Below are 72089 nucleotides of genomic sequence, written 5' to 3'. Positions count from 1 at the left end.
TTACCAAAAATATATTTAGCAGGAGTTGAGGCTGGCCAGGAAGCTGGGAATCCTCCTATGGCAGGTGGCAGAGTTTTGTTTCCACACTGTCCTGCTGGCTAATCCAGCGGTGTACAGGAGGCAGCACAAGTGCAAAGGGGAAGATGGGGGAGAAGACGCAGGCAGCTGGAGGCTACCCATTCTTAGATTAAACTGATGTTGAAGGGAACTGTTTTCTCAACCTAAGGCATGCATGCAGTTTAGGGCTATTTTATTCCAAATAACCCTTGAGACCGAGCCTGCTGCAAAGTCAAGGTGCCATTTTAACCAGTGACCTTTGGGTTGGCAGGCAGACACTCCATCCATTGAGCCATACCAGGCAGGGCCCAAGGTGCCATTTGAAAAGCAGCTGCTGAGCATGCAAGAAGGCAATATCTTAGATGCTGCTGTCAAAGCCAAGCAAACTCAGGTGGGCAGGGAGAACCACGTGCAAAATCAATCAGCTGCATGTGAGTTGAAACCTAACAAGGCAGAAGGATTAGAGGAATTTACAAGGGAAAATTTGGAGCAATTTCTTTTTTCTCCTTGAGAGCAGGCAGTTTTAGTGGCTGTTCATGGGAGGCCATAGACACTGAAGAATGTAACCAAGTCTAGAGGCTACTCCTCTACTTAACCCCCCCCCCTCCCCAGGCAGAGAGCAATTGGCACTTCCAATAGGTTTCCTCACTGGGCAACTTCCAAGTGCACAACTGGGAGAGTTGGGCCAAGGTCCATTTCTCAGCTCATAGCTTAGCTTCAGTCATGTGAGGGGGTGGGGAGCCTGGTTCACACATAAGCCCAGCACCTCCTCTGCCATGTACATGTGCTGGGTGTGCTGGGAAGTCTCTCATGTAGGTGGGACAGAGGGTAGTGGGAGGTGGGCTGGATGTGCTGGAGATGGCACATACCAGCTCAGACCCTGTAACCCTGAAGGGTGGGTCCCAGGGGTCCTCACCTCTATCAGTCAGTATCCATGTGGCCAATCTGCAAGTCTAGAAAAGTGAGGTACAGAATGAGCTGTTCCTAGGAGTCTCTAATGCCTTGGGCATAACTTGGCTGAATTCAGAGAACTTGGGCTTTTAGACAGCAGCAAGCTTCAACTCTGTTTAACCTGGAGTCCACTGAATCCACCATGACATGGAAGACCCTCTCTGTGCTGGGAGCTGAGATGCAGTATTTATAGGGATCAACAGGCTGCCCAGATTGATGGGGTGTACCTCCATAAACCAGGAACCTCTTACCTTCTGCCCAGACCAGGTCTTCTTGCTCTCCCACCTTTATGATGCAGAGTGCAACAGCCTGTACTGGTGTGGGCTCCCCATTCTTTGTGGGGGCAGGGAGAAGGGACATGCCACCAGAAACTGTGTGTATGAAGACACCACAGATGTTATTTTAGCTGTGATTTCTATGACCCAGCTGAAAGATTAAGGTGATGAACCATCTGTACCTGCAGGACTAGAGTGTTATTCAAACTTTTGGGCACAGACACTGCTCCTGCCAGAGACTGTCATGGTGCTGGTGACCACTTCTTGATTTGTAGAATCAGAAGTCTCAACATGTTGCTCACCACTGTCACAACCGGATAGTCTTTAGGCAGTGGAATACCCAGATGGAGGAGAGGAAGTGGCCATTTTCCAATGAAAAAGCACAAATACAAAGCTCTCTGCTTTTCCTGTGAACACAGTTAATACTTTCAGAAAACTGGACAAAGGCAGAGCAAGGACCAGGATGCAGTTTCATATTCATGGCTATGACAAGTAAACTCTAATGCAAGGGTCACTGGGGACTGCCCAGCTGGAAAGAGAGCAGGGCAGAGCCTTCTGAGAACAGGCTGTGGGCTCTGCTTCTCCTGTCTGTGGCACAACAGGAAATGGCAAATCAGAGAAGTCGAGGTGACTTCAAACACAAACAGGTGGTTGGGACTGTCCCACCTGAGGCCAAGGTGCCCCTGCCTGCTGTGTGTAGGGTAACTGCGGTACAAATAGTTGGAGGGTAATATTTACACAGACTAAGCCCCTACTTTAGGTATAACCCCACGGTCAGAGTCAAGTTGAAGTCCAGAGAAACTGGAATTTTGAGATTCCAGAGAAACTCCAGAGAAACTCAGGAATCTTGATTAATCTCTGCCTCCCAGGCAGCAGTTCCAAGTTCTAAAAGCTGGATCTGGGGCAATACCCAGACTCATGGACTGTGTGTGAGGTTGGATCACTATATTCCCCAAGTATAAATGGACAATAAGTGACATGATGTTACCAGTTAGAGGTTGCTAAATCAAAAGAGGGACATACCATTCAAATGAATTGTACTGGAAGGAGAAGAAAGGCAGAAAGCCAGTGGGCACACAAACCAGGGAGATCTGGCCAAAGGTGGCATGACACAGAAGATGGGGAGCAGCATTTCAGTCAGTCCCAGCTGACACATGAGAGGATGCATGCCCTTTACTCTGGATGTCAGCAGTGTGGGTGAGAACAAAGGGTTCCGCCAAAAGCAGACACCCTCTTACGTGAGAGATTCAGGTAAAGAAAGTCTTATAGACCATTTTCTTACTGTTTTGTTCCTTTGCTCCTTAATTTCTATAATTTTACAATTTCTATTTTTGATTTTCATACACTCAGTGTGTACACAGCTCATCAGAGCACCAAAGGCATGTGGACCTCACTGGGTTGATCTCCAGCCTCTTCCCACCTTTCTTGTCTCCATGTCAGGTCATATGGTTAGCTGTCCCTAATGGGGTGTGAATAGAAGTGATACATGTGAATTCTAGGCCAAGAGGGCTAAGAATTGTATAATTTCTCTTAATAATCAAAATGTAAATTTGATAAACAAATTTTTAAGTTGTTAATGAAGCTCCATATTGATTCTTATACTTGGCGATTCAGACTAATTACACAGTACTGCTTGCTATTCAGGTGAGGCAGTTCTGAACCATGAGGAATGTCTGACATTCTTAAATTCTCAAAACCCACAATACTATGAAGCTTGATCCTCAGTAATAAAATGACTATCTTGACATAAGCTTTCATGGTTATTCTCTGGAATGGATTCTCTTACCTTCAATTATTCATACACTCAGTCTCAAAGCTCTTTTCTTTAAACTGCAATCACTTTTCTCCAATGTGATGTTTCTGATGCTGAATGAGGTTTGCAGTCTGGCTGAAGGCTTTCCCACACTTACTGCATTTGTATGGTTTCTCCCCTGTGTGTGTCCTCTGATGTTGGGTGAGGTGTGTGCTTCGGATGAAGGCTTTCTCGCAGAGTTTACACTTGTAAGGTTTTTCTCTAGTGTGAATTCTCTTATGCTGAGTAAGGGCTGAATGGTCACTGAAGGCCTTCTCACATATATTACATGTATATGGTTTTTCCCCAGTATGAATCCTCTGATGCTGGGCTAGGGCAGACTGGTCCCTGAAGGCTTTCTCACACAAACCACATCTGTAAGGTTTTTCTCCAGTATGAATCTTCCGATGTCGAGCAAAGGATGAATTATCTCTGAAAGCTTTCCCACACTCATTACACTTATAAGGTTTCTCTCCAGTATGAATTCTCTGGTGCTCAGTCAGGGAGGAGTTCACTCTGAAGGCCTTTCCACATTCATTACATTCAAAGGGCTTCTCTCCAGTGTGAATTCTCTGATGCTGAAGAAAACTTGTACTTTGATTGAAGGCTTTTCCACATTCATTACATTTATAGGGTTTCTCTCCACTATGAATATTCTGGTGTTTGGTAAGATGCGCCCTGCACACAAAGGCTTTGTCACATATGTTACATTTGAAAGGTTTCTCTCCGGTATGTATTCTATGATGGTGGGCAAGGTGTATGTTTCGGATAAAAGCTTTTCCACATAAGTTGCATTCGAAAGGTTTCTCTCCAGTGTGAATTTTCTGATGGTAAGTGAGTGAGGAGCTCACTGAGAACGCCTTGCCACATTCCTTACATTCATATGGTTTCTCACCAGTGTGAATTCTTTGGTGATGGATAAGGTGTGTGCTCTGGTGAAAGGCCTTCCCACATTCTCTACATTCATACCGTTTCTCTTTAATAAGAGTTTTTGGATTAGAATTAAGTTTTTCAGTATGAATTTTCCGATGTTTATTAAGGGTTGAACTTGTAGTGAAGACTTTTCCACACTCACTACACTCAAAGGCTTTTTTGTTAGACTGAAATCCCTGACTTTGAACAGAAGATGAGCTCATAGTGTGGCACCTCCCAGATCCATCCCATTCCTGGTGACTACTCACAGGTGAGGTTTGCTGGGGAGTGAGGACCCCTTTACGCAGCTTCACCTCGTGGCTTTTGTGCTGCCATTCCCATGGACCATCGCACGTCCAGTGACTCCTGCTAGTGAATCTCCCTTCTATCATCCACTGATCCAATTCTTCTTCAGGAATATCTGCCTTGAGAATAGATTTCTTACTCACAGGGAGAGGCATCCAGTCTGAAAGACATCAAAAATAAATATGTCTGTTTTATCCTAGCAAAACATCTAGTTGTGATTAAGTTGATGAGCCTGTTTAAAATGTTAATAAAAACATGGCATTTTTGAAGATTTCTTGAAGAAAGGAAAAGGGAAAAGAGGTGAACAGAGGGCAAAATAGGAAGGGACTGATCAAATGTACAATGTGATAAGCAAGAGATCTTGGGACCTTAAGTCCAGAAGTCATAGGCCTGGGTTGCGATCCTGAGTGTAACAATTATTTTATTTGTGATTGCAGAGAAGCTATCTGACTTTCTAAGCCATAGAAAAACCTATACAGACCATACTATGCCAACAGATAAGAAAAAAAATGTACCTTATTTGTACCTATAATGTACCTATAATGATATAGTCATCATAACAATCCAGATATGACCTTAAGAAATCATTGAAACTAGCAAGAATGAATGTGGCAGAAAAAATTCAGCTCAAGTAACTACCAAAACCAGTATTTTAATGTTTTATATAGTCATTTGAGCATTCAGATGGATGACAAAAAGTTAGGCTACTCTTAAGGCTGTGTGAAGGACCTCCTGCTACTGGTGAGGAAGCAACATCTTCAAACTTATATGAATAATGTGACATCTATATGAGGTGAATGCACAGAGAACCAGGATGTACCCACCACGTCTTAGAGGGCAAGGCCCTGAATCTAGGGAATGGGGAATACTAGGCAACTAGAAGGGAACTCTGCTCTTGGGAGAGGAGTCACAGCCCCATGAATTATATGACAAAATAATTCCTTTCTCCAAATACAAATTTCACACTTAACAATGGTCTTACTTGTTTTCCTTCATGGTACCTTGATATTAACAAGTAGAGCTCTGAATTGCATATTAGTTTTGCATATGCATTTGTGAATATGTACCTTTTATGGTGTCTATTTAAGACTCTACACTAAGAAATGGAATAATAAGCATTAGCTGCTAAACACACAAAATGCAGATTATGGGAAAGTGCTACCAAGAACAAGCCTCCCTCATTACTTTTTTTCTCCACTCAAATCAAGAAAATCTGCAAAGAGCTATTTAAAAAAAAACTCTTTAAAAGTTATCTGAGAAAGTTAAATAGGTATACTTTAAGGCTAAAAATCCTGGTGAACTCAGAATATATATCTTTGCTCAAAACAAAGAATGGTCAACATTAAACACTAATACTGCCAAATCTCAAAAACTTAAGAACTGACTTTCACTTCTGGACCAGATAGAGTAGCCTGTGGCAGACCAATATACCTATGGAAAACAACTGGGAAATCTGAAATGAAAAGAAATCTGTCTAAAGGCATCCCATGTACGCCACTTGAGGCCAACTTGATAGTCTAATTTTGGGGAGAAAAGGGAAATATAGAGAGGGGATTCCAAAATTTAGAGTTTTTTTATCTCACATAATTTGCTGAATTCTTATGCTTCTCAGGGCAGGAGACTAAAACTAAGCAGAGATTCAGAATCTTCTATAGTCTTATAGTACTGTAGAGTCAAAAACGAGTTCAGAACCTTTCAAGGAGGGGACGGGGCAGGCATAGTTAATGTGTGAGGCTCTCATTTGGGACTCAAACATTTGCATCATAGGGATTCCAGAACAAGGAAAAATGAATGGAAACTTTATTTAAAGCAATAATAGCTGAAAACTTTCCCAACCTGAGGAAGAAAACAGATATCCAGGAAGTACAAAATACCAAACAAGATGAACCCAAAGAGGTCTGCACCAAGACATATTATAATTAAAACGACAAAAGTCAAAGATATAGAGAACAAGAGTAAAGCAACAAGTTACACACAAAGGAACCCTCATAAGGCGATGGCAGCTGATTTATCAGCAGCAACTTGACAGGCCAGAAGGAAGTGGCAGGACATCTTTAAAGTGCTAAAAGAAAGAAAGCTACAACCTAGAATACTATATCTGGCAGGGTTATCATTCAGAATTGAAGGAAACATGAGGAGTTTCCCAAACGAGCAAAAACTAAAGGATTGTCATCACCATTAAATCAGCTTTAAAAGAAATGCTAAAGGGTCTTTTTTAAGCAGAAAAGGAAAGGTCATAATCAGAAATAAGAAAATATGATAAAGGAACAAATTTCACAGGTAAGGCCAAACATTTAATAAATATAGTGAATCAGATATTTAAGAAAGCTACTGTGAAGGTCAAACGAAAAAAAGACAAACTCAAAAGACAATAAGTAGTTAGGAGATATACCACACAAAAAGAGATCTTATATGTAACATAACATCAATAACATAAAGGAGGAGAGAGCTAAAAATGTAGTCCTAGCCCTGGCTTGCATAGCTCAATGGATTGAGCGTAGGCTGCGAACGAAAGTGTCGCAGGTTCAATTCCCAGCCAGGTTACATGCCTGGGTTGCAGGCCATAACCCCCAGCAACCCGCACATTGATGTCTCTCTCTCTCTCTCTCTCTCCCCCCCCTTCTCTAAAAATAAATAAATAAAACCTTTAAAAAAATGTAGTCCTTCTAGGATATATTTGAACTTAAATGCCTATCAGCTTAAAATACACTACTATAGTTACAGAATGATATACATAAACCTCATGGTATCCACAAACCAAAAAACTATAAAATATATACAAAGAATAAAGAGAAAAGAACCATATAAAACACTAAAGAAAACCAGCAAACCACAAAGGAAAAGAGCAAGAAAAAGGGCAGAAACAGAGAACTAGAAAGATGACCAAAAACAATTAACAAAATGGCAATAAGTATACACTTATCAATAATTTCTTTAAATGTAAATGATTAACTGTTCCAATAAAAGACATAAGGTAGCAGAATGAATAAAAAAACAGACCAGTCTATATGCTGTGTACAACAGATTCACCTAAGATTAAAAGATACACATAGGCTGAAAGTGAAGGAATGGAAAAAGATATTCCATGCAAATAGAAACAAAATGAAAGCTGGAGTAGTGATACTCTTATTAGACAAAACACAAAATGTTTAAAAGAGCAAACAAGATTACATAATTATAAAGGGGTCAATACAAAAAGAGGATATAACAATCATAAATATCTATGCACCCAACAAAGGAGCACCAGAATATACAAAGTAATAATTAATGAACATAAAAGGAAAAATCCACAGTAATACAATACTAGTAAGGGATTTTTAACATACCACTCACATCAATGGATCAATAGATCATCAAGACAGGAAAATTATTAAAGAAATAATGGCCTTCAATGTCATGCTAGATCAGATTCACCTAATAGATATTTTAGAACTTTTCATCCAAAAAGTGCAGAATTTTTTTTTCAAGTACACATAGAGTATTCTCCAGGTTAGATCATACATCAGGACATATAACAAGCCTCAATAAATTCAAGAACATTGAAATCATATCAAATATCTTTTCTCACTACAATAGCATGAAAATTAAAAAGCAGCTACAGGAAAAAAAACTGGAAAAAAAGCCACGAATATGTGGAGATAAAACAATATCCTACTAAGCAACCAATCAATCAAAGAGGAAATTAAACAGGAAATTAAAACCTATCTTGAAACAAATGAAAATACAACTTTTTTAAATGTATGGGATGTAGCAAAAGCAGTTGAAGAAGGAAGGTCATAGCTGTACAGGCCTACCTCAAGAAGCAGGAAAAATCCCAAATACACAATCTACCTCTATGCCTAAAGGGACTAGAAAAAGAACAAACAAAACCCAAAGAAAACAAAAGGAAGAAAATAGTTAATATCAGAGTGGAAATAAAAATAGAACTGAAAAATAGGAAAGATCAATAAAACTAAGAACTTGTTCTTTGAAAAGATAAAATCGAAAAACCTTCAGCCAGACTCATCAAGGAAAAAAAGAGTCCAAATAAAATCATAAATGAAAAATAAGTTACAACCAACACAGCAGAAATAAAAAGAATTATTAAAGGATACTACAATTACATGCCAACAAACTCAACAACCTAGAAGAAATGTTATAATAAATTTTTATAAGTATGTAACCTTCCAAGACCAAATTAGATAGAAATACAAAATCTAAACAAACCAATTACTAGCAAAGAAACTGAAGTGGTAATCAAAAAACTCACAACAAATAAAAGTCCAGGGCCAGATAGCTTCACATGTAATTCTACATAACATTCAAAGAAGAAATCATGCCTATCCTTTGTAAACCATTTCAAAAAATTGAAAAGAAAGGAATGCTTCTAAATGCATTCTATGAAGCCAGCATTACCCAGATAGCAAAACCAGACAAAGACATTTAAAACAAAATTACAGACTAATATCCTTGAGAAACATAGGTGCAAAAATTCTCAACAGAAAATTAGCAAACTGGATTCAACAACATATTAAAAGGATCATATATCATAACCAAATGGGTTTCATCCCAGGAATGCAAGAATAGATCAACATACACAAATCAATCAATGTGATACATCACATTAACAAACTAAAGGATAAAAACCATATGAATATCTCAATAGATGCAGAAAAAGCATTTGACAAAATCCAACATTCATATGATAAAAATTCTCAAAAAAGTGGATATAAAAGAAAGTTAAATCAAAATGATAAAGGCTATATGCAACCAAACCCAGAGCTAACATCACACTCAATTTTTAAAAGCCAAAAGTTTTTCCTCTAAGATCAAGAACAAGACAAAAATGCCCACTCTCATCACTATTATTCAACATAGTATTGGAAGTTCTAGCCAGAGCAATCAGACCAGAAAAAGAAATAAAAGGCATCCAAGAAGCAGCAAGAGATAAGGAGACAGTTACCTACAAAGGAGTTCCCATCAGACTGTCAGCTGATTTCTCAATAGAAACCTTACAGGCAAGAAGGGGCTGGAAAGAAGTATTCCAAGTCATGAAAGGCAAGGACCTTCATCCAAGATTACTCTATCCAACAAAGCTTTCATTTAGAATGGAAGGGCAGATAAAGTGCTTCTCAGAGAAGGTCAAATTAAAGGAGTTCATCATCACCAAGCCCTTATTATATGAAATGTTAAAGGGGCTTATCTAAGAAAAAGAAGGTAAAAAACATGTACAGTAGAATGACAGCAAACTCACAATTATTAACAACCACACCTAAAACAAAACCAAAAACAAACTAAGCAAACAACTAGAACAGGAACATACTCACAGAAATGGAGATCACATGGAGGGTTAGCAACAGGGGAGTGGGAGGAGGAGAGAGGGGGAAAAGGTACAGAGAATAAGTAGCATAAATGAGGTAGAAAATAGACAGGGGGAGGGTAAGAATAGTATGCAAAATGTAGAAGCCAGAGAACTTATGACACATGGACATGAACTAAAGGGGAGGAATGTGGGTGGGAGGGGGTGTGCAGGATGGAGGGGAGTGAAGGGGGGAAAATGGGACAACTGTAATAGCATAAACAATAAAATATATTTTTTAAAAAGAAAAATAAGTAAAAGGCATCCAAATTGAAAATGAAGAAGTAAAACTCATTATTTGTAGATGACATGACACTGTATATAGAAAACCCTAACAACTCCAGAAAAAGACTATTAGAACTAATAAATGATTTCAGTAAAATTGCAGAATACAGAATCAATATACAGAAGTCTGTCACATTTCTATATGCCAATAACAAATGATCAGCAGGAGAAATTAAGAAAACAATCCACAGCTACTGGTCTGCAGCTGTTCTGATGGTGGCACTTGTGGCATTCCTCTGTGGGAAAGAAATTGTTACAGAGTTAAACACCTCTTTCTTAGCAAAACAGAAAGTGTGCATATGTGTGACAGACATGGGAAAAAAAAACAATTTCATTTACAATTGCATCAAAATGTATAAAATACCTAGGAATACATTTAACCAAAGAGGTAAAAGACATGTACTCTGCAAACCATAAGAAATAAACTGAAGAAGATACAAATAAATGGAAGAATATATCTTGCTCATAAGTTAGGATTAATATCGTTAAAATGTTCTTATTACCTAAAGCAATATATAGAGTCAATGCAATCTCTACGAAAACACCAATGGCATTCTTCTTGGAATTAGAACAACTAATTCTCAAATTTATATTGAACCACAAACAATAACAACAACAACAACAACAACAACAAAATACTGAATAGCCAAAGAAATCTTAAGTAAGCACTAAGTGGGAGATATCGTACTACCTGGTATCAAATATACTACAAAGCTACAACAATCAAAACAGTATGGCACTGGCATAAAATCAGACATATAGATTAATGGAATACAGAGCCCAGAAATAGATCCTGCCTTATATGGTCAATTAATCCATGACAAAGGAGTCAAAGATATACAGTAGGGTAAAGACAGTCTCTTCAATAAGAGATGTTGGGAAAACTGAACAAAAACAAGCAAAAAAATTAAGTTAGACCATTTTCTTAGACTATGTATAAAAATAAACTCAAAATGTATTAAAAACTTAAATGTAAGACCTGAAACCTCTTCAGTAAAAGAGTAAAACTCTTTTCAGTTCAAGAGTAAAAACTCTTGAAGAAAACATAGGCAGTAAACTCTTGGAATTGCTCTTAGCAATGTCTTTTTGAATATATTCCTCAGGCAAGGGCAACAAAAAAATAAATAAACAAATAGGACTATGTCAAACTAAAAAGGGTTTTCACAGCAAAGGAAATCAATAAAATGAAAAGACAATCTGCTGAATGGGAGAACATATTCACCAATAATACATCTGATAAAAGATTAATATCCAGAATATATAAGAAACTCAAAAAATTTAACACCAAAACAAACAAATCACAATCTGATAAAAAAATGGGCAATGGCCTGAACAGACATTTCTCCAAAGCATACATACAGATGTCTAACAGACATATGAAAAGGTGCAGCACCACTACTCATCAGGGAAATGAAAATGAAAGCCACAATGAGGTATCAGTTCACAACTACTAAAATGGCTGTCATCAATAAATCAACAACTTAAGTGTTGGTGAGAATGTAGAGAAAAGAGAACCCTCATATACTGTTGGTGGGGATGTAAATTAGTGCAGCCACTATAGAAAACACATGGAGGTTCCTTTAAAAATTAAGAACAGAACTATCAGACCCTTGTCCGAGGTATCATCTGCAAATATGTCTTCCCATACACTTGGTTCTCTTTTCATTTTAATGCTGTTTTCTTTAGCCATGCAGAAGCTTTCTATTTTGATGAGATCCCATCTGTTTATTCCTTCCTTTATGTCCCTTGTTCTGAGGGACGTATCAGTGAAAATACTGCTACTTGGAATATCTGAGATTTTCCTGCCTATGTTCTCCTCTAGGACTTTTATGGTGTCACGACTTATATTTAAGTCTTTTATTCACCTTCTGATCTCCAAAATATATAAAGAACTCACACAACTCCACTTCAGGAAGACAAACAACCCAATTAAAAAATGGGGAAAGGACTTGAACGGACACTTCTCTAAGGAGGCCATACAGGGATGCTCAGCACCACCAGCCATCAGAGAGATGCAAATTTATACCACTTCACACCAGTCAGAATGGCCATCATAAACAAATCAACAAACAACAAGTGTTGGAGAGGTTGTGGAGAAAAGGGTATCCTAGGGCACTATTGGTGGGACTGCAGACTGGTACAGCCACTGTGGAAAACAGTATGGAATTTCCTCAGAAAACTAAAAATTGAACTGCCTTTTCACCCAGCAATACCACTGTTGGGATTCTATCCTAAGAACCTATGCACCCCAATGTTTATAGCAGCACAATTCACTGTAGCCAAGTGCTGGAAGCAACCTAAGTGCCCATCAGTAAATGAATGGATCAAACAACTATGGTACATTTACACAATGGAATACTATGCAGCAGAAAGAAGAAAGAGCTCCTACCCTTCATGGCAGCATGGATGGAGCTGGAGAGCATTAGGCTAAGTGAAACAAATCAAGCAGTAAAAGAGAAATACCATATGATCTCATCTTTAACTGGAACCTAATCAACAAAACAAGCAAGCAAAATACAACCAGAGACACTGAAATAAAGAACAATCTGACAGTAACTAGAGAGGAGGACAGAGAGGGATAATAGGGGATCAACCCTACTGGGGGTCAGAGATGGGTGGGAGTTGTGGTGGGGTGAAAATAGAGACAAATGTACTTGAAAAACAACAAATAAAAAGAAAAAAAGAATAGAACTATCATATGATCCAGCGATTCCTCTTCTGGGTATTTACCAAAAAAATATGAAAACAGTTATTTGTAAAGATATATGCACCCCAATTCTCACTGCAGCATTATTCATGGTGGCCAAGGCATGGACACAACATAAGTGCTCACTGACGATGAATGGATGAAGGTGTAGTCCAATGGACTGAGCCATAAAAATGATGAAATATTGCCCTGGCGACAACATAGATGAATCTTCAGAGTATTGCGCTAAATGAGATTAATTAAAAAGACGAAAAACATGATTTTACTCAAATGCGGAATATAAAACCAAAAGTAACAAACTGAAAAAACAAAACAAACTCATAATAGATACAGACAATAGAATGATGGTGAACATGGGGGAAGGAGAGATTGGGAAGGGCAAGAGCATAAACAGGGTCAAATATATGGTGACAGAAGGAACCAGACTTCGGGTAGTAAGCATGGAATAGAGGACACACGGGTAGAATTATATTTCTGTATACCTGAAAATTATGTAGTGTTATTAACCGATGTTACTTCAATAAATTTAATTTAAAAACTTTTTTAAAATGGGCCAAAAATAGGTTTTTAAAAAATAGGCTTTTTTAAAGAAGCCAAAGCTATGGTTAGGGAAGAAGTTATCTTTAGGACAAAAGAAACAGAAGAGATGGGGTGGGTGGGTTCTGGTGTGCTAGTAACATTCCATTTCTTAATAGAGGTGCTGATTATACAGATGTATTTATACTGTAAACATTGGTTGAGTGTATACTTTTGTCTTGTGTATTCTTCTATGTTACTGTTACTTCAGGAAAAATTTACCTTAAAAATTCAGGGGAGTGGATTCAAAAATAATGTGGTTCAACGAGACTAACTGCCTACTAGCTTTTATTTCCAGCAGGTTTGGAGAGCCGTGTCTATGAAAGTCTTGTCTTTTCTTTTTTTACAATTTTATTTATTCATTCATTCATTTATTCACTCATTCATTCATTCATTTTTTCAGAGAGAGAGGAAAGGAGGGAGAAAGAGAGGGAGTGTTGGCCCTAACCGGTGTGGCTCTGTTGGTTGGGCATCATCCAGCAAAGCGAAAGGTCACCAGTTGGATTTCCAGTCAGGGCATATACCTGGGTTGTGGTTCGGCCTGGCCAGGGTGCATGCAAGAGGCAACCAATAGATGTTTCTCTCCCTTTCTTTCTCCCTCCCTTCCCCTCTCTCTAAAAATAAACAAAACCTTTAAAAAAAGATTATTTGTCTTTTTAATGTCTTAGGTTACAGGATGACCTTCATTTAATTGTTTGTGTCCAGGGAGTCAAATGCACCCTGGTTTTACCACACTGAAGGAGAACTGAGGTGAGGAAGACTGGATCCCTCAGACTATGAGCACTCAGAGTCAGCCATCACTGGGCCCAGGTCACTTCAGTCTAGACTGAATTAAGGAACCATAGCCCCAGCTTCACAGGCCCACATCAAAAAAAAAAAAGTATGCTTTTAAACCATATAACTAAGGTTTCAAGTAAGGCATGCAAGTCCTATGGCCCAAGTCCCCTATACAATGTAGTCCAGAGGCCACCCCCAGGGAGGGACCAGAAATTAAGCCAATTTAATTTCAAATCATCAGGAGTTTCAAGAATTGGTACATCAGATACATCCAGAAGTGAGAAGTAGGAGTGGCTAAAGGAAGGAGGTTTATGGTCAATAGACAAAGGCTCAGAGGAACCAGGGACATCCCTCTCCCAACTCCATAGAAGACGCAAAAGATAGGAGGTCCTTTCTCCCCAGTGGAAGTTAGCGAAGCTACTCTGCATGAAAACACCCAGGCGGCCCATGAGGGAGGGTCAAGAGAGCCATGCTGATTTAGGCCAGGCCCCAGCACTCGCCCAGCAAAGCTTCCCCAAAGGACCTCAGGCCTTCCGCTGTTCAACTGGGATCCAGATGCAGAAAGAAAAACTTCTACCAGGAAAGAGGTACCACAGAAATTCAGGAAGAAGAAAACATCTTTTGAAAATCATTATCTTTAGAGGTAGAATGTTTTAACTGCAAAACCAGAATAAGGGCTTACAGATAAAGGAATATTCAAAGAAATAAGAGTTCTTGAAAGTAAAAATTATGACAAAATTTGAAAACTCAACAAAGAAGTCCCACAGTAAACAGAAAACCAGAAAAAGAAAAAAGAAAAAGAAACCCTGTTTTCAGGCAATCAACAAATGACAAATGACAAATGAAAAGATGTGGTCTCTGGACGGTTTCTAGGTTACAGCATGGGACCAAAACAGTCAGGAGTCTCTGTGAGCTGAAGTGACAGGGCCCAGGGTTTGGGGAGGCCAAGACAGCTAAAATCTGTGGCCCACTAAAGACAAGAACGCTGAGGAAACTCAATTTGCAGTTTAAAACCTTCCCACAAGAAAAAAAAAGAGAGAGAAAAAGCCCAGAACACTTTGCTGATTCCACCAAACATTTAATAAAGACACCAATCTACACACATTTTCCTAGAAAACAGAAGAAAAGGGGAAAGTTCCACATTCACTGTATAAGGCTAATATTATTCTGACCAAAGGAAACAAAATTACAGACTAATATTGCCCTGACTGGTGTGGCTCAGGGAGTTGGGGGTCATCCCACAAAGCAAAATGTCACCAGTTTGATCTTTTGCATCTTTTGCTTAGTTCTGTTCCCAGATGTTGTGTGTAACAAGGGGAAACTGACATTTTTCTTGCACATCAATGTTTCTCTCCCTTTCTTTCTCTCTCCCTTCTCCTCTCTCTTAAAAATAAAATCTTTTAAAAAAATAAACTAATATTACTCATGAATAGTGATGTAAAAATTCTTAAAATGTTAGCAAATTAATTGTAGCAATATTTTAAAAGGATAATATATGAAGACTAAGTTGGGTTTATTCCAAGAATGCAAATTTGGCTTGGCATTTTAAAACCAATCAATATAATTCACTATATTAACCACAGCATCATCTTAAGGATTCAGAAAAGCATTGGACAGAAATTCAGTATCTGTTTAGTTTAAAGTCCCATCAAACCAGGGTACTTGTAAACTTCTTCAACCTGATAAAGAGCACCTATTAAAACTTCAGTGGTGGAAGACAGAGTGCTTCCCCCAAGACAGCAAACAAGCGGGTGGCCGCCTGCCAGTTGCCACTCAGCTCTGTGCCAGGCCGTAACCTATGCAGGAAGAAACATGGGGACTCAGACATTGCTGTGGGGATGCAAAATGGAACAGTCCCTTTGAAAACATTTTCACAATTTATGATAAAGTTACATATGCATTTAGTATACAAACCAGCAACCCCACCTCTAGTGAACATTTACCTCAGTGAAAACATACTTTGAGAAAAAGTATAGGAACTAAAAACACATCCACACAAAAATTTGTACCTGGATGTTTATAGGAGCTTCAGGCAAAGACTGAAAACAACCCAAAGGTTCATCACTGAATGGATGAACAAATAGGGGTCCAGTCAAACAACAGGATGCTGGTCAGCAAAGCAAGGGACGAGGACATGTGAAAGAGCCAGGACGGGTCTCAAAGACATTATGTTAAATAAAAGATGTCAGACACAAATGAGCACATGCTACCTAATCCCATTCACAGGGGACACTGGAACGGTGACCTGGGGACAGAGACAAGACAGAGGCATCCTGGAGAGTAACTGCAAGAGGTAACAAGAACTTCCAGAGGTGACTAGAATGTTACTTTTTCTTGATTTGTGACAGTTACACAACTGTATGAATTTGTCAAAACTGATCCAATATTACACTTTAAACCTCACTTGTTCTATCACATATGTTAAATTATACTGTAATGAAGCTGATTAAAAATATTTTACAAACCTAGGCTGCTGGTCAAGATGATCCACCTCTTTGTACAACCACACCAATATTACAACTAAAATACAGAACAAATATCACTCAGGAACATCAGAAATCGAGTTGAATGGAAGTCTGACAACTATAGAATTGAAGAAACCACATCCATCCAGACTGGTAGGAGGGGTGTAGTCACAGAATGGGCTAACACTGTGTAACCCACCTTGGAGATCCACAGAGGCTCTACCCCACCCAACTTATGGGCCCACACAAGCTGCTTTTTCATAAGAATGGCTGGTCTTGGATCCTAAATCCTATCAAACAAGCAACACCTGGCTTCAGTAAGCCCAAGCAGCAGCCAGATTCACAGCTAGAGTTACAGCTTGCCTTCACCTGGGAATCTCCAAGTCAAGTACCAGCCAGCTCAGATTGCTTTATAGCTCAGGCAGGTTGCCCCAGGCAAAACACAGGTGGGGGCTGCTGTCGGCCCTACACCACCCAGGAAACCCCAGGGCCAATGCAGCCCATGGACAGCTACAGACCATGCTGGAGTACCATCACCCTACCCCTGCACCCCTCCACAGAGGTTGGTGGTGAGTGGTCACAGCCAATCCTTGCAGCTGACTGGTCTGGGTAAATCCCTCTCATTGATCTGCCAACAGAAACCAAGGCTCAACTACAAGAGGAGGGTATACTCAGCCCACACAAAGGGCACACTTTGAATACGCTGCTTGGGTACTAGGGGAGGCTGTGCCACTGGGCTCTATAGGACACCTACTACATTAGGCCACGCTACCAAGACATGGAGTCAAAGCAGCTCTGCCTAATACATAGAAACAAACACAGGCAGGCTACCAAAATGAGGGGACAAAAAAACATGGCCCAAATGAAAGAACAGATCAAAACTCGAGAAAAAAAGCTAAACAAAATGGAGATATGCAATTTATCAGATACAGAGTTCAAAATGCTGCTTATAAGGATGCTCAAGAAACTTAGTGAGGACAGCAGCATAAAAAAGGCCCAGTCAGAAACCAAAGATACACTAATTGAAATAAAGAACAATTTACAGGGAAACAACAGTAGAATGGATGAAGCCGAGAATCAAATCAATGATTTGGAACATAAGGAAACAGATAACATCCGATCAGAACAATAAGAAGAAAAAAGAATCCAAAAAAATTAAAATAGTATAAATAGCCTCTGGAACAACTTTAAGAGGTCCAACATTCACCTCATAGGGGAGCCAGAAAGAGAAGAGAAAGAGTAAGAAATTGGAAATCTATCTGAAAAAAATAGTGAAAGACAACTTCCCTAATTTGGTGAAGGAAATAGACACACAAGTCCAGGAAGCACAGAGAGTCCCAAACAAGATGGATACAAGAGGCCCACTCCAAGACACATCATAATTAAAAGGCCAAAGATTAAAGATAAAGAGAGACTCTTAAAAGCAAGAGAAAAGCAGTTAGTTACCGAAAGGTTGCCAGATGGGAGAAGGGGAATGAATGAAGAGGTGAGAAGATTAAGAAGTACAAATAGGCAGTCACGGAATAGTCATGGAGATATAAAGTACAGTACAGGAAATGGAGTAGGCAAAGAACTTATGCAAATGACCCAAGGACATGAACAATGGTGGGGAGATTGCCTGAAAGAGTGGGGGGTCCTAGGTGGAGAGGAGCTAAGGGGTAAAGTTGGGACAACTATAATAATCAATAAAATATAATTTAAAAAAAACACCTCAGTAGAAGTGGAGGATAAAACTATAAAATCTGTCAAGAAGTAGAACAAAAAAGCATATAGATGAAAATTTTAATGAAAGGAAAATTAGAAGACCAGTCCAGGAGGTATCAAGCATTCCATGAAGAGGAAGAGAAAGAGAAAACCGAAGGTGAAAATCAAACAGTAACAGAAGAAAATGTCTCTACCATAACTGAAGAACCAAAGGCAGGGATTTTTTTTATTTTTTCAAAAGGACAATATTGTTTATTGATTTAAACTGGGAACAATTCAACAAATGCTGAGCACATGTTAGGTACAATGCTAGCCATTATAAAAAAGAAAAATTGGGTTAGCTTACAAAAGAATAAAGTGTCCAACACAGTGGATTAAAATGTTCCTTTGAGAATAAAAGTATTTGCACTGCCTTTTAATTCTAAGTTCTCCAATAACATCAAGTCCAAAGCCAAACTATTTTCCAACCAAATGCCTAGAAATCTGACAGTGGTGAAGAATGAATAGTAACTTTAATCACACTATTACACACACAAACAGACAATTTACAGAAGATCTGAAAGCTAAAATACAAATTTGCTGTCCTTTAATAAAAATGTATAAACTGTAAACATGAACCTGGAAGAACTGAGGTCTAAGTTAATACATAAAAACTTCACTTAAATTGTATTGAATGCTTAGAGGCTTTTAAAAAAATGTACTGTTGCCCTGACAAGTGTGGCTCAGTTCATTGGGCATCATTCCTTAAAGGGAAAGGTGGCCAGTTCGATTCCCAGTCAGGGCACATTGCCTGGGTTGTGGGTTTGGTCCCTGGTTAGGGCATGTGCAAGAGGCAACCAATTGATGTTTCTCTCTCACATTGATGTTTCTCTTCCTTTCTTTTTCCCTCCCATCCCCTCTCTCTAAAAATAAAATCTTTTAAAGAATAATTTTTTTTAAATGTACTATTAAAACCAATAGGGATGAATTAGTTCAACTCCCTGTCATGGTGGACGAGCAGTCACACAAAATGCAAAGGGCAAGCTTTTTTTTTTTTATTTTTAAAGATTTTATTTATTTATTTTTAGAGAGAAGGGAAGGGAGGGAGAAAGAGAGGGAGAGAAACATCAATGTGTGGTTGCCTCTCATGTGACCCTCACTGGGGACCTGGCCTGCAACCTAAGCATGTTCCCTGACTGGAATTGAACTAGCAAGCCTTTGGTTTGTAGCCCACACTCAATCTACTGAGCTACACAAACCAGGGCCAAAGGACAAGAATTTTAGATGGGAAGGCCTCAGCAAATGCTGCACTAGAGGCTCACAAAAGCCCAGTGGGTACAAACAGAACCATGTCAGGTGCATCCCTTGGAAACTTTAGAACATTGGAGTAAAAGGAGGAGTTCCTGCCAGCTTTTGGAGAGGTGAACAGGTCACAGCTGATGAAGACTAAGAATAATTTTGTATTTTGCAACAATAGACTGAGGTCCGAAACCAATGGAGCATTGTCTTTAAAATTCTGAAGGAAAAGATATCCAGTGCTGAATTCTGTCTAATCAAACTACCCAGAAAGTGTCAGGGCAGAAAAAGGCATTTATAGACATGATAGGCTACAAAAAATGAACTCGCACGCATTCTTCCTCAGGAAGCTACTGAAAGATGTGTGCCACCAAAAAAAGGGAGTAGACCAAGCAGGGAAGCCATAGGAGACATGCAGCCAGAGATGGGGGGCTTCACAGCAGTGTGAGAGCTGGGTGCCTGGCACTCTAGGATGGAGCAGGTCACACAGTCCAGAAAACGGTTTCCTTTTTCAGAAAAATGAAACCTTGACATTGCCTGATGAATCTGAAAGTCTTCCAGAGAGATATAGACCACTGGAAGAGGGCTGAGATTAACTGAAATTAAATGAAGCTCTGAACCAATGAATACCAGGAATAGATTGCCTAGGAAAGCAATAGCTGTCATAATTGACTACATGGACCAATGGTGAATACTGCTTAAGGATGTAAACACTGATTATTCCTGTGACCTAAATGACTCTGCAACTCTGCTGGGAATTCAGGGAATAAGAAGGCAGTGAGATGGTTAGTTGGCGTGGCGAGTTTCACCCTCACTCTTTATAGGAGGAACTCAAAAAATAAGATCTAAAACAGAAAACTCAAGAGAAAGAAATACAAACATGTGACTTGGAGACATGGAAGCAAAAAGACCAAATAATCAAATACAAGAAGAGAAAGCACTTACTTTTGAAGAGGGGTGAAAGAGGAAGGGGGTGACCATGGCCCCTGTTTTCCATAGTAGTTTCATTAAACTGAATGCATGTATTGCTTTGATAAAATTTAATTCTAAAAATAGAAAAGAACAAAATAAACTCTAAAAAAGTCAAAGGAAAGAAATAATAAAAAGCAAAAATTAATGAAATGGGTCATGATAAGATAGAAGGGATCAGCTAAGTCAAACCTTTATTCATTAAAAAAGCCTACTAAGAAAGCAAAACTCTCATAAGACTTGTACAGAAAAAAAGACAAAAGTGAATATTATTAGAAATCATACTTTCACTTAACAAATACACACTTAGGAGCTGGGGTTCTGAGGACACAAAAGCAAACGTGAACAAGACCAGGTCCTTCCCTCGTTGATCTGAGGGCAGAAAGGAACATTTAAACAGGACACAGAAAGCACTTAAAGAAAAATCATAAAGATAAAGATTGATCTAGTCTAGTTCATTAATTAAGAATTTCTGTCAGTAAATACAAAAATAAGTTATAGTCTATAGTTATAGACTGAAATACATATTAACTGATAAAGTATTAGATTCCTGAGTATATAAAACTCCTAGAAATGAAAAAGAAAAAGATAACTATAATTTAAAAATTTGTCAAAGAACATAAATATGTAAGTTATAGGACACAAATAATCAACATACAAAAAGGTGTTCAACTTCACTAGTAAATAAGAAAATGTGGGCCCTGGCTGGTGTGGCTCAGTGGATTGAGTGCCAGACTGCAAAGCAAAGGGAGGCCAGTTCGATTCTCAGTCAGGGCACATGCCTGGGTTGTGGGCCAGGTCAGGCCCCCAGTATAGGGTGCACGAGAGGCAACTACACATTGATGTTACTCTCCCTCTCTTCTCCTTCTCTTCCCCTATCTCTAAAAAATAAATAAATAAAATGTTAAAAAAAAATGAAAATGCAACTTAATACCACAATGAGATAGCATTTCTCAAGATTAGGACTAGGAGAATTTTTAAGTCTGAAAGTTCCAAATTTTGGCAAGAATATAAGATAACAGGAACTTACATCAACTAATAGTATAATTTGGAACAAATGTAATCAGCAATCTGGGAAAATCTAGGAAAGTTGAAGAAGCATAGACCCTTAAACCCATTATTGTTATCTCTATGAATAGACTAAAGAAAGCCCCAAACAAGGCCCATGTGTACAAAAGGAGGAATGTACAATATTCAGGTCAGCACTATTCAAAAGAGCAAAAAGTTTGGAAACAACCTCCAGGTCTATTACATTAAGGGATAATCATGAAAGGAATATCAAAGTGCAGTTAAAAAAGGACATAGAGCTACACATCTCAACAAGGATTTAAAACCAGAAGTTATGGGAAGGTATCTATAGTACAGCACACACACATTAGGCTTGACAGCAACAAGCTGCTCAGAGCTATGAATAAACATGGCAAAGCCGTGAAGAGCAGCACAGAGTTGCTGGGCAGAAGTCAAGCTGTGGCTCTCTGAAATGACAGGAGGAAGGTGGGAAGTGGGGGTGCACACCGGGCTGAATATGTGCCTCCATGTCCTGTTTCTTAAGCTACACAGTGGGGTATGGGTGTTACTTCTTTATTCTTCAAACTGTTCAAAACTATTATCTATCCTCTTTTGTATCTAGGATATACAGTATTCAAAATATATTTTAAGGTAAGAAAAGCAAATGACAATGATAAGTGTACAAATAAAATTACTTTTCAGAGAAATTAAGAGCTGGCTCTGGCTGGTGTAACTCAGTTGGTACGTTGTCATCCTGTAAATGAAAAGGCCACTGGTTCAATTCCCAGTCAGGGCATAGGCCTGAGTTGTGGGCTCAGTATCCAGTAGGAACGCCTATGAGGCAAATGATCGATGTTTCTCTCTTATATCGATACTTCTCTTCCTCTCTCTTCCCTCTACTCCACTCTCTCTGATATCAATAAACATGTCCTCAGGTGAGGATGAAAAAAAAAAAGACCTGGTTCTCTAAAAAAATTCCCAAAAATTTTAAGAGAAAAAAAATTGCAGGTAAAATTGGAAATGAGAAAGAGAACATAATATAAAAATGTTGAAATTATAGATGCATACCATGCATAATTGTAAATGAATACATTCTATAGCACAAAAAGATTATAGCTGAGACTTCCAGCCAAGATGGAAACATAGGTAGATACATTTTGCCTCCTCGTACAACCAAAAAAGGGACAACAAATTTAAAAACAAAAAAAACAAAACTGCCAGAAAATCAAACTGTATAGAAGTCCAACAACCAAGGAGTTAAAGAAGAAACGTTCATACAGACCGGTACGAGGGACAGACATGGACAGCCGGGGCAGAGAGGACAAGAGGCAAGGCAGCAGCTAGAAGACCGGGGTAGGTGAGGCGGCAGCTGGAGGACTGGTGAGGGCAAGGTGGCAGCTGGCAGAGTGGGCAGTCCCATATTTGCATGTGGATAAACCCGGACAACCAGACAGACCACGCAACCCAGGATTCCAGTGCAGGGAAATAAACCCTTAAAACCTCTGACTGAAAAAACCTCTGGAGGTTGTGGCAGCAGGAAAAACTCTCAGACACACTGGAGAGTGCGGTGGAGAGACCCACAGGGTCCTAGAACGTGCATAAACCCATCTACCTGGGAATCAGCACCAGAAGGGCCCAACTTGCTTGTGGAAAGCAGAGGAAACAACTGAAAGCAGGGTGAGAGCTGAGCCAGCAGCATTTTTGCCTCCCAGACCCCTCTCACAGTACAGCAAGACAATAAAGCAAAGTGGGTTGCCCCGCGCTGGCAAATACCTAAGGCTCTGCCCCTTACTACTTAATGGGCTGGCCGAGATAAAATAAATAAATAAATAAATAAATAAATAAATAAATATATATATCCCAAATGGAAGAACAGATCAAAACTCCAGAAAAACAACTAAGAGACAAGGCGACAACCAACCTATCAGATGCAGAGTTCAAAACACTGGTAAGCAGGATGCTCACAGAAATGGCTGAGTATGGTCCCAAAATAGAGGAAGAAGTAAAGGCTATGAAAAGTGAAATAAAGAAAAATATACAGGGAACCAGAAGTGAAGGGAAGGAAACCAGGACTGAAATCAAGGATTTGGAACAGAAGGAAGAAAGAAACATTCAACCAGAACAGAATGAAGAAATGAGAATTCAAAAAAATGAGGAGAGGTGTCAGAACCTCCAGGACAATTTTAAACATTCCAACATGTGACTCATAGGGGGTGCCAGAAGGAGAAGAGGAAGAGCAAGAACTGGACAACTTATTGGAAAACATAATGAAGGAGAACTTTCCCAATCTGGCAAAGGAAATAGACTTCCAGGAAGTCCAGGAACTCCAGAGAGTCCCAAAAAAGTTGGAACCAAGGAAGCACACACCAAGGCACATCATAATTACATTACCCAAGAATACAGATAAGGAGGGAATCTTAAAAGCAGCAAGAGAAAAGGAGACAGTTACGTACAAAGGAGTTCCCATAAGACTCTCAGGTGATTTCTCAAAAGAAACCTTGCAGGCAAGAAGGGGCTGGAAATAAGTATTCAAAGTCATGAAAGGCAAGGACCTACGTCCAAGATTACTCTACCCAGCAAAGCTATCATTTAGAATGGGAGGGCAGAAAAAGTGCTTCCCAGATAAGGTTAAGTTAAAGGAGTTCATCATCACCAAGCCCTTATCATATGAAATGTTAAAGAGACTTATCTAAGAAAAAGATGATCAAAAATATGAATAGTAGGATGACAGCAAACTCACAACTATCAACAACCAAACCTAAAAAAGAAACTAAGCAAACAACTAGAAATAGAGATCACATGGAAGGGTGGAGAATGGGGAAAAAGATACAGGGAATAAGAGGCATAAATGGTAGGTACAAAATAGACAGGGAGAGGTTAAGAATAGTATGGGAAATGGAGAAGCCAAAGAACTTATATGTATGACCCATAGACATTAACTAATGGGTAGAATGATGGTGGGGAGGTATATGGTGAAGGGGAATAAAGGGGAGAAAAAAATGGGACAATTATAATAGCATAATCAACAAAATATATTTAAAAAACAAAAAAGATTACAGCTAAAGGGTAAGATGTACAGTTGATATAACAAGAAACCTAAACAAACTAGTAAGAAATGTAAAAAGTTACTAATAAATAAGAAATGTAAACAATAAGGGATGGAGTAGTTTTCTTTAGGTTTACTGAGTAAACAATTTCTCTGCCATTAAAGCTATCTTGGAGAAGGGGGAAAACGACAGTCTGAGGGTCAGGTGAACTGGTTTTGTGTTGGCTTGGCTCTAACCCTGACTTGCCATGTAATAGGAAGATCAAATGAATGAACCATGATGAGACTCAGCCTTCTGTAATTTGCCTCACTGGTTGTACTTACTAAATGTGGAGGCTGACATAAGTCCCCAGAAATCACCCAGCACAGAGACTCAGTCAGCTTTCCCCTCCTTCTACTAGCTCATGGCCCAGAGAACAGAAAAATTAAGAAGAAAAACTATCTATCAGGACTTTTTTTTTGTTCTGATTACAGGTAAGTGCCTATTCTAAACCAAGAGTAATCAGTACAACAGTGGAAAAGCTCTAAACTCCATCCCTTAAAAATCAGAGATAAAAGCTACTACCATCATTTTACATGACTTTTTACGTCCTAGCCGGACATTAAGAAATGAAACAGAAATAAGAAAAAAGAAAAACTAAAAATGTATCCAGTGAATATTTTAAGAATGAGTGACAGGAAGGGGATATTCTGAAATGACTACCATTTCTTTATAGTAGCAATTTCCAGTTTAAAAGAGAAAAAGAAGGAATGGTACTATACAAAAATAAAACTATAGCCTTATTGGGAAAGGGGGGAAACAGTTATAATTCTTTATTGGGAAGCATAAAATAAGACTTTCCATGTCTGACTGGTTAGCCACTAATCATGCTTCATGAGCTGGCTCCAAGTTTGGGCTATACAGGCAATGCAGAAATAAGGGGAGCCAGCACCAAGGGCTGTGAAAGGCACCTGGGAAGGAATGGACCACTGCCACCTGGTATGTCAAGTCACGACTCACACCTGACCCGGGAGTCCCTTGTAGGCATCAAAATCCTTCATCTTCATGACCCCTCCTCACACAAGTGCAATAAGGAACTGGCATTAATGAGGAAGACATGGGAGAACTGAAGTCCTGGGCCCAGACTGGTAGGACTGTGAAGGAGTTTCTTATTGCATTCTCCTCCTTTTTTGTTCTAACACTGCTTGTGTAATGCAGAAAGAAATATCAAAATGCCTTAGTTTGGCTGTAAAATAAAACATACAAATTTAGAACGCTATTGGAGTTAAGACATTTAAATTCCATAACAGATTGAGTCTTAGACATTCCATGTATATACTTACTTACTGTAGGATATAAATTCCTTCCTCTACTGTGAAACGTCAGTAACAGAAGGTTTTTAAAAGTATATATAAATACTGGATAGCCTGCAAATGCAGCAGTGAAAGTGAAATGTTGTAATGTCCTTAGTGCCTTCCCACTAAGCTCCAGAGAACATTGCAGGGCAAAAGAGGCACACCCGGCCCTGCTCCCAAGTTCCTAGATCCAATGGGCCCCTCGAGGCAAGTGACAGACACTAAATGGTCAGGAGCTCTATGCTGCTGGCAACAAGTCCATCCCACCCACCAGGTGCCACGCACCATGCTGGCCATGACCCAGCAGTGTTCTCACGGTGCTCTCAGCCGAATTCGGAGCCACAGAAGGTGGAGAATAATTACATGCTGGCTGACTGTGCGCATGTGCAAATGAGCAAAGAAGGAGATGGCTGAAGGAACACACAGGGTTCAGCTAGAACAGGATCAGCCTCAGAGGCACATGATGACTGGCCCTTAGCCTTGAAGAAGCCGGCCTGCCATGCTCACCCCAGCGTTGCCCCTCCTCCCCAGAGAAGGAGGGGCTGAGACCACACTGTGAAGGAGGGGCTGAGACCACACTGTCACACAAGCAGGGGCTGGGAGACCACAGGACCTGGTAGGGCAGCTGCCCAGATTACATGTGAGGTCTTTCCCAAATGAGATGATTCATCCATGCCAGATAGGGAGAGAAAAAAAATCCTGAATGGGAAGGTCCAGGGAGGCACAAATCGTCAACAGGAGGGAGTGGCATATGCCTGTGGGGACAAACGTGGCAGCAAGGTATGAGGCAAACAGAAAGGAGCAGATGCTCCTTTCTCTGGCCACAGGCCTGGCACGTTTCCTGAGTCCCCTTGGCGCCCCCCACACGCAGAGCCTTACCCAAGCAGAAGCCTCCGGAGGCAACCTCTGATGTCCATTCTTCCCCTTTTCCCAGCTGGGCAAACGGATCTGGTTTGGGTCCTAAGAGCCCTGTTTTTGAAGGGGGAAAAAAGGACCACATCTGTTCATGCTACATAAAAAATCAATGCTAAGATGAGATCTAGTTCTTGGAACCTCCTAGAAAAGGGGATGGGTAGGAAGGCCAGGGGTAGAGAGGAGTTAAGGATGAAAAGATGGCTCATGTCTGAGGCACAGTCTGTTCCCATGTCCTCTCTGCCAAAGGGGAGCATTCGACCCGACTCACCATAAACTTCAAGAGTCCTGTGCCCAGGATACCAAGGAGTGGCAGGTCACAGACTTAAAAGTAACATCTTCAGTTGGCCTGCGCCCAGCTCCATCTGCTGGGTGCTACCAGTCCAAGTACCAGAGAGCTGTCCAGGAGAAAGATGAGCCTGTGGGGACGCCCCCTACACTTACCAAGCGAGGCCAGGTGGCTGCAGTTCTCCAGCATAACGTCCTGGTACAGGCGCCTCTGAGCAGGGCTCAGCTGGGCCCACTCCTCCTGGGTGAACAGCACCGCCACGTCCCTGAGGGTCACCGGTTCCTGCAAGGCAAGCTACCCCTGTTGGCTGGGGCCACCCCTTCACAGGACACATTTTAGTGCCCAGTTTAGGTCTCTTGAAGGGCAACCAAACAACAAAGAGTTTGAGGAGAAGGTCAGGGAAGAGCAATGTTAGGTAGACCAAAATATCCATCTTGCCTTTTATGTAAAAAAACAGACATATTTTTCATTTTCACCAATAACTTCATTGATTTGGATATTTTGAGTATGTTGCCTATGTCCCATGTGTTAGAACGTTGATTGTTCTCAATTAATGTCTTGATTTGATCGTCATCGACTTCCACCTGACTGTGGAACATTGTCCAGCAAGAAATCTCCAGCACCATGGCAGACTGGGACACCACACATTCACGTGGTCATAAGCCAGTAGGAACAAATGGGGAGAAAGACCATGCAACCTAGGGTTCCAGCATGGGGAAACAGAGCCTCAAAACCTGGTGGTAAAAACCTGTGAGGTTTGTGGTGGCAGGAGAAACTCCCAGTCTCATAGAGTCAGTTGGAGGGGCCCACAGGATCCTAGAACAGCACACAATCCTACCCACCTGGGAATCAGCATCTGAAAGGGCACAACCCACTTGTGGGAAGAGGGGTAAGTGACTGAAACCAGGGTGAGAGCTGAGCCAGCAGCAATGTTGTCTCTCGGACCCCTCCCACAAATACATAACTCAGTGTCCCACAACTTTGGGTCCCACAACTGAGTGCCACAACTCAGCTAAGTGGGTTACCCTAGCCTGGCAAATACCTAAGGCACCACTTTTAGAATGTAATGGGTGCTGTCCTGACAAAGAAATATGGCCCAAATGAAAGAACAGATCAAAACTCCAGAAAAATAACTAAGAGACAAGGCGACAACCAACCTATCAGATGCAGAGTTCAAAACACTGGTAAGCAGGATGCTCACAGAAATGGCTGAGTATGGTCCCAAAATAGAGGAAGAAATAAAGGCTATGAAAAGTGAAATAAAGAAAAATATACAGGGAACCAGAAGTGAAGGGAAGGAAACCAGGACTGAAATCAAGGATTTGGAACAGAAGGAAGAAAGAAACATTCAACCAGAACAGAATGAAGAAATGAGAATTCAAAAAAATGAGGAGAGGTGTCAGAACCTCCAGGACAATTTTAAACATTCCAACATGTGACTCAAAGGGGTGCCAGAAGGAGAAGAGGAAGAGCAAGAACTGGACAACTTATTGGAAAACATAATGAAGGAGAACTTTCCCAATCTGGCAAAGGAAATAGACTTCCAGGAAGTCCAGGAACTCCAGAGAGTCCCAAAAAAGTTGGAACCAAGGAAGCACACACCAAGGCACATCATAATTACATTACCCAAGAATACAGATAAGGAGGGAATCTTAAAAGCAGCAAGAGAAAAGGAGACAGTTACGTACAAAGGAGTTCCCATAAGACTCTCAGGTGATTTCTCAAAAGAAACCTTGCAGGCAAGAAGGGGCTGGAAAGAAGTATTCAAAGTCATGAAAGGCAAGGACCTACATCCAAGATTACTCTACCCAGCAAAGCTATCATTTAAAATGGGAGGGCAGAAAAAGTGCTTCCCAGATAAGGTTAAGTTAAAGGAGTTCATCATCACCAAGCCCTTATCATATGAAATGTTAAAGACTTATCTAAGAAAAAGAAGATGATCAAAAATATAAATAAAATGACAGCAATCTCACAACTATCAACAACTGAATGTAAAAACAAAAAAAAAACAAAAACTAATTAAGCAAACAACTAGAACAGGAACATAATCACAGAAATGGAGATCACATGGAGGGTTATCAGTGGGGAGGAGGAGGGCAGAGAATGGGAGAAAAGTACAGGGAATAAGAAGCATAAAAGATAGGTACAAAATAGACAGGGAGAGGTTAAGAGTAGTATGGGAAATGGAGAAGCCAAAGAACTTATGTATATGACCCATGGACAGGAACTAAGTGGCGAGGGGCAGGGGAAGGGCGAGATATAGGTGGGAGGGAGGTACGGCATGGAGATGGAGAAAGGGGAGAAGTGAATGGGACAACTGTAATAGTATAATCAATAAAATATACTTTAAAAATAGAAATCTCCAGCATGAAATACATTCAATCAGTCACAGCACCTTCTCCATGCAAAGCACAAATCTTTTTCTGAGTTTCAGTTGTGTTTTCACCTTTCTTAAAATAATAAAGCATAATACGCTGAAAATGTTGCATATTTTTGTCCATCTTCAATGTTAAAATGACTGCACAAAAATTCACCAATTTTCATGTTTTTCTAAATGCACACTGATATGACAGCCGCTACCATACAATCTAACAAAATTGTTTTGAAAACAATTTTAAAGTCGTTTAAAAAACAATTAGTTTAAACTTAGTTTAGTTTAAATAAACTAAGTACTACTACAGCCATCACTTGGGAAAAAACAAATGAACTTTTTGGCCAATCCAGTATCACAGTGGACCGGTACCGTGGAGACCCACCAGAGAGACAAAGTGGTGCCTGAGACGGGTGCCAAAGGACAAGTCAGACACCGGGAGCAGGAGGCTAAGTAGCTGGGGGGCTACGACTGGGTTGTACTCAGCAACTTCAACCAGGGGCTCATCCCTTTCCATTATTTCTACCAAAGAGTTCTGCCCTGGATAGGGTTCAATGTGAAGGAGTTAGAACAACTTTACCAAACTCATCATAATTTACACATTTGAATGAATGCTGCCCCTTCAGGGTATAACCCATTGCTTATTCTACAGAGGCTGGCTCTGCTCAAAGCTCTTAGTAAATTATTGAAATCAAAACATAATCTTTTTTAAAAGTAAAAATTTTTTGTAATTATAGTTGACATACAATATTATATAGTGATTAGACATTTATATGACTTACCAAGTGATCCCCCTCATCAGTCTAGTACCCATTTGGCACCACACACAGTTATTACAGTGTTATTGACTGTATTCCCTGTGCCGTACATTTTACATGCTGATGACTATTGGGTTAACTGCCAATTTGTACTTCTTAATCCCTTTGCCTTTTCACACATTCCCCCAAACCCCTTCCCATCTGGCAACCATCTGTTTGTTCCTTGTTTTTATAATTGTTTCTGTTTTATTTGTTCACTTATTTTGTTCTTTAGATTCCACATATAAGTAAAATTATATATTTGTCTTTCTGTGACTGACTTATTTCACTAAGCATAATACCTTCTAGGTTCATCCATGTTGTTCTAAACGGTAAGATTTCATTGTTTTTCATGGCTGAGTAATATTCTACTATATAGGTGTATCACATGTTTTGAATGATTTCATTGGTATGGAACAGCCCTCTGAGGTAAAAAGCCACGTCATTATTTAAAAAGAAAAAAAAAAGAATCCAGTAAATTGCACCTCCCCAAGAAAGTGTTCTGATTTCTCCTCTTGCCTCTTATTTTAGGCACCACCTCTTACTACTTTACATCCCTGATCTGACTTGCAAGTGGAAAAAGTGCAGGTTTCTATTTTGGACCAACCTGGTTTCCAGTTCCAGTTGTCACTTATGTGACCTCTAACAACTTTCTTAGCCTGGATGACACTAACTAAAATGAGCCTGATACGGGGGAAAGTGGAGAAAGTAGTGACTGGATCAGGCCTCTTTATGAGACTGGATTGGGAGAAAAACTCCTGGTCAGGGAACAGCGACATGCCATGCTCTCCAAACCTCTATGTTCAAATCTTCTGAGGCAATTCAGTGTGGAAAAGCACGCCCCAGCAACCCCCACTCACCTGGACTGTGGTTGGCAGGTACCTGACAGCCATTTCTTCTCTAAAGAGCCCTCTTAGGTACAAGCAGAGTCGGAGTCCTGGGGCAGAAACTTGCACACACCTGTTGTGGTGAGAAGACTGGATCAAAAGCTAGCACACAGCAGTCCAGAGTGAGGCTGTGAGAGCATTCGCATCGTGGGGAACCTGCAATACCCCAGCCATGAATTCATAGTCCCTACCTATTCCCAATGCTCTGGCCTTCTGAGAGCAAGTCTGTTGGCATGTCTGCTGACCCCACGGTAAAGGGAATCACTCACCATTCGGCTCCCTGCCCCCCATTTCCTGTAGCATCTGCGTCAAATCCCCGTATCTCCCCTTCTGTATCATAAATACACTGCCTCCTCCTTGCAGACGGCCCTCTCCAGCCCCAGCTATCAAGCTCTCTGCCCGCCCTTAAGTCACGCTGAGCAGTCTCCTCACTAGACCGCTGCCTAATTGTGGGAGGAGAAGTGTAGAAGGATCTGCTCAGAAAAGCCGGATCTCCACGGTAAGGCTCTCAAGCCAAGCCCTTCTCTGGCCTCAGGCCTGGCCTCCTCCGGGGCCCCAGTCCGGGTGACCCGGGAAGGGAAGGTGTGCAAGCAGTGCACTTGCATGGGAGGCGGGACGAGGAGGGGCGGGGAGTCTTCCTCGCACCAAGTCTCGAGGTCGGCCCCACAGCCCTCCCAAGGGTTCCACTTCTGTTCACAGCCTTACCCGGGGCACCCTTTACCCCCCGGCGTAACCGGCTCCCCAGTTCACGCCGAAGCCCTGCCCCTCCTCGTCCGCGGGCATTCGCACGCTCTGCCCGAACCCCGACAGCCCACCCTTGGTCGTCCCTTTTCTCTGGGAATCCAACCTCAGGTTTAGATCCCGGGAAGTTTGGGGCATCCGAGCAGCGTCCTCCAGATAGGAGCATGTCTCAGACCTACTGGGCTTTCCCCTCCGCCCTTCTCCCCGGGCGCCACCGCCCACGGCCGCTCTCGCCCTCCCGAAGAGGATCTGGCCACCGTGCCTGGTCACCAAGGCGTTTCCCTTCGAGGAGCCCCTGCTGACAGCGACAGATCGCAACCGCCACATCGCAGACACAACACAAAGAACTGGAGTCTGCAGCCGGGTCTGAACTGCGCTTGCGCATTGCCTAGTGCTCCGCAGAGCCGAATTCCCACAGATTCCAGGGCTGCTGTGTTTAGCTTTCCGGGCCACTTCCCATTTAACAAATACGCTATGAGCGTCCGCATCAGCGCGAGGCAGAGAAAAGTACTGCGCCCCGGAACAGACACTGCCCCTCCCTGAACTCCCGTCCCCCGCCCTCCGCCAGGTCCAGAGTCTTTCAGATAAAAACTACATTTCCCAAGGGCCTCTGCGCGGCATGCTGGTCCACTCAACATATAACTCCCCCAGTGTTGACCTGCAGTGGTGGTCTTGGTTCCGTTCTGGCTGGGACTCGGTCTTTGCCTTGAAAAAACGCCCAAGGAGATAGATACTAGTAAATTGACGGTGGGATAAGATGGGTTAGTCCTGTGGAGCGGCGCCTGATCCGGTGAGGAGAGCGGATCGGGAAGGGCCCTGGAGGACGGAATAGGATGCTACAAGCTGAAAAGGCGCATTCCATACGGAAGACCGCGCGGAGGACGCGAAAAGGAGGCGAGAACGCTTGTCCGCCCCGAGGTCGCAAACGACACCAAGTGTGGCCGTCAGAGGTTCGGCGAGAAGTGGGGTGCGGGGTGATCAGGGGCTGAAGGATGCGGACTCGGGACCTGGGTGGTGGCCCCGGGCACCGTGCGTGGGAAGCATAGAGCAGGTGGAATAGATTTGGCCCTGGACGACTTCTCCGGAGAGGACGAAGCCTGGTTGCCAAAGAGGCCGGCCCTCCTGGGACGCTGGCTGGTATTTGTTGTTGCGGACAGGACTTGCCTTAGAATACGTATTTTCAGGAAGATGAGAGGGTTTTAATTTTGTCGGTGGTGAAAAATACTCATGTGTGATCTGGGGTTTATCAGAAAGCCGTGTCAGTGACTTAAGTGACACTACCGCATTGTCTGGGGTTTTCTGAAGGTTTCATTGTGTAGCCACTCGGAACACTTAATGTGTCAGGCACAGTTCTAGGGGCTGAAACCCCTTCGCTTGTGTAGCTTTAATTCTATTCAAGGAGGAAGGCAGTAAAAATATGAGGTACTGATAACAGTGAAGCTGCGATGAGGTTTTAGTATGACAGAGGTTGGGGATTGTTTTTGTAAGCTTTTCTTAGACCCCGCCGAGGAAATAAACAGCCAATTAGCCATGGAAACAGGCAGATGAGCTTTATTTTGGAAGTTTGTGCTCCCGGGCGACATTCTCCCCGCCCGGAGAAGGGGCTAAGAAAAGACCGCACGGGAGAAGGGAAAGGCTGGGAGTTTTATATGGCTGGACTTCCCCCGGGAGCCAAGGATTGGTTCTTGGTGAACAAAGAAGCAACTTAGCATTGGTGGCTCCTGGTCTGATGTCAGTCACCTCTTCTGGGTCAGAGTTCAGTTGCCATATTACTTGTAGTCCAAATGGCCATATTTGTAGTCCAAAATGCTAATTGTAACTAGATTCCCACTTGTCCTACCCTGCCCATCCTGACAGTTTTAAGTGGTGCTTTGGGGAGTTCTCTGGAAAAATAACATGGCACAGAGATTGGAACACAGTGAGGGAGGGAATCACTAAATACCTGGTCAGGCGCCCTCAGAGGAAGAGGGGACAGGAATGCCTCCAGGCCCATGTGACTGGAGAGAGCTTGGGGAACTCGGGGGAGCAGAGCGGAAGCAGGCCCCAGGGTAACTAGACGCCTTGAAAACCATTGCAGAATTTAGTCTGTGTGTGATAGGAAACCATTGCAGGGGTTGGCTGGGCACACTGACAGAATCACTGGTCGGCTGAGTGGGTCCAGAGGGAACACAGGAAAGCCCGTTAGGAGGCTATTACTCAGTGCCATAACCTTTTTACGAGTTATGTTTTGAAAGTCTAGTCGTTCTGAGATAAGTAAGGGTTCTGGATGCCATGTTAAATGAGTTGTTGTGCATGAACTACATGTGAGGCACTTTGATAAGCACTTTGCATCAGTTATCTAGTGGAGTCAAAAGCTATGAGGTTTCCCTGTGAACAATGAAAAAACTGAGGTACCAATGTTAAGTGCCTTGTGAGGGTCTCAAATCTAGTACATGGAACCAGGAGTCCTGCACCTGTTGATGGAGGGCAGGTGTAAAGGTTTGTCCTCATTACTTGCTGCCCAGGATGGCTGAGAACTGACATACAGGGTCTCAGGCTTCCAGAACTCGGGAAAAATTAGTGAAACCTCCATTGATCTGGCCCAAGGGTCCTGGTGCACCCTCTACAGATTAGTTTTACTGCTTTTGAGTTATTGCATCCATCTTGGGTTTCAATAACTTCATTCTTCCTCTCTCCTTTATCTTGTGCCTTCCCTTTGAGCCTTTATTGTGCTATCACATTCTCCTATTTTCTACTCATTTCTTCTCTGCCTTTCTTCCCTTCCATTTCTCTCTTGAGGTGAGGTAACAAGAAAAACAGGTGAAGAGAAAGGAGGAAACTGAGTGTCTAACAGAGAGATTAAAAATCTGTGTCTGATGATAGTTTAATTTTAATTCCTCCTTGGTCCTCAGTGTTCAAACTCCATGCCTAAAGCTTAGGTCACATAACTCAGGGAGATTGAACTGCCCAAGGTCCCAGTATTGAGTCCTCCATTGCCCCCTACAGGCATGTTATGCTCTCACCATTGATCATCATCTCTCCCAGTGAGAGATTCTTATAGCCTCTACCTGTGCTCCAGATCTTATTTCCCCACTTTGAGCTGCTCATCCCGTCCTTTCTGCACCTTTAGACTCTTCACAACTTTTAGGTGACAAACATGCTCAATTCTTCTACCTCAAATCATGCAAATTCTCAGCAGATTGTTGGTTGGCTAAGTCAACACTTTTCTCAAGCCGTGTTTTCTTTGTCCATCTCCATTATAGAGGCTGCAAAATGAAAGGCTTTTTTTTTTTTTTCAGTCTCCTTTGCTACTAGCCTCCATGTAACACAGCTGTAGTCAAGGATGCACGCAGAAGTCTGCTGAGGGGCTTCTGATAACAGGCAGAGACGCTGCTAGTGCTATCCACTCCTTTTCTTCTTGCATTGAATGCAGCAGATATTTTACCAGAAGCTATGGCAGCCATGTGACCATGATAGAAAAGCCATGAAACTCAAGGCATTGAATTATTTTGTCTCTGTACCAATGCCACCCATCTTAGATTTCTTGTGTGAGGGAATAAATCCCTATTTGTTGTAAGCCATTGTTAACTGGACATTCTACTCTTGTCAAGCCAGAAGTTCTTCTGACAGACATACCTTCTTTCAACCCTAGTCCCTTTGTAGTTACCTTTCTAAACTCCTTTCCTAGTATAGCTACTAAATCCTTTCAACCTTTAACTCACTCTTCAACCTACTAAAATTTAGAGATTATCAGTAACTAAAGCCAAAGGCCATTTTTCTACTTTTATCTTACTGTAACCTTCTGCAGCACTTGAAAATATTAACTATTCCTGTCCCTATACTAAAATTCTTTTACTTCTGTGTCAACACGTGCTCCTGATTTTGGTTTTTCGTGTTTCTTCTGGTTGTTATTTCCCCTCAGCTTCTACTGATTCCATCTCTTCCACTTAACCCCATTCAGTAACAGTACAGTAGTCCCCCCATCAGGGGATACATTCCAAGACCCCCAGTGGATGCCTGAAACCAAGGATAGTACCAAACACTATATAAACTATGTTTTTACCCATAAATACTATGATAAAGTTTTATTTATAAACTAGGCACAGATTAACAGTAACTAAAAAAAACAATCATGTCATGTGAATGTGGTCTCTCAAAGTATCTGACTACTGTACTCACCCTTCTTGTGATGATGTGCCAAGATACAATGGCTACATGATGACAGGGAGTGTGGTGGCAATGTAGTGGGATAGTATGAGTTCATCACTCTACTCAGAACAGTGCACAATTTAAAACATGAATTGTTTATTTCTGAAATTTTCCATTTCATATTTTGGGACCCTAAGTTGACTATGGGTAACTGAAACCATGGAAAGCAAACTGCAAATAAGGGTGGGGACTACTGTACTCTTAGAGCACCCTCAAATCACTGCCCTACTGTTTATTCTATGGCCTATTGGGAATGTTCACTTGGATATCCACAGATTCATCAAAATGCCCACAGACTGAACTCATCATTGCCCCACAAAATTGGTCAACTTAATATTTTTAATTATGGCACACCTATATATCCAAATAAAAAATTCAAGTGCTCACATTTAATCAGTTAACCACATTATCTAGATTGTATCATTTTTGCTTGAATTTTGCCTTCCCTATCCCACTACCATTTTCTCAGTTTAAACTTTAGAAAGCAAGAATATGTCATATTCTTTTTTTAAAAGATTGTATTTATTTAATTTTTAGAGAGGGGAAGGGAGGGAGAGAGGGAGAAACATCAGTGTGTGGTTGCCTCTTGCACACCCCTACCGGGGACCTGGCCCGCAACCCAGGCATGTGCCCTGACTAGGAATCAAACCTGCAACTCTTTGGTTCACAGGCTGGCATTCAACCACTGAGACATACCAGCCAGGGCTACAGCACATTCTTTGATTTTCTAATCATCTTAGCACATGTTTAGCACTTATTAAATGTATGTGAAATAAATAAAAGTTTTTCTACTATCATATCTATAGAATTATACAATCTCCATAAGATTGTTCTGAATATGCTTTGAGTTACAAAGACTTTCTTAATATGTCAGATTTTCATGTCTATTAGTGTTTAGCCTATTCTCCTTTCCATTTCAGTACAGTATGATACAAAGATATGTATTTGAATCCTATGTAAACACTATATTTAAATTTTATTTTCTAAATAATTAGCTTATTTAACAATTTAATGACTGTTGAGAACTCAAAACAGCATGCTGTTGCATTAAAATTTGTACAGTTATCCCATCATCTGTTAGCAACCAGCCTGTATTTTAGGGGAGAAAATAATGCAGGGAGAAGGAAGAGCATGGAGGAATAAAAAGATTTGGTAGAGGTAGAGAATTTTAACTCACAACATCAAGGGAAACCAGGTTGTAAAACAGGGGCATCTAATAACATATAACATGGTGAAAGATTAAGGATGTCCCAGCATTCCTTATATTTATAGGTTTGTTGCTTTGTAGAGCTCACAGGGATCCTGAAGACCTTCTAAATCCAAAATCCCTCATTTACCAAATACGGACATTGTGACCTGGTAAGAGTAGGTGACTTGTCCATGTTAGTGACAGATCAGAGTACATTCCATGTCTTTCAGCTGTCCAGTTAAGCACTCTCACATTTCTTCTCCACTGTGAAGTCTCTGATAACCAAAGGAGAATCTGTAGTATGATATAACGGAACTTATCTTCAGCATGTTCTTTAGAACATTAAACCTTCTGATACAAAGTTCTTTCTGAATCAAGATTTTCCACTTTTTTAAGGTTTCTCTGCAGTGGTCTGTATCATTTGACATGGTATAATATATGTCAACCAAAATATTCCCCAAATCTTCACATTTATTCAATTTCTACATTATATGACTTATCTGATTATCACTGAAAAGTTAACCATGGTAAAGGGCCTGATGAAAACTTTCCTCACGTATGAGTTCTCTGATGTCGTGTAAGGTTTGTACTCCGACTGAAAGCTTTCCCACATTCATTACACTGATAGGGTTTCTCTCCTGTATGAGTTCTCTGATGTACTGTAAGGGACGAATTCTTAATAAAGGCTTTGCCACACTGATCACATTCATAGGGTTTCTCACCAGTATGAATTCTTTGATGCTCAATAAGGTATGCACTCTGGCTGAAGGCCTTTCCACACTCATTGCATTTGTAAGGTTTCTCTCCAGTATGAATAACCCTATGTACAGTAAGGGATGATCGCCCAGTGAAATGCTTTCCACATACAACACACTCATAAGGCTTCTCTCCAGTATGAATCCTCCGATGCTGAGTAAGAGATGAATTCTTACTGAAAGCTTTTCCACACTGATTACATTCAAAAGGTTTTACTCCAGAATGAAGTCTCTGATGTTCTATAAGGTATGTACTTTGGCTAAAGCATTTCCCACATTTGTTACATTTGTAGGGTTTTTCTCCAGTGTGATTTCGTTGATGCAGGGTAAGAGTTGAGCTCTTACTAAAGGCTTTTCCACATTCACTACACTCATAGGGTTTCTCTCCAGTATGACTTCTCTGATGTACAATAAGATGCATACTTTGACTGAAAGACTTCCCACATTCATTACATTCATAGGGTTTTTCTCCTGTATGAGTTCTTTGATGCACTGTGAGATTCATACTTTGGGTAAAAGCTTTCCCACACTCATTACATTTGTAGGGTTTCTCACCAGTATGAATCCTTTCATGTTGAATAAGGGATGAATTCTTACGGAAAGCTTTTCCACACTCTTTACACTGATAGGGTTTTTCTCCAGTATGAGTTCTTTGATGAACAGTAAGGTTCATGCTTTGACTGAAGGTTTTCCCACACTCATTACATTTGTAGGGTTTCTCTCCAGTATGAATTCTTTGATGTATAGTAAGGGAGGAACGTTCAATGAAGTGCTTCCCACATACATTACACTTATATGGTTTCTCCCCAGTATGAATCCTCTGGTGCTTAAGAAGGGATGAGCTCTGGCTGAAGGCTTTCCCACATTCATTACATTCATAGATTTTCTTTCCTATCAGCATTCTTTGAATCTTAACTAATTCAGAATTTTGTTTAATATCTTTTCCATGTGAATTCTGATAACAGGACCTTTTTCCCATAGGAATACTTTGTTGTATATCAATGATTGAACCCTGACTGGAACATCTTCCAAATTCATTACCTCTACATACCCTCCTCTCAGTGAGGGTTTCCTTATGGGTAATTGCCACTTCACCCAGATGTCTATCTGGGTTTTTCTGTTGCCCCTCTAACCAATTATCAGGTTCCCAGGTCTCCCCTAAAGAAGAATGCCAGAGACCTTTCTTTTCCATTGTTACCAGATAGGATAAATCTTCGGTAATGTTGGGCTTTGGACTTGTCCTTTTGGTTTCAAGTCTTGTCTCCCAGTCTGTAAAACATAAAAAATTCAAATGCACGTTGGTTTCTGGGCTGGGAGACTGAACACTATAAGGTAAAAATGAGAACAAAATTGAGAATATATGGCACATTTGAGAGCTTTCAAAGATGAGAAAAGAGTGAGCCCATGCAGAAGGGACAGACACTGAAGTCACTGACCACTGGACAAGGATAAATAATGAAGACGGAACTAAAGGAAAATATACAGAAGAACTGGGATTGGAAGAGCAGATCGGAAAGCCCTGCAATGTTGTACCTAGTGTTCCTACCAGCCACTTCTTCCCACCTATAATTCTAATACTAAATCTTCAAAAAGATCACATTGTGAGACAGTGAAGATTGCCAGTTCTGGAGTCAAACAAATAGGTTGAAACCCTGGCAATGAATATTTACCATCTTAACTAGTTACTTGTTTCTCTACATCTGAGTTTTCAGATATAAAATGAGGATAAGAATAATCTGATAAGGAATAATCTGCCCTTTGGGAACAAAGTTGTCTAGAACATACTTGAAACTCAAACTCTCAAGGGAGGATAACACAACCCAAAATTTCAAGCAGACTATAATTTTCTCACAAAGGTTAAGAGAACCCTAAAGGGCCCTACGTTTTCCTAAATACCTATTCCTTAAAGTTTAGAATTAGTGGTGAGGGCAAGCAAGGGAGAGTGTTGAACTGCAGAGGGGACTAAAGGAAGAACCTTGTAGCCACTCAAACTTTATTTTCTCAGATCCCATCTTTTTATCCCAGACAAAAATGGCATGGAGGCAATGAGAGGTAGAGGACAGGAACTAGAATCTGAGAATATGCCTGTCAATTTTGATCAAAGTCAACAGAGCAGATATCAGTGGTGAAGCAACAGACCAAAGGCCAGTGGGCAGGAGGCTTTACTGTGAAACAAGGGGCACCAATAAACTGGACCTCCTCCTTACAACCTGACCTGCTTACATAAAAAAAGACAAAAAAATGGAAAGCCGAGCAGATTCCACTTCCAAAACATACACACCAACTTACCACAGAGAGGACCTAGCCAATCAAACATGAAGATAACAGGCAACACATGAATTAGAGGTGTTCACTTGCCCCACTTCACTGTCATATCCAACTGAAGTCTCTGAGAATGTTTCAAGTGTCACCCATGATTCATTCACATTGTTAGAGAAATATAAAGTCCAGACAGAATTACCTCCATCCAAACATGAATGATACACAGAAAATACCAAGTTTGGAAACTATGTAGACTCAGCAGGGTGTCCAACCTTTTGACATCTCTGGGCCATGCTGGAAGAAGTTTTTTTGGGCCACAATTGAATACACTGTGACACATAATCACAAAAAAATCTCATAATGTTTTAAGTAAATTTACAACTTTGTGTTGGGCCACATACATAGCTGTCCTGAGCCACATGCGGCATGTGGGCTGCAGGTTGGACACCCCTGAATTATAGAGGGTTAAGTAAATCTTTAAAATAACAGAATGAGAAGGAAAAAAGCAGCATAAAAATCAAAAGACAAAAGTTTTTAAAAAGTTGCATACTTGGAAAATATATCTGTAACAATGACCAATAAACTAGAACCTAGATTTGGAAAACAATGTCTATGGAACACTAAACTAGAAAAATGAGCAAAAGACAAATAGGTACTGAAGAAAAGGAAGACCACTGTTAGGTGCACACATCTAGGTAAATCTAACTTGCAAAGTTATTCCATAATTCATAATTTTAAAAGTAGCATTGTACAATAGCAAAAAATCAGAAATACAAATATCCATCAATGATAGAATGGATAACTAAATTGTCAAACATTTATACAATGGAATAATTAACAACAGTAAATGTTATGAACTTCATATTTTGGTCTCCCGAAAATTCCTATGTTGAAGCCAAATTCCAAATGGGATAGTATTAGGAGGTGGGGCCTTTGGGAGGTCATTAGGTCATGAGGGTGGAGCCCTAGTGATGGGATTTGTGCCCTCATAAGAAGAGATGGGAGAACTTGCTTCCTGTCTCTCTGCTCTCTAGCATGTGAGAACACAGCAGGAAGGCAGCTGTCCATGAACCAGGATGAAGGCCCACACCAACAACCCAACCACGCAAGCACCCTGATCTCACACTTACAGGCTCTGGAAAAGTGAGAAATTAAATGTTTGATTTTTAAGCCACCTAGCTATGATATTCCGTCATAAGAGCCTAAACTAAGACTAAAGTTAATAAACTAATGCTACACATGTCAATATGAATAATTTAAACAAAGTTAGAGAAAAATAAATGTATACAGAGTCCACTTAAATAAAGTTTAAAAACTGATTAAAACTAACACACTGCTTACAAGTTCATTTATGAATGGCAATACTTTAACAAAAAGGGAAGAGAATGATCATAAGTGAGAATAGTGGTTACATCCAAGGGAGAGAGGTGAGAGTGTGTGAATGAGGAGCACACAAAAGCATGGCAAGGATACCAGTAATATTCTGTTTCTTATCAGGGTCCTAGGCATTCATTAGCCTTTAACATTATTACCTGTAAGCAGCAGCAGTATGGCATAATGGTTAAGATAATAACTCTGGAGCCATACTAGCTGGCTCAAATTTCAGCTTCATCATTGTTAGCTGTGTGACCTTGGGCAGGTTACCTAACACATCTGTATTTCAGTTTTCTCACCTGTTAAATGGTACCTATCTCACAGTGTTGAGGTAAGAACAAGAATCAGTTAATATTTATAGCATTTATATTGGAAGAGTTATGTCAGATTTCATTAAATAATATATGTTTTACACATTCTCATTCATATATAACATTTTAAAAAACGAGAAGAACAAAATATTTTCTGTGTTGGAAAATATTAATCATTTTAAGTTTAAACATCATGATCTACTACAGAAAACTTAGTAGTAAGATTCATTTTATCTTCATGAAATTTAGAGACCTAATTCAAAAGTTAATTCTGAAGACCTGCTCCCTAATTAAAAAATCAATTACCTAAAAATTTTTTAAAAACTGGCTTATGTGACTCAGGAATTAAACTTGGCCAGTACTCTACAGTTGTACAGAGAAAACCAAAGCACTTTCTTATGTATGAAAGATTCAGTGATTACAGCACTCTTAAAACAGACCTAAAATATTAAGTATTCAATTTGCACAAAGGTTAGGATTAGGGTTAGGGTTGAAAAAGTGACTGAAGCAAGGACTTTAGGGGCTGAGGAGGAATCGCAGGCCTACTGAAAGGAAAGCAACCCAGACATAGGACATGCAGTGTGGATGCCTCAGGGGCAGGGCTGGTCACCCTGGGCAAGGATGAACAAGCTTTTGGACACTGCTACATTTTTAGTCTTTTACATCAGTTTTCCTATTAATGGAAGCAAAGACATGTGTCTACTAAACATTAGTGAGGTTCATGTTAGCATGAGGTAGACAGGGTCTCTGTAACAGGATATAAATTCTCTGTGTTGTGTACACACACACATACACATAGTAATCCAGTACATCTCTGAGGATGTTACAAAATTATGTATGAAACACAAACAACAGGTTTCTGGGTGCAGTGGTAGTTAACAGTAGCTTCCTGGAGAGCTTTAAATGTTATAGACTCTAATTGCACCTTATTTTTTAGGTATAATGTTTGATAATAGATTTCTAACATTTTATACATATTCTTAACTTTTGTTTCCTTCAATACTGAACCTCAACTGATTTAAGTCTAACAACCACTGACTGAAAGCTAAAAATTTACTGTTTTCTACATTACTAATAATTTCCATCTTTATTTCAACATTAACTAGTTTACTAGTGATAATACTGTCTCCAAAAATAGCACTTCTAAATTTACATTTTGTACCCACCTTTGATAAAATAGCAAAATCTAATGAAGCATTCAACAACTGTACACATGAAAACTAGCACAGGAACAGAAAACAATCATCTAAAAAGAATATTAGGCCAGGGTGTAGCCTACTTTTACTAAATATACTAGGAACTAAGAAGTTGTAGCAAGATAAGGAAAGAAAATAATGATTTTTTTTTTTAGTGTTAAACTCCAAAACAAAAACATACAAAGCAAAACAGCCTGTGTTCAGATTCTGGCGTGTGATTTTGCCTCTCTGAGTTTATGTCTTCCCCTGAGAAAGGGGCTGAGATACCTACCCCACGGAATGTTGTGAGGAACACATCAGATGATGGCCAGGCAAGAGCCAAGTGTAGCACTCAAGCAATGTTTTCTTGTCTCGGTTTTGGACAGCACAGTGCGATGAAACTGTGGCTTAATCCAACAAGAACATGGAAGAAAATCTGGAAGGAAGATCTGCAGTTTGCACATCATCGCATGTCCTGCTCCACACACTCAGTGTCTCCTTTGTAACACATACCTCTGCTCTTGTAAATACAGTCAAGTCTCCTCCTGGGTGGAAACAAACCAGAGGCACCCTGCCTATGACTTCTTTCAGATCTTGCCCTTTCTTCCCTTTCCTTAAAACTAACCTTGTTGAAAACAATAGTCTGCTCTCAACCAAAGCATGCCTCCCTCACACCAGAAGTGCTCCTCCCAGGGTCACGGACCACCTCTCTTTCCCTCTCGGCACTGGTATACTCACCCTCTACTTCTCTTTCTTCCTTGGCCCAGCTCTCCCAAAATTCCCTCCTCCTTTGACCATTCTTTGTCACCTTTGCTGGAGCATCCGTGGCTCCCAGCCAAACATTATTGTTCTTTGGGGTTTCATCCTCATTGCTTTGCCCTATCATTTACCCTTCCTGATAATTAACAGGACAAATTGATATGTCACACATATAACTCTCAAATCTGTCTTTTCACCTGATTTCTAAAAATTCTACTGGATGTCATTCAGTAGTCACTCAACAAACATATAGTAAACACCTCTGGCAGGAACTGTGGTAGGTAGAGGTTATAAAGAGAAGTAAGCTCACTCATGACAACTCAGTGAGCCTACACACTAGTTGCTGTGCAGATTTTCAAAGAGATAAGGAAAATAGAGTGAAATGCAGTCACAAACAAGTGAAGAATCTGTAGGATCTAGCCCAATGGAGAAGTCTGAAGACAGGTAAAGAAATGGGAGAAGAAAACAAGGTATCAAGAATACATGTGTTTGCCTCTGCTGTGTCCAGAAAAACCACCAAAATGACAGTGGAATACTCAAAAAAGCCTATATAAACCCACCAAAATGTAGGGAGCAAGGGAAAAAATGCTAAACACACAAACCCAAATAATTTAAATATCTTCATACAGACAAGTTAATGAATGCATAAAAATAGACAGCTATTTATTGAGTTAGCCAAAAAGTCCATATGGCTTTCTCCACAAAATAAAAGACACTTTTCATTTTCACCAATCACTTTGCTGATTTGTCTATTTTGAGTCTGTTGGCTATCTCCTGTTACTGGTTTCTAGTGGGTACAGGCCAAGGGTGCTGTTAAACATCTTCCAATGGGTAAGACTGCCCTATAGCAGAGAGTTATTTGACCAAAATGTCAATAGTACCAAGAAACTTCACAAACCACTTTTGGCACATTCCATCAGCTACAGTACCTTCTCCATACGCTGCGCAAATCTTTTTTTTTGCATTTCAGTTGCACTGGATATAACCTTTCTTGAAATAATAAAACATAATACACTGAAAATGTGTATCTTCTTCCATCTTTGGTATTAAAATGGCTGCACAAAAATTCACCAATTTTGGTAAGTTTTTTTTAATGCAGGCTGATATGACAGCTGTCACAGTACAATCTAACAAAATTGTTTCAAATGAAGTTAAAGACAACTAAGCACTAGAGCCATCATACTAAAACTTTTTGGCCAACCCAATAAAAAAAGGAACACTCAGAGAATGAGAAGGCTCACAGAAATTAAAAAAAAAAAGACAGTAGAAATAAATTTTTTCACAGAAGAAAGTTTAGGAAAATCTTCACATCTCCCTACACTCTTCCCTTCAAACAACACCATGCAACCCCTACAGGCAGGTCTTTGTACCTGCTGTCCCCTGTGCCTAGAGTGCCCCCTTGGGGCCCATCAGTCACCTCAGAGGAAAGGCCTCCTTGAAATAAATATAGATATTATATAAATATAATAAATACATATATTATAAATATTTTATATATATCTATATATATAGATATATACACACAGCACTGTTAACACTTGCAGTTCCTGATGCTGCTCTCTTCCCCCAGCACCATGACTCTGTAATACTCATTTCCTGTCCCCCACTGCCCCCACCCCCACCCCCCCTTCTGCCCCTTCCCCCTCCCTGCTGTTTTCCTTTAGTAATTTACTGTCTCCCTCACTAGGGCTATAAGCTCCACAGAGAAACTGCCTGTTTTGGTTACTGCTGTATCTGCAGTGCTATGAACAGGGCGTAATGCTCAAAAAACAACCGTTGAATAAATAGGTTATTTATATTAAGAATAAGTACAAATAGCAATAGTAATCAAATCCACACAGATCTGTAATAAAGGCAATTAATGCTCATGAAGGGATCATTTTATACCTAATAAATTAGCATTAAAAAGCACAGTATCCAAAGCTGTGCCATATGTAGCAAGGGCCCTAAAAATGTAGTATCCTTTGACCAGTGATTCTTCTAGAATCCCATTCCTTAGAAAGCTTACTGGAAATCAGAAACAATGTTCATTAGATTATTTTCTTTCCTATCAATATGTTCTTTCACTGACTTTTTTTTATTGCATTATATATCCGTAAGCATACACTAACCAGAGATCAAAAATTACTTGCTTATCTCATAATTTTAAACATGTATAAAAAGAAGTGGTGACCAACACTTTCGCACTGAGCAGAGCACATATAAAGGTGTAGAACACTTTTTCACAGAAAGTCAGTAATAACATCTGAAAGAGACATTTTAGTTGTGAAGGGGATTAGAAACCAGATAATAAAGATTAAGTATTAAGTTTTTAGAGGAGAATGAGATTGAATAGGCAGTTGATGCAGATTACAAACTTTGAAATGAGAATGAAAATGTAGAAAAATGTAACATTACTGGTAAAAAAAAAACAAAAAAACACAGCTGAAGTCATTTTCATTGGTCTTTAAATAAAGACCCTAAAGCACTGATACAATGCAGAGAAAGAAAAATGTTAAGTTATCCGGGAAAGGAAGCTATAGATACAGGTTATGGCTAAGACAGACCCATGCCAGAGAACAAAGAGAATAAAGCAGAGTGAGAAAGAAATGGGAAGCAATCACTAATATTTACTTCCTTTCTGGGATGTCCCAGGCAGTGCAACACTCATTTACCCCACACAGTGTCACCAAGGCAAGGACATACCACACCAGGGAGGAGGCGTGGCACCGATCATGGGAGACGTTCAAGAGAACACACGTTGAACATGCAGGTCTCCCCAAGGCACCCAGCGATCTCTGGCGTGACTTCTTCCCCAGTGACACACTCAAGTAACAAGACTGATACTTTACCTACAGAGACGCCCCTGGAAGCTCTTTTGCATCAGGCTCAGTCCTTCTCACTCCAACTGAGAAATCACATCTGGTTTGGAAAGGTGATGCCCTGCTCAGGAAGAAAGACACTAAACTTGTGTTCTGAACTGAGTATAAAAGCCACTTTCAACACAAGTCCTTATTCCTTCCCCTTCAGGGCTTCTGAATCAAAGGGAGGTGGGCTGCTGCATTTCCCATTTTCCAATTCTCTACAAAAAAAGACCTTTCATCTGGAAAGACAGGACACCAAGCAGCTACCCTAAAACAATGCCCCACAGTACACAGGATTTCTAGTCTAAATGCATGAATCTCCCAGGTTGTACAAGAGGTCAATCAAGGTGGGGGAAGGTGAGGTACAGGGGTTAGTCCTCACCCAGGAAGAGCACACTCCTATAGTTCTCCGGTGTCCCGTTCCCACACAACTTCCTCGGAGCACAGGCTAGATGAATCCACTCTTCCCAAGTGAAATCCACACACATCCTTGAGTGTCGCTGACTCCTGAAACTACAAAGTCCAGCTCAATACAGGATTATGCCAACAAAACCCTCTGAGCAAGTAAAAACAAGCAGTCTCGGAAGGGACAGGATAGAGATCTGTGTGAGGAAAAAACATGTCATTCTCCAAAAGAAACTAAACATCTGCAACATTATGAAGACAAACAGAAAGTGCTCTGGCACATAAGGACAAGGAGCAGAGGTACAAGGAGTCATGGGGATGGCACCAAGGCCACTCCAGTCACCACTGTCCTGATGGCTTCCCATCCACCCCATGGGAAGAGGGGTTCCCACCCTAGACAGCACTGGATGACTAAGCACCCATGCCTGGCCTGGGCAGAGGAGACTCCCAACAGCCCAAGGAAGAAGATACTACACACCACACAGATGCGCTCAGGAGCCATGAACCAGCAGGGAGGTGGAAGGCAGGCTTGACAATGACAAAGGGTGAGGTGACCTTTGGTTACCAGGGGAAGATATGATTACTGGGACAATTTCATGGGTTGGGAGATGAAACCCATTAGGTTGAAGACTGGGAAAGTGCCCCTGATGGGGCCGACAGGAACACTAGCTGGGTGGGGAACCCTGCAGGTGGAGGGGGTGTATTCAGCGAGAGCAGGGGAACTCCTGGTACGTCTCTGAAGCCCAGTAAGGCTCAAAGATGCCAAGACAGCACATGGAACTGCAGCCCTTACAATAGAGGTAGGAATCCCAGTTATTAGGGAAAAGCATGCAAACAGCACAAATCTGGACAGGTTGGTCTATGAGAGAACCAAAAAAAGCAGCTTGACTTGAATGGCATTTCAGATTTATATGCCCATTTCAACCTTGTTCTCTAGCCCTTAGGCTTGGAAATAAAATACCATAAGCACTTCTGGCCAAGATGGAGGCGTAGGTAGACACACTGTGCCTCCTCACACAACCAAGATAGGGACAACAACAATTTAAAAACAGAATAACAACCAGAACTGGCAGAAAACTGAACTGTATGGAAGTCAGACAACCAAGGAGTTAAAATACACACATTCAGCCAGACCGGTAGGAGAGGCAGAGCCGGGGTGGAGAGGGGTCAGAGCACGAAGAGCTGTGGGACTGGGCGTGCAAGGCATCCTGGGCACACAAGACCGCAGCGGGCAGATCCTGGGCGCACAGGCAGTGGCTGGTAGACCCCGGGCGTGGGGTGGCAACTGGCAGACCCAGCAAGGCAGTGATTGTGAAGCAAGGCACCCAGGGTCCCAATGATGGGAAATAGAGTCTCGGGGCACTGATTGAAAACACCTGTGGGGGTTGAAGCACAGGGAGAGACTCCCAACTTCACAGGAGAGTTCGTTGGAGAGACCCACGGGGTCCTGGAATATACACAGGCCCATCCACACAGGAATTAGCACCAGAAAGGCTCAGTTGGCTTGGGGGAAGTGGTGGAAGGGACTGAAATCCAACAGCGGAGCAAGCACCATAGTTTCCTCTTGGACCCCGCCCCCACATAGGGCGTCACAACCCAGTGACTGAGTTGCCCTGCCCTGGAGAACACCTAAGGCTCTGCCCCTCACTACGTAACAAGTGCAACCAGATTAAAAAAAAAAAAAAGCTCAAACTGAAGTACAAATGAAAGCCCCAGAGTTAATACTTTTAAGCGACCAAGAGATAGCCAACCTATCAGATGCACAGTTCAAAGCACTGGTGATCAGGATGCTCACAGAATTGGTTGAATTGGGTTACAAATTAGATGAAAAAATGAAGGCTACGGTAAGAGAAATGAAGGAAAACGCACAGGGGACCAATAGTTATGGAAACAAAATTGGGACGCAAATCAATAGAGTGGACCAGAAGGAAGAAAGAAACTATCAAACAGAAAACAATGGAGAAACAAGAATTCACAAACATGAAGAGAGGCTTAGGAAACTCCAGAACATCGTTAAACATTCCAACATCTGAATTATAGACGTACCAGAAGGGGAAGAGGAAGAGCAACAAGAGGAAAAGTTATTTGAACAAATAATAAAGGAGAACTTCCCCAATCTGGCAAAGGAAATAGACTTCCAGGAAGTCCAGGAGGCTCAGAGAGTCCCCAAGAAGTTGGACCCAAGGAGGAACACACCAAGGCGACTCATCATTACATTAGCCAAGATTAAAATGAAGGAGAGAATCCTAGAAGCAGCGAGAGATAAGGAGACCTTTACCTACAAAGGAGTTCCCATCAGACTGTCAGCTGATTTCTAAAAAGAGATCTTACAGGCAAGAAGGGGCTGGAAAGAAGTATTCCAAGTCATGAAAGGCAAGGACCTACATCCAAGATTACTCTATCCAGCAAAGCTTTCATTTAGAATGAAAGGGCAGATAAAGTGCTTCTCAGATAAGTTCAAGTTAAAGGAGTTCATCATCACCAAGCCCTTATTATATGAAATGTTAAAGGGATTTATCTAAGAAAAAGAAGATAAAAAATATGTACAGTAAAATGACAGCAAACTCACAATTATTAACAACCACACCTAAAACAAAAACAAAAGCAAATTAAGCAAACAACTAGAAGAGGAACAGAACCACAGAAATGGAGATCAAATGGAAGGTTACCAACAGGGGAGTGGGAGGGGGAGAGGGGGGAAAAGGTACAGAGAACAAGTAGCATAGATGGTAGGTAGAAAATAGACAGGGGGAGAGCAAGAGTAGAATGGGAAATGTAGAAGCTAAAGAACTTATGACACAAGGACATGAACTAAAGTAGGGTAATTTGGGTGGAAGAGGGTGTGCAGGGTGGAAGGGAATGAAGGGGGGGTAATGGGACAACTGTAATAGCACAATCAATAAAATACAGTTTTAAAAAACCACCATAAGCATTCGGTGTGTTTACCAAGTGTGATGGTTCATTTTAGGACCACTTGATGGGGCTATGGTGTGCCCAGGTAGCTGGTAAAGCAGTACTTATGGCTGTTTCTGTGAGGGAACTTGGCTTCGAATGGGCAGGCCGAGGAAAGATGATCAGTCCTCACCAGAGACAGTGAGATGGCCCAAAGAGGACAGAAAGATGGGGAAGGATGAATTTTCTCTCTGCTTGTGTTGAGACGGCCACATCTGCTGTCTCAGACACCAGTGTCCCCAGTTTGTGAGTCTTCAGGTTCAGACCAGGACTTACACTGTGGGTCCCTGGGACCACAGGCTTCCGGGTTTACAGCGGAACTACAGCACTGGCTCTCGTGAGTCTGTGGATGGCAGATCATGGGGACTTTTCAGCCTCCATAACTGCATGAGCCAACTCCTCATAACCTCTTTCCACATAGTCACACATATCCTATAGGCTCTATTTCTATGGAGAACCCTGACTAATACAAGGAGAAACCAGTCATTTCATAGATGAGGAATCTGATCAAGGTTACATAACCTCTCCAAGGTCACACAGCTGGGACTCAAACACAAGGCCACCTGACTTCTGGTGCTTGTAGGATGAGAAGAAGGCCAAGAACAGAATGCTAGCACCTCCGGCAAGCAAGAGAGTGAGAGCCAGACTGGAAGGGAGATTCAGGATCAACAGGTGAAGAAAGAGAGTTTCAAGGAGAGGGAGTGGTTCAAACAGCATGACAACTTAAAAGAGAGCTGCTGACTTGAAAATGAGCTAATTGCAGCCAAGTGGTAAAGGCAGGAGTCACCCTGTAGTAGATAAAAGAATAAATGGAAGGTTAGAAATCAGAAGCAGCCAGGTGTGAAAAAGAGGAGAAACAAGACTTCAGAAAATAAGTAATGGAAATAAAATAATAGAAAAGGTTTTCATTTACTGACAGAGAATACTGCAGTACGTAAATGGGCAAAGGGGAGAAGTGCAGTGAGGAAAAAGAATGAGAGAGACCAGAGATGGGATAAAACCAACTTCGACCTGTATAGTTTACGTCCAACTGGCTACGAACTCCAGAGACAATGTCAGCACTGAGGAACAAGGGTTGTTATCTTTCTTCCCACCTCATTGTTTTCTCTGAATATTTATTTAAACAATAGATCAAAATAAAAAATGTTAAAAAGCACTGACAAATATTATCAAGAAAAAAGTAGCTACTATAGTGGATATAAATACACATCAGAATTTCCACTTTAAGAAGGAAAAAAGGAACCAAGAAAAATCATCAATTCAACAAATGTAAAGGAAGGAAGAGGTGAGATGAAGAAAATCAGAGGGACTAAGCACTGCTATGACTGTCACATGAAATGCAGAGTACCCTAGGCTGCAATCCCTCCTTTGCTCAAATAAACATTCTATTTGTTATTATAGCCTAAACATATTTTGTTAACAAAAAGAAACAAGCAAGCATAATAACCAGAAACATTAAGTAACCGCAAAAAAATCCTCATACGTAAATGGGTTGGCTTTCTATCTTAGAAGACAAAAACTCTAAAATTGGTTGAAAATCGTTATATGGCATGTGTAAGAGACAGATCTAAAACACAAACCAAAAAATTAAAATAAAAGGGGGGGTTGTTAAGACAAGATATAGCAGGCAACTGCAAATGAAAAATAGGCAGGGAGAACACAGAAGTATCAGATAAGGCAGAATATATGTGGAAACAAAACAGGAAGCCCTGGTTTGTGAGAAAAGATAGAGATCAGAAATATGGCATTCTCTCTCCAAAAATTAATCCACTTTTTTAGTCAACTGCCTTGTTAGCCAAATATAGCAGGCAAGATTAAAAGCCCAAATTCAGACTCAAATGGACTGTCTTTTTCTCTTCCCCAGACTCTCGTGCCCTGAGTGCAGAGCCCTTAGAGGACCCGAAGCTTGTCTTTTATTGACCATGACCTGTCCTGTGGGCCCGTGCTGGCCACGGGCTCAGGAACACTGGTTTAGGGAAGCACAAAAAGGCATCTTAAAGGAGAAAGTGAAACCTGACAATACCGTTCAAAAACTATGTTGTTAATCCTTTATTGTTCATAAAATGTATCTGTTGTTGATCCACCAAGGCAGTTTTTCCTTTTCTCCTTTCCACTTGGTCTGGGTCAGTTTCTCCCAGCTGTACATGAAGCCCAGCTGACTCATGGTGCTTAAAAAAAAAAAGCAGCTTCATGACTTTACCTCATTCACGTAACCTAAAACCCAGACCTTTGTACAGTGTTATTCTTTAAAAAGGTGGAGTATCAAATGAAATAAATAGGGATACTTTAAATGATGAAAGTATAATTTATAAAGAAGATACAAGTGTGTAGTTTGAGGCACCACAGCAGCAAACTGCCGTCAGAATTCTTAGCAATCTATTTTTTTTCTTTTTTTGCAAAATCCCAATCATGGCTAAATAACAATCACAATAGCAACAACAAAAAAATTAAACATGGGAAAATACACTTAATAAGAATATGTAAGATCCTTACGATCAAAGTTAATAGAAGCCATAATGAAGATCTCAGTAACATGAAGGATAACTTTTTACTCAGTAGGAAGAATAAACATTGTAAAGATGGTACTCTTCCTCAAATTAACATAGATTTAATGGACTGCAAATCAAAATTGCATATTTTTGTTTTTAACAGTTACTTTTAGAATTTGATGAAGTTAATAAAGCTTGACAATTAATAAAATTCAACTGTAAGGATAAATGTGTAAGAATAGTACAGTAAACAAAATTTTGAAGAGAAAAACAAAAGGAGATTTGCTTTGTGAAATAAGAAAATGAATTCTAAACAAAGAGAGTAGCCATGGTACTATAGCAGAAACAGATGCCACTCCAGCTCTGCCCTCAGCCAGGCTAACCAGTCCCCAGCCACCATGTCACCCTTGACCATGCCACCCTGCTGTGTGGCCAGCACAGCTTAACCATGTCTTCAGGAATGTCTCCTTTTCATTGCTGCCTCCCCCTTCCAGAAGGTCTAAAAGAGAGGGACCTCTCCTGGCTCATTCATTGCTATCTTCCCAGCATCCAAAACACTGGTGAGCAGGTGCTAGATATCTGTTTAATGAAAGGGTGGAGGATGAATGCCTCACCTCACTAGGTTAAAGTTAGGTTCCAACCTCACATTATGTACAGTGAATTCCAGCTAGCGAGGATGTAAATGTAAAATGATAAAACATAGAGTCACAGGTTCGATTCCCAGTCAGGGTACATGCCTGGGTTGCAGGCCATGACCCCCAGCAACTGCACACTGATGTTTCTCTGTCTCTCTCTTTCTCCCTCCCTTCCCTCTTTAAAAATAAATAAATAAAATCTTAAAAAAAATGATAAAACAAACAGAAAGCATTGAAATATATTTATATGTAATCTTAGGGTGGAAAAAGCCTTTCATACAAGATTCCAAAGCCAAAGAGAGAAAAAGGAAAGTTTAACTGAATGAAACTTCAAACCTTATTTGTAGCAGAAGATGTTATAAACAAATTTAAAAGAAAAATGACAGAACAATATTGGCAATTTATGACAAAGGATTAATACCCACATTATAAAAAAGGCTTTTTTTTACATATAAACAACCCAATACAAAAACGGGCAAAAGATGTAAGAAAGGTATTTAAAAGAAGTAGAAAAATATACAACCATAGTTATCCTGGGCTTAGAAGTATATTTTATAGCTGTAAAAATATTTTTACAACTATATGCCCAATATTTATATTCAGAAAAAGAAGATATTTGCTCTGGCCAGTGTGGCCCAGTTGGAGTGGCATCTGGTAGACCTAAAGGTCGTGGACTGGATCCCATCTGAGCGTATATGAGCAGGCAACCAATCACCTTCTCTTACTTTCTCCCTTTCTCTAAAAGCAATGAAAAAATGTCCTAAGGTGAGAAATACATACATAACTTATAGGCAAATACTTGAACAATTCATAGTCACATCACCAGTTAAAAATAGGAGGAAAGATGAAGAAAGGAAAACAGCTCTAATGTTGCACCAATGTATCCCAGGTCAATTACTGCGCTCTTCAAAAGTGTTGAGGTGCCCTGGCCAGGTGGCTCGGGTGGTTGGAGCGTCGTCCCATACCACCTCGGGTCTGATCCCCAGTCGGGGCACATACCTAGGATGCAGGTTCGATCCCAGTCATGGCATGTACAGGAGGCAACTAATGGATGTTCCTGTCTCTCTCTCTCTAAAATCAATAAACAAACACATCCTCGGGTGAGGATTACAAAAAAAAAAGTGTTAAAGTCACCAATGACAACAACTGAGGAACTGTTCCAGATTAAGGGAGACTAAGGAGACAAGAGATATATTTGTCAAAACTCAATGAAGTATAAGCTCAAAATGGGTTATTTTATATAAATTATACCTGAAATAAAGCAGATTTTAAAACTTCAATAACACTGTTTTAACTACATAAAACCAAGGCCAGTGACAATGAAACTATAACCTTCATCAACCAAAATCTTCTGAATGCTCTCCCTCTTCTAGAAACTTCCTTTCTCTAACACCCATTTTAGTTAGTTATGTTGCCTTTTATAACTGAGCTTGATGATATCAGAGAGAGAAAGTAATACAAACAGAAATCACATCAGTTAATACTTGTCTTCAAGAAGCCTTCTTAAAACTGGCTCCTGCGGTGAACAGACAAGCGGCACATGTAAGAGAAGCCTCACACATGATCTCATGAGTACAGAGAAGACCAGGAGTCCCTCAGGACTGCAGACCAGTGAAGTCAGCCTAACCTTAAAAAAAAAACACACAAAGAAACATTAAATAAAATGTAGGATCTCTTGGGCCAAGTCCCCCTGATGTCTGAGTTCCTTTCCAGAGAAGCAGTAACTCCAGGTTCTAGTAAAAACTAGCAGTTTTTATTTTAAAGCAATGAGGGCAGAACAGCTGAAAGCGCCTCTCCTCACCGTCTTTGCTCCCTGATTTCCTCCAGTGAATGGACACCGCTTCTCCCTGGAAAAGTTCTATGACAACTCCCTTATCAAAACTCCTGCCACTCCACACCTACCACCTCACCGACATACAAATTCCTCCTTCCCGGCACCTGACCCCAAACCATGCATCTGACTCCTCACTACCAGTCAAGGCTATGTTCCACTCCACCTCTAAACTCTAAACACCGAGCTCTTGGCTGCAATGGTGCTAAGGGTGCCTCCACCCATCTATTGCTTCAACATCCTAGAAACCATGCTGGGAACTTTTTACTTACGTTACTTCACCTGAACTTTCAAAAAATGTATGAAGTAGGTATTAGTAAATGGAATATGCCATGTGAAATTCTTACCAATGTCAAATATATAGCAAATACTCAGTTAATCTGTTACTTCTATCATCACCATGAGGAACTAATGCTTTAGGGGAACTCAAGTCACTTGCCCATGAAAATACAGTTATTAAGTGGTGGTCAGGATTGAAACTTGGGCCATTCTGACTGCATTACAGCATATCCTCTCCCATTACCCGTACTCAACCCTGGGACTTCTCCTGGCTGCCACACTGGTCTTCTCCCTCCCCAGGTCTTGGAACACTGACATGCTGTGTGCCAACCACACCTGTTCTTACGATCAGATTCACATGCAGTCACCATGACTGCACCTGGTAGAGATGTGACTTTTTGTGTTCCCAGAGAGGCCCTAGCCCTGCAAGTACCAGGACCATCTCTCACACGATGCCTGTTCCTTTTCTGACACTTGAACAGCACGAAGAGCTCAACTGACCAGCCGAATGAGGAAGTGACAGCTGAGAACAGAGCTGAGTGAAACGGAAGGGAGAGCTTTGTGGAAAATAGCCCACACTCAGAAAATAGCCCACACTCAGAAAATAGCCCACACTCAGAAAATAGCCCACACTCAGAGATCGCAACAGCCCTGTCTTGCAATGAAGCCCACCTGCAGCACAGAGGTGAGAAATGAGGGAGAGGTCAGAGACTGAAAAACGAACTCACCTGAGCTCCCCATGGTAGCAGCCCAGCAGCCATTGCCTTCTCCTTCCTTCCTGTGGGGTCCTTCCTAAGGGATGGGCAGGAGGAGGAGGCAGAGCTGACGGAAAGAAAAGCCATGAGAAAGGAGACTTCATCAACAACCAAAAATAAAATACCTACAGATAAAGCAAATAACATGTGTACATGATCTACATAAACAAAGGTATGATTTTTAGTAAGTTGATTTTACTAAGCTTATTTGGAATATATATACCAATCCAAGAGACATACAAATTACACCAAACTAATAATATTTTAAAGTTAATTATGAAAAAGGTGATTTTTTTTAAAGTTGTGTTGCATAACAACAGCCAGAAAATTTCTGAAAGGGAACAGTGGTGAACAAGAACTTGCCCATCAGATATTATGAAGCTACTATAATTAGAGCACAGTGTTACTGAATGGTAGAATCACTCATTCACCAGATATTGTTGACCACCTGCCGTGTACCAGGCACCTGTTCAAAGTAGCAGACTGATGTGCAATCATTGTGACTGTACCTGGCAGAGATGTGACTTCTTGTGTTCCCTGAGAAGCCCTGGCCCTGCAACTACCTGTGGGTGGGAAGGGGTGAATACAGCTGCAAACAGGTACCACCCAGGAGAGTAGAGGGTAATCTCTCTATCCTCATGGATGATAGTGTCTAAAGGGGAAAAAGAGTTCATGGAACAAATTAATATCCTGCCAACACAAATAGTTCAGAAAAATTATATATTAGAATTCAGGATATTAAAAACGTGAACTTCATGTCATTGAAGAAAGGATGAATTATCTAATAATTTGGCACAAGGGCTTACCATTTGGAAAAGAAGAATTTGCACATAAAATGCAACTAAAGAACTAGAAGAAAATACAAATGAGCATTTCTGTGATCATCATAATGGACTAGATGGCATGATGCCAGAGGCCCAAACATGAAGGCAGGGTTTTCATGTCTAACCATATAAAAATGTGACATTTCTGCAGAGTAAAGAAACACACTGGCATATCAGATGAACACATTTAAAACAAAATGCAAATAGCATAAAAATATTCATTAGTATTCAAAATGTGTATCTGAACAACCCTATCACTTGCACCTCTCAGAAAATTAGAGAATAGTAAGTAAACCAGGTTTGGTATGGGTCATTCAGGCACTATTATATTGCAAATTTTATAAATTACTATCTTTCTGGACAGAATACAACAAGAGGTATCAAAAGTCTTATAGTAGAGCCCAGAAATTTCACTTGAAGAGATTTATAGAATGAGACAAGAATGCAAAGATATATGTACCCAAGTGGCCTATATTGTTCATAATACTCAGAACAAAACAGAATAAAACCTGAGAACACAAATGGCTAAAGAATTATTAAATATGGCAGAGACACACTTTTCCTCGCACTCATTAAAATTACAACTTAGCAGTTTTTAGGAATTGGTATAAGCAGATGTTTTCAAAATATTGTTTTTAAAGTTTATTCTCCATGTTAACTTAGTGTTACTTACATGGATAAAATCATTTAGTTTTTAAAAAAAAAAACATGAAGCTTAAAATTTGTGCATTTTAAATCCCTTACCAAATGTATTTATAACTCACTTTTAAAAACAAATGGACAAAAGAATACATTCATATACATATACACTCCGACATGCAAATAATTTTTTCCTTTTTGCCCACTGAATTTTCTAGTTCTACAGTGAATTTTTTGTTATTGTTATAAGAAAGGGGAAAAATGCTTTTAAAAAAATTAAAGGAAAGAAAAGGAAAGGATTCCCCGAGTCAGAGAACCTGCACAAAGTTGGCATTCATCGGTGAAACGGGTCAAGGCGAGCCCACACCGCACCCCTCAGAATCGGAAATCAGCAGCAAGCACTGAGGTGCTGTTTACACAAAGGGCAGGGGCTGGAGTCTGGAGCCCCGCACCCAGGCCAGCATCCCCGACTGCCAAGTGGGAAAAGCCAGCGGCGGGAGGAACCGAGGGTCCCTCACTGGCGGACCGCCCTCACCGCTCCAGAGGCAAGTAGTGAAAGGACTACATGCGTGCGGAGACCCTCGGTCTCGGTGCCCTCTACCCCCACCTCCTCCGCCCCAGCTCAGCCCTCGTTCCCCGGCCCCCCGGCCTTGGGGGCAGGAGGTGTAGCCCTCGAAGTAAGCGGCTGCGCACTGGTCCGAAGGACGGACGCGGCCCTAGCCCCTCCACCGCCTACAGACAATCAGGGCTGGTCAGGCCCCCCTGCCTCCACCTGGTGCTCGCCACCCGGCCAGCCCTAACATGTCCACTCCCAGCTCCGCACTCACCCTCGCCCAGCGCCCAAAACCTGCGGGAGAAGCCAATGCAGACACTGCACCTCCCCAGGGCACTGGACTACATTTCCCACAAGGCTGCAGGGCCTTTAGCGCCAGCGCTGGAGGCGTAACTGGAGTGCGCAGGCGCTGGAGTGCGCAGGCGCTGGAGTGCGCAGGCGCTGGAGTGCGCAGGCGCTGGAGTGCGCAGGCGCTGGAGTGCGCAGGCGCTGGAGTGCGCAGGCGCTGGAGTGCGCAGGCGCTGGAGTGCGCAGGCGCTGGAGTGCGCAGGCGCAGACCTGAAATGAGCGATGTAGCTCAGGTGCCCGAGTCTGATTGGGAGGGACAGTGGGTCGGTTCCAGCAGTCCAACGGGGTGGGGGCGTTGGCTCCGAGAACGGTCCATAGAGGTATCCTTGCGGTCCGTCCAGCCGGAACGGTCTGTACCGAGACCTTACCCCGACTTACCCTAAGGAAGCCTCTCCTTAGTACCTCACGTGCCTGATCCGTGGGGCAGGGACGAGGAGCTAACAACCTCAGCTGTGCGTCACTTTCCTCTTCTGCAATAGAGGGAGCCCAGAAGAGTCACTCGCAGAGTTATCAAAATGAGTAGAAAAAGTAGAAGTATCTGGGGTCCCTAGTGTGCACTCCATGAATAATGGTTACAGTGCCCCTTTCCTTAGTTCAGCGTCAGGTGCTAAGGACTTCAGAATTATCACTTCTATAGAATGCGGACAAAATCTCCAAATAAATATGTCGCCAGAGTTGGAAGTTCAGCCAGTTAGTTCTGCTGCTGAAACTTGGAGAAGTACGCTCCTTGTGGGGTAGATCAGTATGGTAGCTTGGAGTGTAATATTTGGTTTTCAAAAAATTATGCTGGTTTCCTCTGCGTGTTTCTATTGCTGTGACAAAAATTTAACCCTTGACCAAACTTCAGACAATTTTCTCTGAGCCCTCTTTTCTACTAGGGCTGGGCCCTAAGCCCTGTTCTTGGCCTGTGGAGCTCAGTTTCCTACTAAATCACTTTAGGTAGAATCCCCATTCTTCATATCCAATTAAATTCCTAATCCCCTGTTTTTGACGTCTAAATCCTTGATCTGCCTATAACAATCCTGTCAGATCAATTTAGCAAGAATTCCCCCAAACTTGCTGTGTACTTCTGGTAATTTTCCATCCACTGCCCCTCTTAACCTCCTTGGTTGCTATTAATTAATCCCCAGCTGTCTTTGCTGTACTGGGAGTTGAGCTTGGTTTTACTGAAGCCTTTCTCCCTTACTGCAATAGTACTAAATAAAATGTGTTATTATCATCTTTTAATTAGTGCCCAACTCTTAAACTATTTTAAAATATTGGAAAATATGAAAGTCTTCACAATGCATTTAATCAAGCTAAGTAACTCAGATAACATCAAACTAAGTAAAAAATATATCAGTGCACTAACAAATACCTTAAACCGAACACTTTCTCCTGGATTACAAAGACTTTCTAACAATAGAAATTACAGGAACAGGAGACCCAAGATGGCAGAGGAGTAAGTGGAAGCTACACTTAACCTTCTCCCAGGACGAATCTGGAATTAGAACCAAATTGTAGAGAAAGCATCCTGAATAACCAACTGAGCACTAGCTGGAAAGAAGCCTTATAACCACAGACAGACAGAGGAAACCACTGTGACCACAATGTGACTGGTAGGGAGTGCAGAGGAGGCTCAAGAGAGCCCGCTGGGCTCACATGGGTAGCAGCTGAGTTTTGGACAGACATTTCAATTACCAGGGGATTCCCCCTGAGAAATGTGGGGTCTAAACCCCAAGCTGGGCTCCCATCTTACAGCACCAGACCTGGAGAGAACCCAGATAACATCCAGTTGTGAAAAGCAAAGGGAGCAAAGGGGTTTCTCTCTGCCAGGGAGAAATGGCTGGAGACTGAGAGCCTCTTAAAGGGCCAGTGCACAATATTTTGTTTCCAGCCACTTACCCTGGGCTCCAGCACAAGGAGGGCAGAGTGGACTAGAGACACATGAAGAGAGTCTGGAGCTGGTGGCTCTGGGGAGAGAACTAAAGGAACAGCTGCGAGGATCCTTGTGCTAAGTTATTCCCCATACTACAAAGGCCGCCTTTCTTAGGCAGAGCACCACATTCCAAGTAGCATCAGCCTGAGTGGAAGCAATAGCCCCACCCTGTGGAACTAAAGCTCAGCTGCTGAGGAGTACAGTTGGAGGAACCTTCAGTGATTAAGCCTAACACAAAGCCTGCAGGCAAAGGCAAATCTGTGGGACCTCTGAGACATTAATTGACCCTCTCCCTGGCCCAGTGCTGGTAAAAGCCAGTCTTGGAGCACAGCCTGGTTCTTTCTGCACACACCCAGACCCAGCAAAAGAAGCCACAAGCTGTGAATCACTGACAGCTCCAAACAGGTAACAGAGCCAGTTAAAGGTGGTGTCTTGACATCGGTCTGCATAAGAGTCTTTGCAGACCAACCTAATACATAGAAACAAACACAAAAAGGCAGCCAAAATGGGAAAACAAACACCCCAAATGAAAGAACGAAAGAACTCTCCAGAAGAAGAACTAAATGAATTGAAGGCAAGCAATTTATCAAAGATAAAGAAGATAAAGAATTTAAGAAGATTTAAATCACAGTTTAAAATAATGACTATAAGGATGCTCAACAGCGTGAGAAAAGACTTAGAAATCATAAGAAAGGACCAGTCAGAAATTAAGAATGCAATATCTGAAATAAATAATGCACTGGAAGAAATAAACAGTAGGTTAGAAGAAGCACAGGATTAAAATAATGATTTAAAAGACAAGGTAGATAAAAACTAAGCAGAGCACCAAAACAAACCTTTTTCAATGAGGATCATTTAAGGGACCTTTAGGACAACATGAAGCATAACAACTTCCACATCACAGGGATACAAGAAGGAGAGGAAAGTAAGGAAGGGATCAAGAACCTACTTGAAGAAATAATGATTGAAAACTTGCCTAACCTGGTGAAGGAAAAGACACAGGAGTCCAGAAAGCACAGACAGCCCCAAACAAGATGGACCCAAAGAGGCCCACAACAAGGTACATCATAATTAAAATGGCAAAGCCTAAACACAAGGAGAATCTTAAAACCTACAAGAGAAAAACAGTTAGTTACTTATAAGGAACCTCCCATAGGACTGTCATATAATTTCTCAACAGAAACATTTCAGACCAGTAGTGATTGGCACAAAATATTCAAGGAGATGAAAGCAAGGACCTCCAACCAAGCCTTCTTTACTCAGCAAGGCTATCATTTAAAATGGAAGGAGAAATAAAGAGCTTCCCAGACAAGAAAAACTAATGGAGTTTGTTACCACCAAACCAATATTGAAACAACTACAGAAGGACTTGCCTGAAGGAGCAGAAGAAAGAAAAGAAAAACCCCAGAGGAAAACAGTTAAAAATAAAATGACAGTAAATATATATCTGTCAATAATCGCTTTAAATGTAAATGGTTTAAATGCATCAATCGAAAGACATAAGGTAGCTGAATGGATAAGAAAAAAGGACCCATATATATGCTGTCTCCAAGAGACCCACCTCAAAATGAAAGATACACACAGACTAAAAGTAAAAGGATGGAAAAACATATTTCATACAAATGGAAAGAGAAAAGAGCTGGGGTAGCAATGCTTATATCTAACAAAATAGACTTTAACACCATGGCTATAGTAAGAGACAAGGAAGAACACTACATAAAGGGAACAACCCAAAAAGAGGTTATAACCCTAATAAACATTTATGCATCCAACATAGAAGCACCTAAATATGTAAAGCAAATCTTGATAGACATAAAGGAAGAGGCTCACAGAAATACAGTCATAGTAGGAGATTTTAACACCCCATTGACTTCAGTGGATAGATCTTCCAGACAGAAAGTCAACAAGGAGTCAGTGATATTAAATGACACACTAGTTCAAATGGATCAAACTGTTATCTTCAAAGCATTTCATCCCACAGCAGCAGAATATACATACTTTTCAAGTGCACATGGAACCTTTCCTAGTATAGACCACATGTTAGGACACAAAACAAGGCACAAAATTTAAGAAGATTTAAATCATAGCAAGTATCTTCTCTGACCATAATGCTATGGAACTAGAAACCAATCACAAGAGGAAAACTGAAACATACACAAAGACATGGGAGGTAAATAACATGTTATTAAACAATGAATGAGTCAACAATGAGATCAATGAAGAAATCAAAAGACAACTTGAAACAAGTGAAAATGAGAACACAACAACCAAAAATCTATGGGACACAGGGAAAGCAGTCTTAGGAAGGGAATTCATAGCATTACAGGCCTATCTCAAGAAACTAGAAAAACTCAAATAAAACATATAACTTTACACTTAAAAGAACCAAAAAAAACAACAGCAAGCAAAGCCCAAAAAGAGTAACAGAAAGGAAATAAATAGATCAGAGCAGAAATAAATGAAATAGAGCCTTAAAATAATAATGACAATAATAATAATAAGAGAAGCTGAGAACAGAAAATTGGAACAAGTATGTCACGCTTTCACTGGAGATGGTCCTTGTAGACGTGTTCCTTTCCTGTCACAGGGCACATGGATTTGGTTTGTGGGTCTCCAAAACCTGAAAATTGACCACTTCTTCACATGCAGAGGACTGCACCATCAGCCCGCCAGCCATAACCATGCCACAAAATGAATATATTGAGTTACACCGTAAGTGCTATGGATATCATTTTGATTACCATGAGAAAAAGAAAAAAGGAAGGTCAAGAGGCTCATGAACATTCCAAGAAGGAAAAAAAGATGATTGGTCTGAAGGCTAAGCTCTACCATAAACAGCGCCGTGCTGAGAAAACGAAGAAGACTATCAAGATGCATGAAAAGAGAAACACCAAACAAAAGAATCATGAAAAGCCTGCTCAAGGAGCAGTACCTGCTTATCTACTGGACAGAGAGGGACAGTCCTGAGCTAAAGTACTTTCCAATATGATTAAACAAAAACCAAAAGAGAAAGCGGGAAAATGGGAAATCCCTCTGCCCAAAGTTCGTGCCCAGAGAGAAACAGAGGTATTAAAAATTATTCAAACAGGAAAAAGAAAGAAAAAAGTATGGAAGCAGATGGTCACTAAAGTCTGCTTTGTCAGACATGGCTTTACTCAAAAACTACCTAAACATGAAAGATTCATTAGGCCAATGGGCTTACATATCAAGAAGGCCCATGTAACACATCCTGAACTGAAAGTCACCTTTTGCCTGCCAATACTTGGTGTAAAGAAGAATCCCTCATCCCCCCTTTATATGACTTTGGGTGTTATTACCAAATGTACTGTCATCGAGGTGAATGTAAACAAGTTAGGCCTTGTGACCCAAGGAGGCCAGGTTATTCGGGGAAAATATGCCCAGGTTACCAATAATCCTGAAAAGGATGGATGTATAAATGTAGTCTTACTGGTTTGACACCAGTTTCATACAAGTAACTCCCTTTAATTATTGAAGACTGTGCACCAATCAGGAAAACCTGACTGTGATGTCTCTGCATACTACAATTATTACAATGGTTTACATGTCTGCAGCCATCAAGAGAACTATTTTATTGTAAGGAACATTAATATGGCCCAGTTTTACAAATTGGAAAAGAAAAAAACAATAAAAAGGATCAAAGAATCCAAGAGCTGGTTCTTTCAAAAAATAAGCAACATTGACAAAAATTTTAACCAGAATCAATAAGGAAAAGAAGGACCCAAATAAAAATCAGAAATGAATGAGATGGAATGAATGTCACCACAGAAACACCAAAGATTGTAAGAAAATGTTATGAACAACTATATATAACAACAAATTGAACAATGTAGATGAAATGGGTAAATCCTAGAATCACACAATCTTCCAAATCTGAATCAGGAAGAATCAGAGAATCTGAATAGACAGGTTACACCTACTGTAACTGAAGCAGCAATGGAAAGAAAAAACAACTGCCAACAAACAGCCCTGGACTGGATGGCTCCACAAGTAAATTTTACCAAACATTCTGAGAAGAAATAACACCTCTCCTCAAACTATTCCAAAAAATTCAAGAGGAGGAATATCTCTCAAGCTCATTTTATGAGGCCAGCATTATCCTAATTCCAAAACCAGATAAAGACACTACAAAAAAAGAAAATTACAGCCCAATATCCCTGATGAACATAGATGGTAAAATCCTCAAAAAATATTAGCAAACTGAATACAGCAATGCATTGAAAAGACCATACACCATGATCAAGTGGGATTTATCTCGGGGATGCAAAGTTGGAACAATATTCACAAATCAATAAATGTGATATACCACATAAACAAAATTAGGGATAAAAATCACATGATCATACCAATAGATGCAAATAAGCATTTGATAAAATCCATCCCCCATTTATGATAAAAACTCTCAGCAATGTAGGAACAGAGAAAACATACTTGAACATAATAAAGGCCTATAGGAGGGACCCACTGCTAGAATCATTCTCAATGGGCAAAAAAACTAAAGCTTTCTCATTAAGATTGGGAACAAAGCAGGAATATCTGCTATCATTTTTCTTATTCAACATAGTACTGGAAGTCCTAGCCACAGCTAGGAGACAAGAAGAAAAAATAAAAGGCACCCAAGTTGGAAAGGAAGAATTAAGATGGTCATTATTTACAGAAGACATGATATTGTAAACAGAAAACCCTAAGAATTCCACCAGGAAACTACTAGAACTGATAAATGAATTCAGTAAACTAGCTGGATACAAAATTAAATCCCAGAAATTAGCTGCATTTTATATAACTATAATGAAACATCAGTCAGGGAAATTTCTAAAACAATCCCATTCACAATTGCTTCAAAAAGAATAAAATACCTAGGAATAAATTTAACCAAGGATGTAAAAGACCTGTACTCTGAAAATTATAAGACACCAAAGAAAGAAATTGAAGAAGACACAAATAAGTTGAAGCACATACTGTGGTCATGGATGGGAAAAATTTGTATCATTAAAATTTTCATGCTACCCAAAGCAACCTATAGAGTTAATGCAATTACCATCAAGATACCAATGACGTATTTCACAAAACTAGGATGAATATTTCCAAAATTTACATGAAATCATGAAAGACCCCAAATAGCAACAGTGATCTTGAGAAAGAAACAAAGTTGGAGAAATCACACTACCTAATGTCAAACTATACTATAAGGCCATAGTAATCAAAACAGCATGGTACTTTCACATAAAAACAGACACATAGATCAAAAAAAATAGAATTGAGAGCCCAAAAATAAACCCACGCCTTTATAGTCAATTAATATTTGACAGAAGAAGTAAGCACATACAATGGACTAAAGATAGTTTATTCAATAAAATGTGTTGGAAAAAATGAGCAGATACTTGCAGAAAAATAAAACTAGACCACCTTCTTATACCGAACACAAGAATAAATTCAAAATGGATTAAAGACTTAAATGTTAGACTCAAAGCCATAAAAAAATCCTAGAAGGAAACATAGGCAGTAAAACCTTTGGCATTGCTCATAGTAATATTTTTTCTGATGTATCTCTTCAGGCAAGGAAAACAAAAGAAAAAATAAACAAATGTGACTACATCAAACTAAAACCTTTTTGCACAGCAAAGGAAACCATCAACAAAATAAAAAGACAACCTACAGAATGGGAGAACATACTTGTCGATACATCTGATAAAGGGTTAATATCCAAAATTTATAAAGAACTCATACTATCCAACACTAAAAAAAAAAACAACAATCCAATTAAACAATAATCCAAGGACCTGAGTAGAGATTTCTCCAAAGAGGATATACAGATGACCAATAGACATATGAGAAAAAAGCTCAACATCACTAATCATCAAGAAGATGCAAATTAAAGTCACAAAGACATATTATCTCACACCTGTCAGAATGACTAACATCAATAAATCAACAAACAATAAGTATTGGCGAGGATGTGGAGAAAAGGGAACCCTAGTGCACTGCTGCTGATAAAGTAGACTGATGCAGCCCGTGTCAAAAACAGTATAGAATTTCCTCAACTACACTGGTACCTCAGTACTTGTCATTAATTCATTCCAGAACTTGTGATGTGTGCTGAAACCAATGAGCACCAAGCAAGCAACGAATGATAAAGCATTTTCTCTTGCAGTGTGGTGTCATGACTCATACAAGTTCTAGCAAGTGTGATGAGTCCCTTCAAGCACCAGTAATGAAACTTTTCCTGTCATCAAAATGCAATGAGTACAGGGTTCGATGAGTTCTGAAGCTGAGGAGTACTGAGGTATGAGTGGAATTAAAAACTAAAGTGTCTTTTGATCCAGCAACCCACTTCTGGGAATATATCTAAAGAATCCCAAAACACCAATTCATGCAAAATATATGCACCACTATGTACAAAGCAACATTATTTAACAATAGCCAAGATCCGGAAACAGCCCAAGTGCCCATCAGTAGATGAATGGATAAGAAAATTGTGATACATCACACAATGGAATACTGTGTGGCCATAAAAAAAAAAAGAAGGAAATCTTAGTTTTTGCGACAGCATGGATGGACCTGGAAATTATTATACTAAGTGAAATAAGCCAGTCAGGAAAAGACAAACACCATATGATCTCACTTATAGGGAGAATCTAATGAACAAAATTGACAAACAAAATAGAAACAGAGGCATGGACACATGGAACAGAGTGACAGCTGTCAGAAAGGAGGGGAAAGAAGGAACTAAGTGAAAGAAGATGAAGGGATTAGTCAAAGAACATATATGTGTAACTTGTAGACACAGACAACAGTGTGGTGATGGCCAGAGGGAAGGGGGCAGGGTTTGCGTAGAGGTGAGTAAAGAGGGGGAAATGGGGACATCCGTAATAGTGTCAACTATTTTAAAGTTTATAAAAATGAAAATTTGAACAACACTATAACCAATTAAATCTAACAGGCATCTATAAAACATTCCCCCAACCAGGTTATATAACCTCAAAGGCACATGGAAAATCCTCAAGGCTAGACCATATGCTAGGCAGTAACAATTTTTAAAAACCCTCAGTAAATTAAAAATATTGAAATAATACAATGTATGTTCTCCAACCACAGTGAAATGAAACAAGAAATCATTAATATAGAAATATGAAAAACTCACAGATATGTGGATATTAACCTACACATTCATTTAAAAAACCAATGGGTCAGCCATGGCTGGTGTGGCTCAGTGGACTGAGTGCAGACCTGGGAACAAAAGGGTCCCTGGTTTGATTCCCAGTCAGGGCACCTACCTGGGCTGCAGGACAGGTCCCCAGTAGGGAGTGTGCAAGAGGCAACTACACAATGATGTTTCTCTCCCTCTCTCCCTCCCTTCCCCTCTCTCTAAAAATAAAATCTTTTTAAAAATAAAAAGATAAAAAAATTAAAAATCAATGGACCAGAGAATAATTTTAAAATATTAGAAAATAATTTATGTTTGTGCTTCCAAGTGTACCATCAAATGAGTAAAATAATTAACACAATCAGAAAAAATAATTTCAACTCATATATTTATTTGTATATATTCATATATTTAAAATAAGGGACTATTATACCTATATATATTATGTATATAAAATAAGGGACTAGTATCTAGAACACAGAGAACTCATAACTCAATAAGAAAAAGATAAATAACCCTATTAAATATGGGTAAAGAGTGGATTTTTTTAGTTTAAATAAAAAAAATAAATTCTACATTTTCTGATTTGATTTTCTTTAATGTGCAAAGGACCTTAATTGGCATTGCTCCTAGTAAAATATACAAATGGAAAAAAAGCACATGAAAAAATGCTTAACATCATGGGCCATCAGGGAAATGCAAATCAAAACCACAATGTAATTTCACTTCACACCCACCAGGATGACAAAATAAAAATGTCAGGAAAGTGTTGGTGAGAAAGTAAAGAAATAGAAAGACTCATACACTATTTAAAAATATAATAATAATAATAATAATAATAATAATAATAATAATAAATAGAAAGAAAAATAATTTGGTAGGTCCTCAAATGGTAAAATAGGGTGAACATATGGTCCAGCAATTCCACAACTTGTATATAGCAAAGAAAAATGAAAACATATGTTTGCACAAAAATTTATACACCGTGTTTATAGTAGCTCTATTGACAATAGCCACAAGGTGGAAAAAACTCAAATGTCTATCAAATGATGGATGGTAAAGAAAACATAGTATATGCATACACTGGAATATTAAAATATAAAAAGGAATGACATTAAAAGGGTGCAAAATGGATACCAAAAAGATATAAAAGGGCTACATGATATAACATGGAATGAACTTTGAAAATACTAGACTAAGTCACAAAAGACCACATATATAATCCCATTCATTTGAAATCTCCATAATAGACAAATGTATAGAGCCATAAAAGATGAGTGGTTGCTTAGGGTTGGGAAGTATATAAGGTAACAGGACAATGATATAGTGTATGGGGTTTCATTTTGAGGTGACAAAAATGTTCCAAAATTGCCTGTGGAATTTCAGTTGTGCATATCTGTGAATATATCAACAACTACTGCATTGTAGTCTTTAAATGGGTTAATTAATTATAAGGTATGCAAACTATATCCCAATAAATCTTAAAATTAATATACAAACTTCCATGCAAATATTAGATTTTATTACTCTAATAAATTCACAGAATGCAATTGCAAGGTCATGTGGTAGTTGTCTTCTTTTCAGTCTTAGGTGGAAATCATCTAGACTTTCACCGTTAAGTATTAAGTTTGCTGGAGTTTTTTCTTATGTGATCTTTATCAACTTGAAGAAGTTTGCCTCTATTCCTATTCTTCTGAGAGGTTTTATTATGAATGAGTTAGATTTTCTCAAATGCTTTATGTGTATTAAATGATATCATGTGATTTCTTTATTCAGCATATTAATATAGAGGATTACATTGATTGGCTTTCAAATATCAAACTACTCCTGCACCCATGGAATAAATTCTACCTGGTCATGGTGGAATTTTATATTTTATATGTTTTATATATTATTGCATTCTATTATTTTTATATACTTACATATACATTTATATATTATTATATTCTATTATTTCACTAATAGAATATAGTGAACTCTGTATTCTGTAATTTTTGTAACTGTACTGGACAGTTTTCTTTTTATTTTCTACTGTCTTTGGTTTTCACATCAAGGTAATACTATCTTATAAAATGAATTGAGAAGTGTTCCCTTTTCAGTTTTGGGGAATGAAATGTATAAAATTCATGTTAATTCTTCTTTAAACATTTACTAGAATATTTAGTAAAATAATCTGGACCTAGGGGTATTTTAGAGGGAGATTTTTTAATTATGAATTTAATTTCCTTAATATACAGAACAATTCCAATTGCATTTCAGGGAATTGATCTATATCATCTAAATTGTCAGATTTAAATGTATAGAAATGTTCATTGTTTTGTATTCCTTTATGAAATGGTTGGTCAGGTGTGACTGTAAGAGATGCAGGAGGGGCTCAGAGGAAAAAATACAAGGTTTACTATACTCAGAAGCCCTATAGACAGGAGGCATAGCGTGCCATGCAAGCCCACATGGGAAAGACACCAGGATGGTCGAGGTAAAAGACAGAACAGAATGAAAAGTTTAGGCCAAGGCTTCCCCTCCCCTCCCCCCTCCCCTCCCCTCCCCCCCTCCCCTCCCCTCCCCTCCCCTCTTCTCTTCTCTTCTCTTTTTTGGAGTTGTAGGAAAGATAAGGCAGGGCAGGGTGAACAGTTTAGAATTTGCTGGTTTGGGTAATTCCAGCAGGCTCTGGGCCATAGGAATAGGCCTGGTTGCCTGACACCTGGCCCTAGAAAGATTGTAAGAGAAGTATTGCCCTGTGTGGTATACAAGCTAGAAAGAAGAAGTGTGGCTCTGCATTGGTTAGTTTGTATATCAAAGGCATTCTTCCAGCTGCACCACTTGCTCTCTATAAGTATTGATTAACACCAGCAAGGGCAGTCTCTTCCTAGCCAGAAAGATTTTTATTAGGGGTATGAAAACACTGTAATACACAGCTTTGTTTATCACAAAAAGTCTTAACTTCTTTATTTTCTTCACTTTTCTTGCTCAGTTATTTTTGGGTGTTTTTTTTCATTTGTTTTTAAAGTGTATTTTATTGATTATGCTATTATAGTTATCCCAATAGTCCAAACATTCATCCAGACAGAAAAAGTTGGGACAAAGTTGGGAGTTTTGTCTGGAATGCACCTTCCTGTACTGGGCAAGGAGGGTGGCTAAGGTAGGTACTATGCTCTACTGCAATTCTTATAGGCTTTGGATTTACCTGAGATGTTGGAACTGCTTACCTGCTTCCAGAAGTTCTCCAAGAGCAATTTGGTCCATATCATGTTGTTTAGTTGAAGTTTCTGTGGGAGAATGAAGGCCTCAGTCTTCCTGGTCCACCATCTTGCTGATCTCATTCTCTTGGGCTTGTAGTTATTTCATTTCAGCACTTGAAATTGTTAATCCTCTGTAGTTTCTCTTGAGAAATCTGCATCATTCAAATTATTTTTCCTTTATAGATAAGGTATTATTTTTCTCTCTAACCTCTTTTGATTTTGTCTTTGACTTTAGTTTTCAAAAGTTTAAAAGTATTATGTGTGTTGGTGAGAATTTATTTTGATTTTTACTTTTTTGAATTTACACAGCTTCTTGAATCTGTAGGTTTATGGCTGCTAAACATAAAAATCTTCAATCAGTACTTCAAAAACTTTTCAGGCCCATCTTCTTTTTCCTCTTCCTTCTCAAATTGGATGGTATGAATATTAGATATTTTGTTATATTCCCACAGGTATCTAAAGCTTTGTTCTTTCTTTTTAGTCTATTTCCTCTGTCATTAGGACTGAATAATTTATACTGTGCTATCTTCAAGTTCATACATATTATTATCTGTCCACTCATTTTAGTTCTTGAGCCCATACAGTAATTTCCAAAAATTTAGGTCATTGTATGTTTTTAGATCTAAATTTCCATTTGTTTCTTCTTTATCTCTTTAATTTCTTTGCAGAGACTATTTTTGTTTACTTCAAACACTTTTGTAATTGCTCAATTGAAGTATTTTTTATGATGGCCATGTTAAAATCTTTGTCAGATTATTCTAACATCTTGTCATCAATTTGTTGATGTCTGCTAACTGTCTTGTTGTTATTGTCCAAGTAATCATCTTGGTTCTTGGTATAACAAAAGTCTTTTATTGAATCATGGACATTTTGGGTATTATGTTATAAAACTGCAGGTCTTTTTTGAACCTCCTACTTCTTCTGGCTTGCTTTAATGCTGCTCTGGGAAAGGAAGAGGAAGTGCCACCTTATTATGGCCATGTCGGGTAAAAGTACAGCTTATCCATTTGGCCTCCCTAACATCCAAGGAGGTAAGGGTCCCATTTTCATTGCTTGGTATGGATAGTATTTCTAGCTCTGCACCAGGCCTTCACTGATATAACTGAGGCTGTAAGGGTATCTTCTTACTGCTATTTGATCTCCAATGATGCCATGGGATGGGAACATGGCCTAATTACTGCTGAGCAAGGGTAAAAGTTGTTATGGCATTAGGCTTCCTCTGTCACCACCCCAGCAGGGAGTAGGAGGGATTCTTTCCTACTACTGAATGGGAGTGGAGGGTGTCCAGGTTCCCCACATGGTCTCCACTATTATTGCTGGGATGGTGGATGTTATTACCAGCCAGCATGTCTGGATGTCTTACCAGTTGGCCTCCTCTGACACCACTCCACAGGAACTTATGGCTCCTCTTTACAAGCTCACAAAGGTG

The 72089-nt window shown here is 40.2% G+C and overlaps 2 protein-coding genes, 1 non-coding gene and 1 pseudogene across 17 annotated transcripts in view; 2 read left to right on the top strand and 2 right to left on the bottom strand.

Annotated features, from left to right (window-relative positions):
- Positions 1–32386, bottom strand: part of ZNF454 (zinc finger protein 454) — a 33951-nt gene extending 1565 nt beyond the window's left edge. The window contains exons 1-5 of one of the 5 annotated variants that reach the window (XM_045850540.1): positions 32038–32386; positions 31008–31107; positions 27135–27273; positions 26658–26747; positions 1–4453 (exon numbers count right to left, since the gene is read on the bottom strand). The exon at positions 1–4453 is cut by the window's left edge and continues 1565 nt beyond it. In XM_045850540.1, coding sequence (XP_045706496.1) covers positions 3120–4453; positions 26658–26747; positions 27135–27273; positions 31008–31107; positions 32038–32102 — 1728 coding nt within the window. In that variant the 5' untranslated portion in view covers positions 32103–32386 and the 3' untranslated portion in view covers positions 1–3119. The other 4 variants (XM_045850541.1, XM_045850542.1, XM_045850543.1 and 1 more) reach the window with 4 other exon arrangements.
- On the top strand, positions 10100–10232 carry LOC123826614. Its single transcript, XR_006787091.1, has one exon. It is a non-coding gene; the product is annotated as a small nucleolar RNA SNORA41 (small nucleolar RNA).
- Positions 32387–35952: 3566 nt separating the features above from the next.
- ZFP2 (ZFP2 zinc finger protein) lies at positions 35953–58338 on the bottom strand. Of its 11 annotated transcripts, XM_045850592.1 has the most exons (8): positions 57758–58073; positions 56487–56629; positions 55951–56044; positions 54112–54183; positions 47014–47144; positions 46620–46710; positions 43322–43574; positions 35953–39176 (listed from the first exon to the last, which is right to left on the bottom strand). In XM_045850592.1, the coding sequence occupies exon 8, from the start codon at positions 39097–39099 to the stop codon at positions 37705–37707; it is 1395 nt and encodes a 464-aa protein (XP_045706548.1). In that variant the 5' UTR covers positions 39100–39176; positions 43322–43574; positions 46620–46710; positions 47014–47144; positions 54112–54183; positions 55951–56044; positions 56487–56629; positions 57758–58073; the 3' UTR covers positions 35953–37704. The 11 variants fall into 11 exon arrangements, with proteins under 11 accessions (XP_045706548.1, XP_045706549.1, XP_045706544.1 ...); XM_045850593.1 differs by lacking the exons at positions 56487–56629; positions 57758–58073 and adding an exon at positions 58268–58310; XM_045850588.1 differs by lacking the exon at positions 54112–54183.
- Positions 58339–62940: 4602 nt separating this feature from the next.
- LOC123826591 lies at positions 62941–63715 on the top strand (annotated as a pseudogene).
- Positions 63716–72089: the final 8374 nt, after the last annotated feature.

This window comes from Phyllostomus hastatus, unplaced genomic scaffold, assembly GCF_019186645.2.
Source record: "Phyllostomus hastatus isolate PE091 unplaced genomic scaffold, TTU_PhHast_1.1 phas_contig_81, whole genome shotgun sequence".
In the NCBI taxonomy this organism is placed as follows: Eukaryota; Metazoa; Chordata; class Mammalia; order Chiroptera; family Phyllostomidae; genus Phyllostomus; species Phyllostomus hastatus.
Note: the sequence above shows the minus strand (reverse complement) of the source record. Positions and strands in the feature narration are given on the sequence as shown.